Raw genomic sequence first — 71,375 nt, 5'->3', positions numbered from 1 at the left:
CACTCAATACAGATATGCTGTTGTACCTCTGAAACAGTAGGCGTCGTAGCGGGAGTGCTGGTCGGGGAAGCCCGTCTGGTTGGGGAAGGCGTAGAGGATGTGCACCCCGGCCTGCCCGCCCCCACAGTGGGCCCTGGGGCTGGAGATGGGGTAGCGGACGCTGCCGTCCAGCAGCCAGCCGGGGCGGCACTTGTCCAGCCCCTGGCTCCAGGCGGCGTAGAGCTGGCCGGTGGTGGCCAGCGTGGTGTTGAGCTTCTCACAGTGCTGCACAGCCTCCTCGTAGGAGAAGCTGTCGTAGTCGCTGGAGTAGAACACCTTGCCTGGGAGACGGGGTTTATTTGTTAGGGGTTTGGGGTTCAGAAGACGAACCTACGCCTACGCGTTCAATCGGTCGTTTATCTTCAACTCAACTCTTAACGTGAGGCTGAGAATGTTCAATGGATACCTTCGGTGTAAAACCAACTCATTATTTCTAATTTACGTTATCCATACTCTGGTTTTTTCTTGTGTATGATATCATCCAATGATAGTATTTCAAGAAAAAAACAAAATAACCAAGTAAGTGATTAAGCGGTTCCCAGGAAAGCAAAGTGCTTTTGAAGGTTTACAGGTTCACTGCAGCCCGTATCGACCAGCTAACTAGTATTGAACCAATTGAAATTGGTTAAGATACACAGGGATATGATATGATATCCGGGATATGATATCCTGGAGGACTCCTGACTCGGTTGCAGGGTACCGACAGGCCCGAAGGGCTGCAGCTGCTGCCGTGTCGGAGGCTAAGCAGCGGGTGTGGGAGAAGTTCGGAGAGGCCATGGAGAAGGACTTTCGGTCGGCACCAAAGTGTTTCTGGAAGACTATCCGGCACCTCAGGAGGGGGAAACGGGGAACCGTCCAAGCTGTGTACAGTAAGGAGGGGACTCTGTTGACCTCAACTGAGGAGGTCGTCGGACGTTGGAAGGAACACTTTGAGGAACTCCTGAACCCGAATAACACGCCCTCTATGTTGGAGGCAGAGCTCGAGGTTGATGGTGTTTCGTCGTCAATTTCCCTGGTGGAGGTCACTGAGGTAGTTACCGGGGTATCACACTTCTCAGCCTCCCTGGTAAAGTCTACTCCAAGGTACTGGAAAGGAGGGTTCGGCCGATCGTCGAACCTCAGATTGAAGAGGAACAATGCGGTTTTCGCCCCGGACGTGGAACTACGGACCAGCTCTTCACTCTCGCAAGGATCCTGGAGGGGGCCTGGGAGTATGCCCATCCGGTCTACATGTGTTTTGTGGATCTGGAGAAGGCGTATGACCGGGTCCCCCGGGAGAAACTGTGGGAGGTGCTGCGGGAGTATGGGGTAAAGGGGTCTATCCTCAGGGCCATCCAATCCCTGTACTCCCAAAGCGAGAGCTGTGTTCGCGTCCTCGGCAGCCAGTCAGTTTCGTTCTCGGTGGGTGCTGGGCTCCGCCAGGGCTGCGCCTTGTCACCAATCCTGTTTGTGATATACATGGACAGGATATCGAGGCGTAGTCGTGGTGGGGAGGGGTTGCAGTTCGGTGGTCTGAGGATCTCGTCACTGCTTTTTGCGGATGATGTGGTCCTCATGGGATCATCGGCCTGTGACCTTCAGCACTCACTGGATCGGCTGGCGGCCGAGTGTGAAGCGGCTGGGATGAGGATCAGCACCGCTAAATCTGAAGCCATGACTCTTAGCAGGAAACCGATGGATTGCTTACTCCGGGTAGGAAATGAGTCCTTAGCCCAAGTGAAGGAGTTCAAGTACCTCGGGGTCTTGTTCGCGAGTGAGGGTACTATGGAACGTGAGATTGGCCGAAGAATCGGAGCAGCGGGGGCGGTATTGCGTTCGCTTTACCGCACCGTTGTGACGAAAAGAGAGCTGAGCCGCAAGGCAAAGCTCTCGATCTACCGGTCGATTTTCGTTCCTATCCTCACCTATGGTCATGAGGGCTGGGTGATGACCGAAAGGACGAGATCGCGGGTACAAGCGGCCGAGATGAGTTTTCTCAGAAGGGTGGTTGGCGTCTCCCTTAGGGATAGGGTGAGAAGCTCAGCCATCCGTGAGGAACTCGGATTAGAGCCGCTGCTCCTTTACTTAGAAAGGAGTCAGCTGAGGTGGTTCGGGCATCTGGTAAGGATGCCCACTGGGCGCCTTCCTTGGGAGGTGTTTCAGGCACGTCCAGTGGGGAGGAGACCTCGGGGAAGACCCAGGACTAGGTGGAGAGATTATATCTCAACACTGGCCTGGGAACGCCTCGGGATCCCCCCGTCAGAGTTGGTCAATGTGGCCCGGGAAAGGGAAGTCTGGGGCCCCCTGCTTGAGCTGCTCCCCCCGCGACCCGACCCCGGATAAGCGGAAGAAAATGAGATGAGATGAGATGAGACATTCATATCTTTTGTCTGCTTGTAACCAAATCAGGAGGCGCTAGATGGAGGTGATATCAGGGCACATGTATTTGAAACAACTTGTGTCTCACCTGGGAGGTGGTCCACATAGCAGTAGACATCATAGAGTTCGCTGGCAGTCCTCAGGCCGTACGACCTCACCCCTGGCAGGAGTTCCAGGTTACCTGCACAGTTCCCTCTGGGAGACACGATAGGGTACCTGGGCAACAGGTCAAACAAGGGACAGTGTCAGTGATGGAAACTAAATCAAAGGTACCATCAGTATTGGGTTTAATGGAACATGATTTTGGTAAATCAGATGTCACAAAGAAACACAAACACAAACACACACACACACATGAGAAACCATGTATATACGATTTTTATAGGGCAGTATAGGGAGTTGGTTTGGATATTAACTAAAATGATTGATAGGCTAAATTTGAATTCGTCCCCTTTTTAATTTCATATATAATAACATCTTACATTTTGTTGATATTTAGACTGCCAAGCTACAAATGTCTGGTCAGTAGTTTCAAGCCCCAATCTCAAATTTCCCATCCGGGATCAATAGTAGTATTACCTTATCTTATCTTGCAGCTGAATACTTATACAGCTGTAACCCAATAAAAAAAAGCCTGTAGGTTGCATGTGTTGTACAGACAGTTCCTCACCTGACGGTCTGGTCCCGCAGCCAGCCGGCGTCACAGTGGTGCAGGCCCTTCAGGTAGGCGGCCTGGAGCTGCCGGGGGCTGGCCACCGTGGCTCCTATGCTCTTGCACGCCAGCTGGGCCTCCATGAAGGTCAGCGTGTAGCGGCCCGTGATGGCCCGGTAGTGGAACACAACGCCTAGGGAGGTCATAGGTTCACATCGCCACCCCAACCAATGAAGTCTGTTTAGTATATTGGCCTACTGCTACAACTACTGCTAGTATGAAGTCGACGATTTGTTTTTATACATGTCTTAAAGGGGCTACGCAAAGAGGTTTACATGCATGAATCACTGGCCTTTTGAACCTTCAAAATTAATCTTATAACACATAAAATATTTAGTCACGGTGTCCATTTCTTTGAAGACAAAGACGAAAAAACAACAACAACAACAACGTCTTGAGCACCTTGGGGTCCCATTGGGGCATCCTCGTCAGTCAGGTGCACTCCGCGGCCGCCCGTTCCCGTTGCTACGGTAACGGGCATGGGCAGGGGGGAGAGGGTGGCCGTCTCTCCGTGGGCCTCCTGGGATGGGGCGGTGCGGCCGGGGAGCTCCACCGGTCCGGGGGTCATGGGGATGACGCCGGGCAGCGGAGTGGTCAGCAGCGCGGGCTTCACTCCGCCGCCGCCGCCGCCGCCTTCAGCTGGACACCAGACACAACCCAAGACGTGTTACTGTGTTCCTCAGTCCGGCGGGGGTCGTCTTATACACAGTTAGGACGGCTGAGGGGCCCACATCGTGCTAACGCCAGGGTGCACTGCCGCCGGTCCCCTCTGGAGTGCACATACGCCTCGACCTCGCTCTCAAGGCCTCGGAGGTGTGAACTCTTCACCCGGCCTCACAAGTACTCACAAAATCGTTTCAATCAGATGTACGTTTCTCTCCACAAACCTGTTTATTGCGATCAATGGGGGTTACTGTATAGTTAGACCTCTTAGTTACTGTATAGTTAGGCCTCTTGGTTACTGTATAGTTAGGCCTCTTAGTTACTGTATAGTTAGGCCTCTTGGTTACTGTATAGTTAGGCCTCTTAGTTACTGTATAGTTAGGCCTCTTGGTTACTGTATAGTTAGGCCTCTTGGTTACTGTATAGTTACGCCTCTTGGTTACTGTATAGTTACCCCTCTTGGTTACTGTATAGTTAGGCCTCTTGGTTACTGTATAGTTACGCCTCTTGGTTACTGTATAGTTACCCCTCTTGGTTACTGTATAGTTACGCCTCTTGGTTACTGTATAGTTACCCCTCTTGGTTACTGTATAGTGATGCCTCTTGGTTACTGTATAGTTAACCCTCTTGGTTACTGTATAGTTACGCCTCTTGGTTACTGTTTAGTTACCCCTCTTGATTCTTTCTTCTACTGGGACTAACACTTACAGTTGTAGCAGATGGCATCGTAGCGGGTATCAGGGTATGGGTATCCCGTCTGGTTGGGGTTCAGGTAGACGGTCCGGACCCCCAGCAGGCCCCCCCCACACTGGGGCCGGGCCAGGTTGATGGGGTAGCGGACGCTGCGGTCTCCCAGCCAGCCGGCGCTGCACACGTCCATGCCGCCCTTCCATGCCAGGTAGAGCTCCCCCGTGGTGGCCAGGCGGGCGCCCAGCTTGCCGCACTGGTCCCCCGCCTCGTAGAAGGTGAACTTCTCCACGGAGAAGGAGTAGAAGACCCTCCCTGGGGGGAGACGGGAGGCCGTGAGGTTAGCTCATCAATAGCTTCACTGTTCTCTGGTTGGTGCTCCATTGAACGGGCTCTTCTTCAGGTCTGTAAAGGCTTTCATAAGAGAGCAATCCATTTCTTTGGGCAGCCAAAGCACCAATTTGGCTGGCTGAATCTCAAACAAATGTTTGATATATTCTACCAACATTTTTTGCAGATGCTCAATACTTGTTTCTCCGATAAGGGCTTGACTGGAGGTAAATATGCCTTTCACTCATTTACAATATGTACCAAGCTTGCTTTACCGGTAACAAAAAGTAGTGGTAGTAGGTAAATGTAACATGTAGATTATAAAGAATTGAAACAGTTGAAAACATGTTAATTGTGCATCAGTTTAGAGAGTACCTGACATCTTTTCTGCAAAGCAGTACACATCGTACGTCTCGTTGACTTCTCTCACGCCATACGTTCTCACGCCTGGGAAGTCCTCCTTGTCTCCGTAGCAACCGGCCCTTGGCTCATGAATGGGGTATCTTGAGGACAACACAGCGTTGTTTATTTAAAAGCAAATCAGGCTCCCTTTTTCAGGGGGGGGGAGTACCATGCAGAGAGCCTTGAGAAGATACATTTGAATGCTTTTCTTAGGCCCAATCCCATTTCTACCCCTTACCCCTTTCCCTTCCCCCTCCCCCTTACCCCTTCAAAACAAGAGTAAGGGGTAATGGGAAGGGGCAAGGGGTAGAAATGGGATTGGGCCTTAAAGTAAAGAATAACTGTATTTTCGTTTATGTAGCAGGGCGAAACGACTCAATTGCTCAATGCGACTTATTAAATGAAAACATGCAGAAGTACATTGACACAAAAATGTGTTGAAAACCAGCTCATAGAGGGATTTTAGAAAACAGCTCAATGGGCACTGGCAGTAGGCGTAACTCGTGATGATAAGTCTATTCCCCGTACCCTGGTACTGAGAAGGAGCAGACCCATCATCAGAGACACCTGCATTTGTATTACGATGACGCCTCTAGGGAAAGTTGTCTGTGTTGTTGGGTCTTACCGAACAGTCTGGTCAGACAACCAGCCAGCATCGCACTGGTGGTACCCATCGTCAAACGCAGCCTGCAGCTGGGCCGGGGTGGCGATGGTGGCGCTGTTCTGCACGCACGCGGCCTGGGCCTTCTCAAAGGTCAGGGTGTAGCGGGTGGAGATGGCGCGGTAGTGGAACACGATACCTGGGGAAGCAGACAGGGGCCAAACGCGTGATCAAACAGCCCACGTTGACCACCTGTGCTAGGGGGTTTGGTCGGATTGATGTGGGACTCAACGATGTACAACATTTAAATGATGTTAAGACCAATAGTGAGTAACCAATCCATCGTTTACACTGCCTATCGTGCATTGTCCCGTGACATAAGATGACTCACATCCACTTCACTTTGATACAAACAACTTCTCATAATTATGTTAAGCCTGCATATGATGCTATTATATGCTTACAAATAGTTATTGTGACATTTGGTGTCTCACTCAATGTTTTGTGTGTAATGGACATGGTGAGAGGGCACGTTACTATTCCTGGTCAGGACAATTAGGGTACAATTAGGACAAACGTAGAAACAACAAGAGATTCCAAATTAAAACAAGAGAAATCAAAACACACACACAACATGAGCGGTAGAGGGGGCTATGTGAGCAGACGAAGACCCCCCCAGCCAGGGTAAAGCGCCCTACCATATAGGCTCCGTAATGAACACCGCGACCCGGTTAGAATCCTGCCTGTGGTCATTTGCTGCACTTCCTCCCCTCTGTCTCCCGTACCTTCCCCTCTATCTCACTCTATAATAAACCATAGAAATGCAAAAAATAAAAAGTAATGAAAAGAAGACGGGCGGCCCACCTTGCACCTGGACGCTGACCGAGTCGTAGTTGTCCTCCAGGCCGTGCAGCACCTCGCAGCGGTAGGTTCCCGAGTCGCTGGCCCGCAGCTCCGTCACCTCGATGGTGGCGTCGGTGGACACCAGCGGGTAGTTGACCATGGTCACGCGGTCCAGGTACTCCGTGTCCACCGCCACCTTGCCCCCGGACGCCACCAGGATGGTGGTGACCTTCTTGGGAGTGACGTAGGTCCACTTGATGCGGTGTGCGAGCGGCGCCGTGGTGGGGCCGGCTCCGGGCTCCGTGGTGGCCGTGTCCTGGAAGTAGCACGGGATCACCACCTTGTCGCCCAGCAGCGGCCGCAGAGCCGTCTCCACTGGGATGCTGACGCTCAGCGTACCGTCCAGGCCTAGGCACAAAGGTATAGAAACGTTTCCATGGTGATACGTACGCATTGAGTGGAGGTCAGGATAGCGTGTGTTATCAACAATACCAATACCATGAGTGGAAACGTTCTAAACTTGGGTGGCCCATGTGGGAATCGAACCCCTAACTCTGGCAGTGTTAATGCCTTGCTTTACCAGTGGGAATCAAACCCCTGACCATGGCAGTGTTAATGCCATGCTCTACCAGTGGGAATCAAACCCGTAACCGTGTCAGTGTAAATTATCATTCATATGGTTCAGGAAACCATTAATTATCATTAATTGTTGTCATTTGATTCCACTCTTGCTTTTTGTTTTGTTTGTTTACTATTTCCTAGTATTCATTGAAATAAGGACATTTGGACTAAAAACACATGTAATTTAATTACATTCATTTTCATGAGCAATGCCTGTCTCCCTGGATGTCTGTCTGAACACTCACCATCATGGTCTTCAAACGGGGTCGGTGTCGCCGTGATGAAGGGCAGGCAGACGCAGAGAATGAGTAGAGGAGTCATGGTGACCTGAAGAAGAGAAAGATATTCCAAAGATGAGTCCCTTCAGATCTATTTTCATCTTTTCTTCTTCCTACTAACAAGAAAGTAGGACAAAAAACTCTCCATCACCCAGTACAAATTCAGAGAAACTATGAATAGACCTCAGGATAACAATGATTTCTCTACCTTTAAATACATTAAATACTGTGTTTCATTAATGGTCTGAGAGCAGTGTGAAAGGGTGTTTTATATTTCCGTATCACGATTTCCTGAAAAGCTTTGTAACCTGCATTGTTCTTGGTGATATATCCCTGTGTGTGCCCTTAGTGTCCTGGTTCATTACGTCATGCCTGCCGCTCCAATGGAAAAAGGACATCAAAAGTTGTCATGTGGAAACAGGATGACTCCTGGCCAAATAAAAAAATGAAAGACCCTCTGTCTCCTTTACCGAACTTTTGCTCAATGCTCAAATATATTCATTTGTGGGGAAAAAAAAGCGTGGGCATCCAAGAGAAACATTACTCCTACTAAATATACTAAAACATGAATTCCCCTTTTCTATATGTTTACAAATGTACAAATGTTCGCCCCTTCCTAATCTCTCCACATAACATGGCGCTCTGAACATGCATCGAGGTGATCAACGTGTTTATTTTCTCTTCAACACGATGACGTACAGCGCGGGCAGCATACGTTAGCGGAGCCTGCCAACACTGTTACCCTGTTGTCCGAACCAGCAGAACCAGCCCATTTCCCCACAACGTATTGACTTAGCATCTTACAGGTCTCACAGTGAGTCAGTGTGACCGTTCTGACCCCTCGTAACACCGGGGCTATAATATACATTTAAAGAGCCTGACCCACCTCACAGGCTTAGAGGTCCAAGGTTGAGCATTAATGGACCTGGACATCACAACTGCCAGGTGCAGACCACCTGTGTGTGTGTGTGTGTGTGTGTGTGTGTGTGTGTGTGTGTGTGTGTGTGTGTGTGTGTGTGTGTGTGTGTGTGTGTGTGTGTGTGTGTGTGTGTGTGTGTGTGTGTGTGTGTGTGTGTGTGTGTGTGTGTGTGTGTGTGTGTGTGTGTGTCTGTGTACTTATAGATGAGATGGATAATTGATTTCCATATTACTTTCTAATCTCTTTGCAATTGGAATTTATTGAAGAGATCCTCCTTACATTAATACTCATTTGAAATTTGAAGTTTCCAGTAGCAATGCAGCCAATCCAACTCTGCTCAGCACTTCATATTAAAGTAACAGACGATGCCCGCAAACACCTTCCACCCAAACTGTAGCCCTCTTATTGGTCACTCTTAAACCGTTTAACCGCTCAACGTCTCTCCCTTGAAATGCGTCATTTAAATGTGGGTTTCTTACTTATATACACTAGCATTGTGAACAAGCCAAGCGGGGCCAAGCCAAGCCAATCAGCCCTTTTTCACACTGGGCCCATTCAGTGAGCCAGGGGTGGCTACTGCTCCCCCCCTAGCCAAGCCACTGTGGTATGTTCCATTCACCAGTAGAGGCAAATGGGGCAATAAGGCCTTGGTCTGTTTCAGGGCAAGGTGGGGGTTTAGGGGCTGGCTTGTGGGAGTTCAACCCAGCCAAGGTAAACACAGGACGGGCATCTAGGGGGAAAGCTCCCCCCGTGCCCTCGCTCACTGTGAGCCGGCCCTCCGGACTAACTCGGCGACAGCACAGACTGGACATTGATATGCATGCAGTGCATACACACAACTGCGCATGCCAAATATCACTTCCCCACACACACGCACAGACGCACGCTCACATTCACACAGAGACACACACACAATCACACACACACACACACACACAAACACACACACACACACACACACACACACACACACACACACACACACACACACACACACACACACACACACACACACACACACACACACACACGACCGTTTACACATCACTAAGGGTAGGTAGGTCACGTCCGATTCCCCAGGCAAAGTGTGTGTGTGTATGTGTGTGCGTGTGTGTGTGAACCCATGTGTGTGTGTGTGTGTGTGTGTGTGTGTGTGTGTGTGTGTGTGTGTGTGTGTGTGTGTGTGTGTGTGTGTGTGTGTAACTGTGCCTGTGTGTCTGTGTGTGTGGTTGTGTGGTTGTGTGTGTGTGTGTGTGTGTGTGTGTGTGTGTGTGTGTGTGTGTGTGTGTGTGTGTGTGTGTGTGTGTGTGTGTGTGTGTGTGTGTGTGTGTGTGTGTGTGTGTGTGTTAGTGTATGTGTATGAGAACAGATACTAGAAAATTGGTGGTGGAGCTCAATTCATGCAGGAGTTAATAAACCTGTGTTAACTCTTCCATGATCAAAGACATGCTTGTATTGAGAATGTAGACACACATGCACATGAATCTTTAACCCACATATAAGGGAACCCAGGGATTCTGCATGATTACATCCTTTACAGATACCATGAGAATAATAATTCTAATAATAAATATTTTTTTGATAGCCGATCTATTTTTCAGCTGAATGAGTATTCTCATCTGCAACATTACCCATTGTTACACCACTCATAATCAGTGTAAGATGCTGAAATCCATCGAGATTCATCCCAACAGTATGAGTGTATCGATAGAAGAGTGCTACAATCCACACTGGTAGAGACCGGTTATGGAAGCAAAGTAAGATTGGATGAGTCTAAACATAATTATTCATGTAATTTTTTCCTGTAATGGGATGCAATTGAATATGGGCAATGACACCAGCAATAACGTACATAAGAATACCTCTTTTGGCAAAGTATCAAAATAATTGATCAAGCATGAATATAAAGTATAAGGAAAAGTAGAATAGTATAGTAGACATGTTGAGTAACCATCTAACAAAGATCAGAAGAGAAAGCCCATAACTACAAAACACATGAACCTAGCAGAACTTCCTTATTATATTATGTCATTCCTTAAATGCTTAGCAATTCAAAAACTTGCATCAGGCTACTTAAGTACCATCACACAGAACCTCATGTCCTCTTCATGTTTACAATGAGGAATCAAGTGTTGCTCAAGGCCCCTTTGACAGAAGTACATGCATTAAAGTATAGACCTACCATTAATCCAGCAAAAGATCCCAGTGCCATCGACTCTGCCGGCCAAATCACTCTCTTAGCCTAGATTCTGACTGGGGGCCTCTAACTCACGTCGATGTCAGAGAGCAGAAAGAACCTTTATTCCAGATACTCTGCAACAAGTTAGAGAGAGAGAGAGAGAGAGAGAGAGAGAGAGAGAGAGAGAGAGAGAGAGAGAGAGAGAGAGAGAGAGAGAGAGAGAGAGAGAGAGAGAGAGAGAGAGAGAGAGAGAGAGAGAGAGAGAGAGAGAGAGAGAGAGAGGGGGGGGGGGGTAGTGAGAATATCACTGCCCAACTGAAATTCTGAGATTTTGAACATGAAAACTGAAACAGAATCAGATACAAAAAGGTCATTGATACCTATTATATTATTCTTATTCATTCGTGATTATTATGGGTATCTATTGTATTCTCGCTATTCATTTTCTGATGATTAAGACACACCCATGTGAATGCCCTCTTTATGTGAATAAACACTGCGGAAAAAAAGCTTTTTCAGCCCGGTCCATTCAGCAAATTAAGGATTCATGGACATGGTCTCAGGGTTCGTTTCTGGTTGGTAAATGAGGAAAGAAAATTACAAAAAAGAAGAGGCTATGGGCTGCTTAGAGTGTGTATATCGCTAGAATGCTGGGTTATATTACCTATATGTACATAATGTTAACTCTCTGTGCATCAAATTATTTATTCTGCATGTGGACTTAATCTCCGGGAGGAGCTTGCTTCAGTGTCCATTATGTGGTGAACTCAGGTTGTGAACTTTACTGCTCTGAATTCTATACGAATGCAATTCATGTCGAATCTAAGACGTCTGTTATTTTAGTGTTTAGCAAACCGTTCAACCGAGTCACATTTTAAGTGCATCTCAATGTACATACATCACAAGTCACCACTGCTCAGCTCTATGGTGGAGACTTTAACATAATCCTCTGTAAAACCCTTTCTGAAGAACAGAACCAGCTCTGCTCCTTCTCTGCTGGACACGGCTGGGGTGGTCCCAGGCGACTGGGACAGTGTCATCACGGAGGGCCAAAGGGCAAGTGTTCAGAAGAGGACGGAAGAAAGATGAGGCATTCTATGAAACGCACGTACATACGTGCAAGCTCACACGCGTGCATGTTCCTCCCTTGGCTCCAGTAAGTGGAGAGGATAGGTCACGCTGCCTCAATAACCATCTCCCCTGACTGGGAAAGAAACTGGAGAAACGGAGCCAAGTGCAATGTTTGTTTTTTTCCTCTTGTCTCTGTCATCTGTTTTACATTGGGCCACGGCATGTTTGAGTGTCCTCTCCACTGATCAGGAGGCCTGAGGAGGGACCCTGCCTCCCTCTCTAGGGGTCTGTCCTGCGGTCTGGTGGCAGGATATGGCCATGGGAGATGCCTGCTGTTGCTGGGAAAGCTCAGATGCGGTATTTTCAAGCATTTTTCTGCACACACACACACACACACACACACACACACACACACACACACACACACACACACACACACACACACACACACACACACACACACACACACACACACACACACACACACACACACACACACACACACACTGTTCCATCATCAACAACACCATCCATGTCTGATGAGGGGAGATCTCACATCCTTGGATGGAGGAAATTAATTGTAGTCAATGAATTATTATTGAACATTAATGTTGCTATAAATCATTATGAGTCATCATGACCATATTTTGCAGCTCTTTCCAGACATGGAGTTGGTTGTACGTTTACTGTAAATGTTCTACTAAAGGACACAATTGTCTGTCATTGTTTTTGAAGGAGTAAATCTTGCTCACTTTTCCCATGCTCACTTTCCCAGCCATAGCAAAGCCAGCGAGACCTTCAGGGTACAATGGCCTTTTATATGTACTTAGAGACCAACATAAGAAAGTGTTACAAGTGAGCCATTGCTTCCACCTATTAGCCAGCTAGTGTGGGATTCCAGCAAACATGTTCTTTATTCATTATTCCTTTTGACGAAAGCCCCAGTTTCAACAGTGGAAAGGGGAATATTCTACTTTAAACCAGAATGATAACATGAGAATCATTAAGTCATTTGAAGAGACAAACAATGCCTAAATCTTGAAAAACTAGTGTGAAACTATCACTTGTACTTATGCAGCGTGTATGTGACATACATATGTCTTTGTTTAAATGTTTAAATGATTATTGGGGTTCAATGTATAGGCCTCATGTGTTTGCAAAAGGCGTCTGCAGGAAGGTAATTCACCTTTTGAGTGTTCAGAAACAGTCAGCTATCCTGTTCTGACACATTCTGGGTTGCTAAAGGGATTGTGAATTCTAGGGAACTAACATTGAAACTTGTACAAGTGGAGTACAACAATGGCATAATTTGGACTTAGTTTGAGTTATTATAGGAAATTAAAACAAAAGTTACCCTATTGACGTTGACTTGACAAGTTGTAACATGTTATAACCTCACCTTGTAAGTGAGTTCATCGGAAGTTGTCAGAGCCTGAGGTTGTGTGTTTAGATGGGATATCTTATAAGCACACTTGAGCCCGAATGCAAATAGAACAACCGAATTCTGTAGCTACTTCACCTTTACTCCATAACTATTTCATGTAAATACCCACGTGTACTTAGGGCGTTGAGGTGTGTGTACTGGTGGCAGCATTGACTGAATGTTTGAGACAAGATGGATGTACACTGCTGACACACAGAACAAGGTTTAGTGAGGCTATTCCTTGAGTGTGTGTATGTCAATGTGTGTGTGTGTGTTTTTGTTGGTGTGTCTGGCTATATGTATTCAGGTTTTGTGTGTGTTCTTTTGTCTTTTTATATCTGTGCTTGTCAGTGTGCGCACGTGCATTTGTGTGTATGTGTTTGTGCGTGTGTATGTGTGTGTGTGTGTGTGTGTGTGTGTGTGTGTGTGTGTGTGTGTGTGTGTGTGTGTGTGTGTGTGCGTGCATGTTTGTGTGTGTGGGAATGCATGTGTGTTAGTGTGTTTGTGTGTGCGTGCATGTGTGTGTGTGTGTTTGTAAATCTGTTTGTGTGTGTGTGTATGCGCATGTGTGTGTGTGTGGTTGTGTGTGAGTGTGTGTGTGTGTGTGGTTGTCCTGTCAAAAGACTTCTTTCACATAGATCTTGTTGGCAGTCTCCTGCTCCTATCTATGCGGCAGAGAGTAGGGCAGAGTGTGTGGGGGGGTGTTGACACAGCCTCTTGCGTCCATCAAGGAGGTGTGCTGCCTTTCTGCAGCTCAGCCTCCCATAGAAATGAAAGAGCATATTATGAGGAGGACGCTAACTAAATATTATATTATGCACATGGTGCTATTACTGTAAGTCAGTTTGGACAAGCTAGATGGCTGTAAAGGCTGCTTCCTACTCAAATAGGCTATTGTTTGGCTACAAGGACTGATGACTGATTTCTCATGTCTAATACTTACTACTAAATTGGAAGGAAAAGTCAACCCTATTGATATGAGTGCGATTTAACATCAAAGCCCTCTTAATTCTGTCTAATTTGATACTATGTATGAATACCCCAAAAGACATAGTTAACGGGTTTATTCCTCACGGATCAGCTTCAAATGTGTTTAGTTCTGTTTTGTTCCCCAAATGGTTGCCTCTTGGTTTCAGTCACACAAACAGAAAAATCACCAGCTTGCTATAATACCAGATAACCCTTGTCATTCACCATGACTCACAATGTACAGCTTTCACCAGGGGAGAGTGTGGAGATGCATAGAATGTACCTTTTCACAGCAAGCATTTATTGGCACACGTAGCTATATGAGTCACAGCGCAAAAAAATTAACTTTGCTCCTACTACCCTCTCTATAGGTGTTGTGACTAAAGATACAGCTCTTAATCGTCTCTGCTTTGGTTCACTAGGGTTAAGTTCAGATTTATGAGACATTTTACACAAACTGTTGTACCCCTGGGTTTGCTCAACGTCATTTATAAGCCCAGTGTAAAGTGAACAGGCAGCCACTTGACTTCTCGAGGCACCCACAGCAAGAGGGCCTTATGTGACAAGGGTGTTATGGAAGCAGTGTTCCCGCAATTTAATAAAGAAATACAATGTTTTTCAATCAATTTATCCCTTTTTTTTAGATTTTTAATTCAGAAGGTTTCATATGAAAACACTGCTTCCTTATTCCTACAGTACAAACAGTCCTCTCATGGCTTCTTGCATGATGGGATATGGACCTTTTCTGCATAATCCTGACTGGTTTCCAGACCTACTTTGGCCAAACCAATGTCCCTGGCAGCAGTGTCTGTCTATGGGCATGGCTCAGTGGCAGGCAACTTCTGGATGTTAGTTAGTTGTTCATTTTATTGGTGTGATGACCTTGTGTGGCCTACCTGGCCCTCCTTGTAGGTGTATATATGGTCTATTTCATACACTGAATTGGGACTAAACCCTGACCCTATATCTTACAACACATTAAAATGCTATCTTACAACACTGTACAATAAGGGTACACTGATTCTTTAGTTAATAAGTAATAAGCAATATTGTATATAATTAGAATAGGGGTTATTGAGTTAGGGTTAAGCCTAACAAACATAATTTACACCATTACCTTGGTTAACATGAACACCATTCGAGAACTTGAGAACCACCATTAGTGAATTTGAGAATCTAGTGAATAATTACCATTGAACAAGGTTAGATGGTGACATCTACATTCTACTTGCTGTAGTTTGGTCTGGCTTTGCGAGACTAGATGGTGACTGACTGCTGAAGGAGAGGTGGTTACCATGGTTCCTACTATCTACAGTTTAGGTTCTAAAGTTGTGTTCTCATGATAGGTCTAACAACTATTATGTAGTCATATTGCATAACATGATATATATGTTATAATCATATTATAATGTATTATTTATATGATATAATAACTATCAGAAAAGGGTTAAACATAGATATACCAGAATAGTTACACAGCTATTGGCCTATTTGATTTTCAGTCATTTCATTTTCTAGCGCCCTCAACTGTTGACATGAGAACGCTGCATACATGCAAATGCGTATTCAGACCGACAGAAAGACCGATGGAGAGACATAAGTAGAGATAGGTAGAGAGAGGGACATAAATCTGCCATGGCTGAGGCATACCCGGATCTAATGACATGGTACACATTTGTACCTATCCTATGAAGTCACACTAGCCAACAATCCGTGAGGCCAGTAAGTCTCTCTGCCAAAATATATGACAGACTCGGTGTGACTTGAAACATTCAAGGTTTTCTAAACATACAGTGCAATACAAGACGTCCTTGGGTTGTTTAAGGGCATTGAGAGGTTGCTGTCACGGCCAGGAGATGGCGGTAGCAAACCACGCAAAAGCCCGCTCTTGTTTGAAGGGGGAAGGAAGGAAGCTTATCAACAACAATTGCCGACAAGAACTTTAGCATGCAGAGCTCTGTGCAAACGAAAGAGAGACATTATATTCGGGGACGAGTAAGTTAACATTGTAATGACCTCAAACATATCCTGGTAAGTGGTGTCTTTTATCGGGTTCTCTTGGCGTCGTTTTCTATGTACGTCACCTATTGAAACAAAGTTGTCTTCCTTTATCGTACAAGTGGCCAAGTCTTGACTTAATAGCCCCCAAGAGGCTAGCGTTAACGTTGATACAATATCTTTCACAAGAGTGTTACAGGCCGACGCTGCTCGAGGTTGCTAACATTTATCGTCAGTAGCTCGCTGCCTGTTCCGGGGGGGTGTGCCTCGGTATTGTATTTACAGGTTCCTCAGTAACAATTGTTTTGGTTATGTTTTTTGAACCATGTGCTGTAGTGACACATCTACCGTTTAGAGATCCAGCAGGTTTTTATTATGATATATTCGCAGATAGTAAATGATCATCACGTAGCTTTCAAAGTTGTATTTGTTGCTATTCATTTCGTTCCCATTCGTGTATGTTCTGGTTTGTTTGTTTGTCGGTTTGTTTGTTTGGGGACGATTTTGATCTGTAGTCGTTCAGAAAAAATGAAGTAGTTGGCTGTCAATGAAATGCTTTTTCTGAATGCTTGTCAATATGAAATGGCTACATGTCATAAAGCTCCATTAGAAAATAAGGATAACGTATCTTTGGCTGAAAATAAACCACAGATACAATTATAAAAGCCGGACGCCCATAGTTGCCATGTAAAAACAAAGTAAATAAAAAAAAAAGGTCAACTTAAATTTTCTCATGTCCAATCTTTATTGGTGTGCAGCTGTTTATAGTCTACAAAGGAAGACTACATTAAAAGCTTGGCAGATTGGGTACAACATTTGGACCTGTTATCCGCAGTAATAAACCAGACATGTTTGGCTTCGTGAAGCACACAGTCTCAAAGGTAAAGAGATCCTCTCTATGGCCTGTCTCTGCTGAGGCCTGATTGTGACAACTGAGGTGACCTCCCATGGCGTACGGTTGGCAGGCTGCTGATTTATTCATGTTAAAAGTTGTCTTTCTGCTTATCAAAAATATCGAAAAGTCCTGCCTTGTTATCCCATGGTACTTATGATGGTTATATATAGGGGTTACATTTCTCTATGGTCCGACCCCTATGAAAAACTACATTCATTCATGATTGCAAATAGGGGCATAGTTTCCACTATGTTTTGACTTTGCCACTATTCATAGGTTTGTATATTTCTGTTCGTTTGACCTGACCCGGATCAGAGAGATGTTGCTTCCTCTTTGTTAACGGGGTCCTGTCATCACTCGGGAGGCTGTTGCTGATGAGTTGTCTTTAGGTGATGTAGTCAGATACCTGGCCTGGCACCCAACACCTTAGACCCCCCACCACCACCACCACATTGGCCCCTCCTCCCACACTCCATTCTAAACCCCTTCATCCTCTTCATACGCACATCCCATGTGGGGTAGAGGGTGCTGCTATTCTAGACCTCAGGGTTACAAAGGGGTCATGAGCAACATGAGGCTTTAGACATAGACTGTCATGGGGAGCATGTGTTCCATCTTGACATGGAGCACCGTGGACTCATAGCATATCTTCAGGGTTTTTCCCTCACGACAGGGTATTGGTTTTTCTTTGGCTTTCGGGGTCATTTCCAGATCCCTCACACAGCAGGGTTGATGATTCTGTCTGTGTGCAGCAATGCGATCTGTCTCTTGGGGTCTTCTCGTGTGGTCAGCTGTTAGGAGGTGGCGTATTGGTGGTGGGGGGGAAATTGGAATCAACTGGAGGGAACCGACTCTCTCACTACTGCCTGCTGTGTGTTTACACTGACTCCACTTACCAGTTCTTAATTTACACCTTACAGTCTTGTTTATGGATGACACAATTCTGAAAAAACATCAATATCAACCGACAGAGGTTAAAGATGTGCAAGAAAATGTTATTGCAATTGTTCATTCTGAATGGGTCAAATTGGGGTTTAGCCTTGCTAATTGGAAACAGAAATAGCTTGACCTGGCTTTGCTGCTGTCATTGTGGTGTGCTTTTAGTGTGTCTTTATGTAGCCTAGTGTAATCAACAAGACTGGCACGAGAGTTATCAAGCTTGGGAATGTTTTAAGTCTAGAATTAAATTCCTCTAGTGTGGCTCCTACACTCTTGGACCATGAACTCTAAGTCTGATCAGAAGTGGTGATGGGAGACAATGTTGAGGACAAAGTACGAAAAGGCTAGATTAGATAGAGGTGTTCTGATAATAATAGTGCTGTGTATTAGTACAATGAAAAAGTCCAAAAGTTGATCTTACTCCAACTTTGCACTCGCAATCCTCGTCTGTTGTGTGAGATCTGACACCAAATCCACCTCAAATATGTTGGATATGTTTTATGCCTCCAGACACATGGAGCATGGTTCTACAAAGAGCTATACCAAGAGGGTCTTTTAGGACCCAGAATGTACACATCCAGTATCTTAACAACGCCCATTTGTGGTCAGCCACAGAGCTTGACTTAGTCAGGACCTAACAAATGGAAAAAGAGCAGTCGTAAAGGGGTTTGCCCTAGCTATACAAATATAGCTAGGGCAAAATTACCTCAGTTCAGTACCAGCAATTCATTGGCTGGATGAAGAAGGCTATTTGGTCATACTTTCAGGAGGTGCATGGTATCACATTCTCTAGTTTCGCAAGTTGACCTGTAATGGGTGTGACGAGCCTCCACATCAAATATTGTGGTGTAACACGGTAGAAATTAACTGCTATTTCCTGATAAGCCATCACCAACCTTTGCCCCATATTCCGTGGTGCTATGTGTCTCTGTTCATAAGTTATTAGCATTTTTGAGCAAGGTCATATTGCCCACTGCAACCCCCCTTTAGACAAAGTTTGTAGTTATTGGGATATGCCACACACCCTTTTGGCCAATTGACCATGACAAGTTATTCCTTAGCCCATGACTGACCTCCCGACCAATTGGTGCAAATCTGTGCAGTACTTTGTGAGATATCTGCTTCACAGACATATATACAGTTATTCTCTTCGGCCCTCTCTATTACCATCCTACCACCAATTGCAAAGCATTATCTTCCCTGTTTATGATACAATATTGTGGTTAACTTTGTCAACATCATCTGCATTTGTGAGGTTTTTTTTTTTTTGTCCAAGGCCACCCAAAACACATTTCAGTAACGCTTTGGATTTTAAATAATATTACATTTTTCTTGTGTTGCTCACCAGGTCTGGAACAATGATGTCCCAATGATAACTGTGTGAGACCCCCTGAGAAGAAGGCATCTGCTGGAACATGTCTATGCCACAGCCCTCTCTCTGCTGACACTTAATGGACACTAATCCCTTAACTGCCAGAGCATATCTACCTCAGCGGACGCGCACTTCATCAGTCCCAGAGACAGTGGAAACATATCAAAAAACATCAGAATACATCATTTTTATCTCTTCCATAGGCTGTTTTCAGGCATATAGTGGCAGTGGGCAAAACTACCTCACTGATACTTCCTTTTTTGACAATACCTTGTTTTTGCAATGCACTTCATTTCCGCTCTCCTCTCAGCCACACGAGATCCTTACTACTTGGCTGTATGACTAATTATTGCGGGTCAGAAGTCCACTTGATGTAACCTCTGACCAAGAAGAGCCACCCTGAAGCCCTCTCTTTGGGGACCATCATCCCCACCTGGCCAAGCCATTTCCAGGCAAAGAGCAGACATGTTGCCGAGGGTCTTGTGATGTCTGATTCCCGGACAGGAGAAGGCGGAGCCGCTGCTGAGGCAGTAGAGGAACAGAGGCGGGCCCAGAAGACCGCTCCTGACCTGGTGATTGACACTGAGGATGACGAGCGGCAATGGGAACCAATGGAAGAGGAGGAAGGCCTCGGGAAGCATGATGGGTCGATCCACGACTTTGAGGCCATTGAGGAAGACAGCGACGATGAGTCGGTAATGAACTTTAGGTGGTTGAGCTGGAGAATTATCAAGAGGTGTAAAACGGCAGACTTCAGACACATGTTTCAGACTCATTAGTTGTACTCGCGGGTTGCACTAATTGTCAGATCCAGATGGTTGACGCCAGATGGTTGTCATAATGCATAGAGAAACTGGACCTAATCCCAGAGATAGATTTTCCACCAACGTCAGTGGGTCCAGGGGCGCATGGAGACATGTAGTATATATAACTGCATTGGATGTACCATTCTGATACTTGCTCTGTTTACTGAACCCCCTGCAGACCGCAGAGCGGCAGATCCTGGTGGGCATCTGCGCCATGACCAAGAAGTCCAATTCCAAGGCCATGACGCAGATCCTGGAGCGTCTTTGTATGTTCGACTACATCAACGTGGTGATCTTCCCAGAGGAGACCATCCTTGAGGAGCCTGTGGAGAGCTGGCCGCTCTGTGACTGCCTCATCTCCTTCCACTCCAAAGGTGAACCACGTCTCCGGGGTTTCTGCTTCCTTTTATGGTATCGCCCAAATCTGCACTCCGGCAATTGTATGATTTGGAACTGGTTCTTACAGGTATAAGCTGTTTAAGATGTGTGAAAAATGTACCAGGAATAATAAACTGGCATATGGTGTGTGTGGAAGTAATAGCATTTTTACAATACATTATATTGTATTGTATTTAGTTACCGCCACAGTTTGACCTGTGACTGTATTATGCTCATGTGTATTTGTACTTTTACAGGTTTTCCGCTGGACAAGGCTGTGGAGTACGCAAAGCTGCGCAACCCCTTGCTCATCAACGACCTGAACATGCAGTACTTTATACAGGACAGGTACAGATGAAAACACACTCTCAACATGCAGTACTTTATACAGGACTGGTTCAAGATGAAAACGTGTGTGTGTGTGTGTGTGTGTGTGTGTGTGTGTGTGTGTGTGTGTGTGTGTGTGTGTGTGTGTGTGTGTGTGTGTGTGTGTGTGTGTGTGTGTGTGTGTGTGTGTGTGTGTGTGTGTGTGTGTGTGTGTGTGTGTGTAGGAGGGAGGTGTATCGTATTCTCCAGGAGGAGGGCATTGACCTACCACGTTATGCTGTGTTGAACAGCGACCCAAGCAAACCAGATGGTGAGAAGCAATCCCTTTCATCTTTTATTAAAAACATATTCACGTGAGTACATAATTGTGTATATTTTAATAATATAAAGCATCTTTCACCTACTTTCTAGTTGGCAAATGATGAATAGTAGAAGAGAAATACCTCACCGCTACAATCAACAAACTATATTCATGCAAAAATTGCATCCATTTCCTTTTTGTGTTTCGTTATTCGACAGTTGTATCTTGGTTTATTATTGTAATATATTTAATTAGGTTTTAATCCGGCGGTCTTATCAACTGGGAACTGAGAATCTGGTGCAGCGCTAAAACCTTTCGAGCTGTGCCACTAGAATGCAATCTTGTGGAGTGTGAGGATCATGTGGAGGTGAACGGAGAGGTCTTCCCCAAGCCCTTTGTGGAGAAACCTGTTTGTGCCGAGGACCACAACGTATACATCTACTACCCTACCTCTGCTGGCGGCGGCAGCCAGCGGCTCTTCAGGAAGGTATAGTCTCTCCACCTGTCACCGTTCTGCAGCATTGATCATCATGAGGTCGGTTGTAGAGTCCTATAGAGGTGTGTGTGTGTGTGTGTGTGTGTGTGTGTGTGTGTGTGTGTGTGTGTGTGTGTGTGTGTGTGTGTGTGTGTGTGTGTGTGTGTGTGTGTGTGTGTGTGTGTGTGTGTGTGTGTGTGTGTGTGATCGGCCCCACTACAGATAGGGAGCCGCAGCAGTGTGTACTCTCCAGAGAGCAATGTCAGGAAGACTGGGGCCTACATCTACGAGGAGTTCATGCCCACAGATGGCACTGATGTCAAGGTATCCTGACTGCACCAGAGCAGCCTGTCTACTCATGAGAGCAAAAGGGACAAATCGTACTTCCTTTTGTTTGGCTGGCTGAAAACCGAGCTGTCATTTGTTACAAAGTACATCGCTATCCGTCAGCTGAAATGCTCTTAGAGATTATTTGTTTTGAGTTGACTCTACTGTATGAGCCAATCGATTTGAGACTGATCCCAGCTCATCTCTGACAATCTTCTCCCTGATGGTGGATAACGGTGGATAAATGGCGGATAACACAGGGAGTTTTGGAGCACAGAGGCAGTTTTCTGTGTTTATTTTCAAAATTGAATACTCTTTACAACACTCAAATCTTATTTACAGCCGCTTTATCCAATGGATAAAGCACAAGCCTTACCACACCTGACCAAAGAGTTGTAGCAATATGTACAGTGCACCAAAATAGTTTCTGTAAGCCTCATTTGTCAATGACACAAAAACCGGTATTTAACTTTGTTGGTATGGTGTGATGCCCTGCTAAGGCAAACCTATGTCAAAAGCTTGTTTGAATAGTACCAGCTCCCGGTCAGGTTTCAAACCGATCAATGCCAACTGCTCTCGCTGTAGTTTGTGAGCCATTGCCCTCTCATATTCAGCTCTCTTTGGATATTTGGTCCTTTCATTTTTTGTCAGCAGTTGTGATGAATTTGTTCAGATATGTCTTCTTTCTCGCATCTTATTGGACAAGATAGTCCAGTTTTCTTTCTGCCACAGCCGTTTTCCACTATTTGTACAAATATTTTGAACAAGGAAATGTAGTTTTATATGTAAGTGGAATGGAACATTTGTAATTACATTTCTTCACACTTTAATAAGACATAACCAAAACAACCTTAAGCAAGCTTTAATTTAATATGGTCGGAGGTGTGTTTCTGCAATATTCATGTTCTTTAATACTTTTGTCGTTAATAAGCTGACCCAATATCGTTTTTGATTTAAAATTATGAAAACGTACGCAGTGCACTGGTTATGAAACATGTGACCCTGAATTGTGTGTGTATTGATGTGTGTGTGTGGGCTCCAGGTCTACACTGTGGGTCCAGACTACGCCCATGCGGAGGCCCGGAAGTCGCCGGCGCTGGATGGGAAGGTGGAGCGGGACAGCGAGGGCAAGGAGATCCGCTACCCCGTCATGCTCAGCGCCATGGAGAAACTAGTGGCCCGCAAGGTCTGCCTGGCCTTCAAGGTAACCTATAGTCTGCAGGGGTCTACTGTCACGTATACAATAGGTCCACTACAGGGACTAATTAGGTTTTGGCCCAATACAAAGGCTGTATGAAATAAAATGATAAAATCACTCTTTGCTGACTAGAAATTAGTCGGAAATAAATGACTTATCTGCTCGTAACTAATCATCGGACGATGCTTAAACAACGATGAATGAAGTCCATTTTGCTCTTCTTGAGCCGTAATATTAAAACATTGTTTTGTCATCTCTGTTGCCCATTAGCAAACGGTGTGTGGCTTTGACCTGCTGCGAGCAAATGGCCACTCCTATGTTTGCGACGTCAATGGCTTCAGCTTTGTGAAGAACTCCATGAAGTACTATGACGATTGTGCTAAAGTTCTGGGGTAGGTGAACCGACTGTCTACGGCCAATTGATTTGTTTACCCTGCTTCATTTACATCTGTTTAATGTTTGTTTGGTGTTTCTCTGTTAGTCTCTTGTTTGTCTGGTTTTTGCCTCATGCCTAATGTCTGGTGTTTGTTTGAGGTTTGTCTGGGGTTTGTCTGTTTTATCTCATGTTTGTCTGATGTTGGTCTCATGTTTTTCTTGTGTTTGTCTGGTGATGTTGATGTTTTCCACGTGTTTGTCTGGTGTTTGTCTCATGTTTGTCTCATGTTTGGCTGGTGTTTGTCTGGTGTTTGTCTCATGTGTGTCTGGTGTTTGTCTCATGTCTCTCTGGTGATTGTCTCATGTTTGTCTGCTGATTGTCTCATGTCTCTCTGGTGTTGGTCTGGTGTTTGCCTCATGGTGATTCTCTGGTGTTTGCTCATGTTTGTCTGGTGTTTGTCTGGTGTTTGTTTCATGTCTCTCTGGTGTTTCTTTGGTGTTTGTCTAGTGTTTGTCTGGTGTTTCTCTCATGTTTGGCTGGTGTTGGTCTCATGTTTGTCTGGTATTGGTCTCATGTTTTTCTGGTGTTGGTCTCATGTTTGTTTGGTGTTTTTCTGGTGTTTGCCTCATGTCTCTGGTGTTTCTCTGGTCTCATGTCTCTCTGGTGTTGTTCTGGTGTTGCCTCATGTCTCTCGGTTGTTTATCTGTTGTTTCTCTGGTGTTTCTCTGGTGTTTCTCTGGTGTTTGTCTCATGTTTGTCTGGTGTTTCTTTGGTGTTTGTCTAGTGTTTCTCTGGTATTTCTCTCATGTTTTTCTGGTGCTGGTCTCATGTTTGTCTGGTGTTTGTCTGGTGTTTGCCTCATGTCTCTCTGGTGTTTCTCTGGTCTCATGTCTCTCGGTGTTGTTCTGGTGTTGCCTCATGTCTCTCTGTTGTTTCTCTGGTGATTGTCTCATGTTTGTCTGTTTTTTCTCTGGTGTTAGGCTCATGTCTCTCTGGTGTTTGTCTGGTGTTTCTCTCATGTTTGTCTGGTATTGGTCTCTTGTTTGTCTTGTGTCTCTCTGGTGTTTGTCTGGTGTTTCTGTGGTGTTTTTCTCATGTCTGGTGTTGGTCTCATGTTTGTCTTGTATTGGTCTCATGTTTGTCTGGTGTTTGCCTCATGTCTCTGGTGTTTCTCTGGTGTTTGCCTCATGTTTCTCTGGTGTTTGTCTCATGTCTGTCTGGTGTTTCTCTGGTGTTTGCCCCATGTTTGTCTGGTGTTTGCCCCATGTCTCTCTGGTGTTTCTCTGGTGTTTGCCTCATGTTTCTCTGGTGTTTGTCTCATGTTTCTCTGGTGATTTTCAGTTTCTTTTCTGGTGTTTGTCTAATGTTTGCGTTGTGCTTGTGTTAGGAACCTGGTGATGAGGGAGCTGGCTCCCCTGTTTCACATCCCCTGGTCCATTCCCTTGGAGGCTGAGGACATACCCATCGTCCCCACCACCTCAGGGACAATGTATGTTCTGGAACGCCCAGTCCTTTACTTGGACAGCAGTCTTACATTCATTATTTTTTTTCAACGCATATAACTTTGCATCAAACGCCTTTTTAAGGATGGAGCTGCGATGCGTCATTGCTATCATTCGCCATGGAGACCGCACACCTAAGCAGAAGATGAAGATGGAAGTCCGACACCCACTGTAAGATAAGGGTTCCATATCACTATTACCACTGTCAATTGTCATATTACAATTTAATATGTTAAACATGCTTCGTCCTCATAAAGGACATCAAAGTTAACCCAAATCAAGTAAAAATGACATGGAATCAATGATATTATACTTATATTCCTATTAATAGAATATTGTTATTTCATAAGAACTGTCCCCCATTCTTGCAATGTCATCAGCCACATACCAAAAGGCATTACTTGATTTTATCATTAAGAGGCTTTGGTTGGGAGGGATATCTTTGTATCGTTGGAAAAAACATGACTTTGAAGACGTTTTCTTATTCTTATGCATAAACGTTTAAGCCTGACTTGTTCCTGAACATCATATTTCTGTGTTTAGGTTTTTTGAGCTTTTTGAGAAGTGTGGAGGCTACAAATCAGGAAAGCTAAAACTGAAGAAGCCAAAACAGCTACAGGTCTGTTTCCTTTACTTGCAATTTCCGTTTTACTTTCACTAACACTTCGTTGAGAATGGTATTGCCAATTTTTTCCTTAACATTTTTATTTTTTTGCATAATTCACTCCTGTTTAACCTCAACAGTCATCTGAAAGAGTCTGTTTTGGTATTTCGGACAGTGGCACGCTGTGATGCTATGGATTTCAAATACTAATAATTGAAAGTACTTTCTCTGAATGTGTACTCCTCTTCACTGTCGTGGACTTGGCTTGTTTGAATGGCAATACAACATGGAGACGCGTCCTAAGGTTGGATGGGTGTGTGGTTGTCCATTGCCCCAGGAAGTGCTGGACATAGCTCGTCTGCTATTGGTGGAGCTGGAGCAGCACGACGACTGTGAAATCGAAGAGAAGAAATCCAAACTGGAGCAACTCAAGACAGTCCTGGAGATGTGAGCACACACACACACACACACACACACACACACACACACACACACACACACACACACACACACACACACACACACACACACACACACACACACACACACACACACACTCAGAGAGCGCTATATTAATCCAGTCTTGTGTCCTGTCGTCCATGGTGTAAAACACGTGACATTCTTCAAATGTCTTGTTTCTTCTTCCTTAAAACGTGTTTTTTTTTCACACTGACAACAAGGCGGCACAACCCTCCCTCTTGTGTCTCTAACTCTGTCCTTCTCTCTCCTTCCTTCCCTCTCCCTCGCCCATTCCTCCATTTTCCTCTCCAAAAGGGAATCCAGTTTGAATGACACTCAGTACGCACCGTCTCTTCTCTCATGTCTCCGTCTCCTTTTATCGAGCTGCCGATGAGTAATGTGTGCAAACGATCCAAATCACTGGCTATGCCTGGTCTTTGGATCGCTCTCACTTGTATTCCCGTTGACTGTGTAGTCAAAACGCCTCTTGGGATACAAGTGCAATGAGGGTGCTTGTGCAGGCTGATGGGTGTGGCCCATGTTTTGTACACAATGTCTATTGTTGCCATTCCAAACATCTCAGCTAACAACTTTCACATGTACGGAGGCAGACGTCTCCAAATGCATCTTAAAGCATTATTTCGGTGTGTGTGTGTGTTTGTGTGTCTGTCTGCACCAGTGTGCGCTGCGCTAACAAAACCTGGCCAACATTCAGCTGGCTCCTACTGAATCTCTGCACTCCACCTACTTTCACCATCGTCACATTAACAGTATCTCGGTTGTGGCGTAAAGCAGTGGTTCTCAACCAGTGGCGTCACTAGGCTGTTTCATTCGGGGCTAAAGCCCCGGATATTATCTAATTAGCCCCGAATCTTATTTTTGTGAAAAAAATAATATCAACTTGCATTTATTTTATTTTTATTATTATATTTAGCTTGCTTTACACTAGAAACAAACATGGGGATTCCAGGGGCATCTCAAAATAAAGCAGCTTAGTCCTTCTAGATAGTCCTTCTGGCTAGAGAATAAATGGTTTAAAAACATAACCAGACTGTTTACCACCTCAAGTGAATTAACCTATCCTATCCCCAGTCATATATATATATATATATATATATATATATATATATATATGTAAGGTCTGTCTCACTTGTATTCATTTTACTCTGAAATAACTTGAATGGAACTTTAGATGTCTGTGGTTAAGCAGCACAGCAGTCAGGTAGCTATTTAAAGCTATAATAAACGGCATATTTTGTGTATTTAGGTAAAGCATTACTATGAAAAATGTGCATGCGCAATAACGCATACAAAATTTTTTGCCGCATGCTAAGCGCTCATTTTCCCGTTCCCTCTGGGCTAAGCCCCCGATATTTCAAAAACCTAGAAACACCCCTGTTCTCATCTGCAGGGTCATGGACAGGTACCGGCGGCGGACAATTGGCCACCTGGCCGCAGACATATCGAAATTAAGAAATTTAGTACTTATTTTTTTTACTTCCATAAAATTACAATATGTTCTATTGTCATAGCACAACGACCAACTAGGTGGCATTAACCCAACTTTCGCCCAAAACGTTATGTCGAAATAAAGTTAATTCACAGCCTATCAAATACCTATCACTATGCAGCTTACGTGCGTGCTTGCCAAAACTGAGCAACTTTGGCTCTGTTCCATTCCACTTTTAGGTCCTTGTGCTTCTGGAATGGAACACACTTTAGATATGTGTGCCTAGAAAGGTAATGAGCTTGCCTGTATGAACAAGACTCTTGTGTGTGTGTGTGTGTGTTTGTTCAGGTATGGCCACTTCTCCGGTATCAACAGGAAGGTGCAGATGACGTACCTTCCTCATGGCCAACCAAAGGCCTCCAGTGAGGAAGAAGGTATAAGGATACACACTCTCACAAAGTGTTGTAGAGCTTTCATAGCAAACAATTTTTGATGCTAATGTTGATTATAAAAATGTCAAAATACATTTTGGATGACCAGAATGCTAAACGGGGGGACTAGTTTTTCAATGCTAAGCTTATGTTTCCATCTTCCTGTGTTGTCCAACTTGCCATTTATTTCTCACCCATAATCTTTTAACGTCGACCATTAAAAAATGAGTTTGGATATAATTTAAGATGCACATTTTAAGTTATACACCACCACACGTGCTGAACATGTCTAGATGTAAATGCAAGCTTAGCACTGTCCCTTGGCAGGTTGGTGGTTTAACTAATCCATGAGTAAGTGTACAAGTGTACTGTTAATATTTTGATCCCAACAAAAGTGCTCTTCCTTCCCCTTCCTGCCCAGACTCTGAGAGGGAGGGCCCCTCTCTGCTGCTGGTGCTGAAGTGGGGCGGGGAGCTGACCCCTGCAGGCCGGGTCCAGGCCGAGGAGCTGGGCCGGGCCTTCCGCTGCATGTACCCTGGAGGACAAGGTGCCCAGCCAGCACACCAGCTGCAACACAAACACACGCCTGCACATGTACACAGTTACAACACCGTTTACAGCACCGTTTATAATAGCGTGACGGTTTACAACACAGTGCTAATGGTGAAGCCCCCACTGTGTGTGTTAGACCTACATAGGCCGGCACAGGCAAAACACACACAACACGGGTGTTTTAGCCTTTGAGGGTTGTTATGCCTTGACATTACCTTTATTGATATTCTTTTCCGTCTTTTTCATCAGGCATAGTGTTTTCAGATGAGCATGATTAGCATTAACAGTAATGGCGTGTCTGTAAGTATTGAGCACATGCCCTCTGTTTGACTAGCCAAACGTTGGGTCATGATTGAATCATCCGACAAAGGATCATCTGTAAAGGGATCCTTTTTGATACTATAAGATAATGGTATGGTCTAACCCAGGTGCATCTGTGTTGGCATCTCCTCTGCATTTTGAACTGTAAATACGATCCCATTTGAATAGCTACTATCCACCGGTTCTTGTTTGTATGGCCCGATTTTAAGCTTTTTCTACTTATTATTGGATGTTTTGTAGTGCATGACCTACAAGTGCTACTGCTTTATGATTACCAAGTAACTCAGTGTTTCCCATACATAGACCATTGCGTGGCGCGGCGCCACAGAATCAACATCGAGCACCACGAATTGATTCTGTCTTTTTTTTTTTTTAAATTGTAAAAAAAAAAATATATATTTTTTTTTTTCAATAACGCGATTTGGAAATCTAAAAATCGTTCCGTCCATTCATCTCTGCATAACACTCGTTCTCCCTGTCATTCACACACACACACACACACACACACACACACACACACACACACACACACACACACACACACACACACACACACACACACACACACACACACACACACACACACACACACACACACACACGGAGCGAGAGCGACGATGCTAACACCTGAACCCACTGATGTCACCCGTCGCTTAGCAACCGGACACGCTAGGGTTGATAAGTTACCGGACTACTGTAACTACTACGGAGTGATAATATCAAAGACGTGAATCAGGCAATAAATCCAATTTCCTTGACAGCGGTAATGTTCGGTGTACATTAAAGTACAGGCGGAGTGGACCAATTGCGAACAACTGCAGCTGCTCCAAGTTAAACCCCAAACTAATCGGAATAAGTATTTATAGCGGACTACACCACCTATTCTATTCCGCATAGAATTGTATTCCGAACCGATTGAGGCGTATATATATATGATCATTTTCTATTCCAATTGAGCTGTTCTTCCACATCTATCTATCTAATCAGATGTGTCCGCATGTAAACGCGGAGTTACATGCACACTCACTGACGGCCGCGCCACCGTGCTGGGCCTGCGCCGCCACCGTGCTGCGCCTGCGCTGCCACCCCCCCCCCCCCCCGCGCACCACACATTGGTCCTTGGTCTGTGGGAAACACTGTAACTGCAAATAGAACTGGAAGCATTCGTTCAAATGGGATCTTGAGTTAAATATTTTTCTTCTTCTTCTTCTTCGTCTTCCTCCTCTTCTTCCGCCCACCTCGTCTTACCCCGTTGACGCTCCCCTTCTCTCCTCACCTTTTGTTGTCTCACTGTGTAAAACACTAGCCGGTGACCGCCAGTCCCTTGGCTGCGAGTCCCCTATTGACTGTGGTAAGAGAAGGCTTTCCCTCCTGCCTTGTATCGCTTCCCTTCCTTCCATTTGCTTCCCGTCTCTAATCCACAACTTTTCATCCACCCGTGCTCCCGCAAAGCCCCCGGGATTTTCCCATCTTGTTTTGGATCTCGGGGGCATCATCGTCTTGCATCCTGCGGCTGTGACTGTATTGAGCTTGCTATGGAATGTTCTGAGTGGAAGGCGTCGCCGTATTGGCCTACAGCCCACATACCATGCCAAGGAAGCCTAGCTTCTCAGCCATCAGGGCGGCTCATCTGCACTGTGGTCTACTTATGCTAACGTCACCAGCATCACAAGTGGTGTCTAGTGTTCACGGTTGGACATTATTGTCATTGAAGAATGATCTGCAGTACAGCACCACTCAGAGACATGTGTTCACTGTTGTTTACAGATGGTAATGTTAAGATGCCGTGGTCTCAAATTAACGATGATTTATTGATGATAATAAACTCCTTCTGTATCTTGCTGCAACCACACTTGCAAACAAATGAACATTCAACGTTCTCGCTCCACGTGCGCTGATGGCTAATGTTCAGCACGCATTGTTATCTACAGTCAAGTCTTGGTGGCAGCCGTCTAATTGGGGTTCTTTGTTGATGGTATTAAATCCTCAGTGGATTTCATTCTCATCATAAGATTACCCTTCCTGACCTCAAGTCTTCCCCAAACTCCCCTGAGCGATATTGTTCTCGCTGACCTTCCAGGGGACTATGCGGGCTTCCCCGGCTGTGGGCTCCTGCGCCTCCACAGCACCTACCGCCACGACCTGAAGATCTACGCCTCTGACGAAGGCAGGGTGCAGATGACCGCCGCAGCTTTTGCTAAGGTTAGCTTTAAATGTTCAGATTGTTGTTGATATTGTTATACTTTCACATTATATTTTTTTGTTATATATATGTGTATATGTGTATATATATATATATATATATATATATATATATATATATATATATATATATATATTTTTTTTTTTTTTTTTTTTTTCTGAAACTTTAAATTTGGTACCTGTTTGGAATATTTACGTTTAAAAATAAGTTGTTAATAATAATGTTTTCAAAATGTTTGTGTGTGAAGGGCCTGCTTGCTCTGGAGGGAGAGCTTACTCCCATCCTGGTGCAGATGGTGAAGAGCGCCAACATGAACGGGCTGCTGGACAGCGACAGCGACTCGCTGACTGACTGCCAGCAGAAGGTGAAGGCCAGGCTGCACGAGATCATGCAGAAGAACCAGGAGTTCACTGAGCATGACTACCACAAGGTAGGAGTTTACTGACTAGACGACCACATGGTAGGAGTTTACTGACTAGACGACCACATGGTAGGAGTTTACTGACTAGGCTACCACATGGTAGGAGTTTACTTACTAGGCTACCACATGGTAAGAGTTTACTGACTAGACTACCACATGGTAGGAGTTTACTGACTAGGCTACCACATGGTAAGAGTTTACTGACTAGACTACCACATGGTAGGAGTTTACTGACTAGGCTACCACATGGTAAGAGTTTACTGACTAGACTACCACAAGGTAGGAGTTTACAGACTAGACTACCACAAGGTAGGAGTTTACTGATTAATCTACCACAAGGTAGGAATTTACTGACTAGACTACCACATGTAGGAGTTTACTGAGCTTGATTACACCATGGTAGGAGTTTATTAACTAGACTACCTAAAGGTAATAGTTTACTGACCAGAGAACCGCAAGGCATGCAGTCACGAGTAAGAGAGAAGCGTTTCTAGATACGTATCTTTGTCTATTTTATGTTCGGATTGCATTTAGAATAAACTCATCTGGAGACAGGTATTGCAAATTAGCGTGAGCTACATGTATAAGGCCAATCAGACAAATAGTTAAAGGTGAGTTGAGACGGGCCTCTCTTAGGCCTTTCACACCAAAAAGAACCAAGAGCCAGTTCCGGGCTGGTGCTAGGGCCAGTTCAAAACTGGTTCGAGCCTTATCCCAGTTATGAACCAGTTGGTTTCACACCGGCCAGAGCCAGCCATGGGGCCGGCAAGAGCAACGTCATCACGTCACTGCAAACGGCTGCAGCTGCTCGAAGATTGCCTTTGTCCGGGTTGCGCCCTCTAACTTGTTCTGGACCTCGGAAGAAGACCAGAATCCAAGGAGACAGGTTGTCTCCTCCACGGTCCACTGTGTTTTCGTCTTCACGTCCATTGTTTACTTGTTGTTTACGGTCTTCGTTGGTCTTCCTGTTTATGAAGGTAAGGATAACCCCGCCCCCTTCCCCTGGCGTAAAGGCAGTCCTCGTTCTAGCCCAGCTCAATCGTGGGGTTGGAGTTGAACCGGTTTTTACAGGCCCGAGCCGGTTCTGTGGCGTTGTGAAACCAAAACACTGGCTCTAGCTCCGAACTAGCCCGGAACGGACTCTGATTTTGCGGCGCTATAAAAGGCCTATCTGTGTCTGTCGCTGTCCCCATTTGCACCTTGGGAAAATGTACACTAGAGCGGGTATCCATGTCAACAAGTCAGAGCCTGTATCACCTCTATTCACTTATTAAGTCAAGCTTTTTAAATGTAGCATCTGTGAGAACATGTTTTGTTACCGATTATCTGAATCGTCTTTTCTAACCAGTATAACTGCGTTCTCAACCACTTGTTTGAACGAGTCAGATTGACATACATTTATAGCAGTTTAGTTATCTGTAACCAGTCACTGGATCAGTTGGGAGACCACACTCTGCTCCACGAGGTCAAAGGGACCTTTTGTCTATGTGCCTATTTGTCCCCTTACAAATAGAGTATACTCACTCAGTCACCTGTGCCTGCTTTCTCCCCAGCTGGCCCCCACCCAAAGCCCATCACTGGTCAACTCCATGAAGCTGATAGAGAACCCGGTGCATACGTGTGACAAGGTGTACACCCTCATCCAGAGCCTGACCTCGCAGATCCGCAAGAGACTAGAGAACCCCAAGTCAGCAGGTACTCTCTGACCTCACTGCGTGGTTTTAATCTTGCATATGCCCAGCCTGATGACGAAACTTCCATCAAGATCATATACATAAAATCTGCGTGACCAGATCGTTTTTTATAATCAAAAGCACAGTAAAAACCTAAATCAAAATAACCCTCCGGTACAGCCCATACTCCTCCAACTATATATATCTCTGCCTAAACAACAAAGCAGCACTCTTCAACCAAAACAGTTGGTTGCCCTGGCAACCAGGACCAAAACACTCATGATCCACTCGTGTCCGTCTGTCCGTCCGTCCGTCCCCAGACCTGCAGCTGTACCACAGTGAGACTCTGGAGCTGATGCTGCAGCGCTGGTCCAAGCTGGAGCGGGACTTCCGCATGAAGAGCGGCCGCTACGACATCAGCAAGATCCCCGACATCTACGACTGTGTGAAGTACGACAAGCAGCACAACGCCTCGCTGGGCCTGGAGGACACCCTGGAGCTGTTCCGCCTGTCCCGCGCCCTGGCTGACATCGTCATACCACAGGTCACTTAGGCTCAGGCACTCACACATTCCACACACACACACTCACACACACATTCACTCACTCACTCACTCACTCACTCTAAACACATTCTACTCGAACACACACACACACACACACACACACACACACACACACACACACACACACACACACACACACACACACACACACACACACACACACACACACACACAGTGAAGTATGGAGCTCCGATGAGGTGTACCGTGAGTGTTCCTAAGCACTGCTGACCTGAGGAGTGTGTGTTGGCAGGAGTACGGTCTGAGTAAAGCAGAGAAGCTGGACATAGCGCAGGCCTTCTGTGTCCCCCTGATGAAGAAGATCCAGCTGGACCTACAGAGGACCCACGAGGACGAGGCTGTGAACAAGCTGCACCCACTGTAAGGGCGGACGCACACACACGGCATGCTAGAAGGAGCCATAGGGATTCAGTCAGTCAGTCAGTCAGTAATCTCACACACACGAGATCTTCAAAAGACCACATACGCCGTGTATCACATAATATATATTATATGATATTATGAGAGCACCACATTAAGAGCAAGGTTGGGGTGTGTGTGTGTGAATGCCCGCTGGCTGACTCACTCCTCTCCCCCCCCCCTCCAGGTATTCCCGGGGAGTGATGTCCCCTGGCCGCCACGTCAGGACACGCCTGTACTTCACCAGCGAGAGCCACGTGCACTCCCTGCTCAGTGTGTTCCGCTACGGGGGGCTGCTGGATGTACGTGGAGCATAGAGCCATAACACGCGTCAACAACACTTTGATCTACTACAAGATGCCCATATAAGCTCTCTCAGGCTTGGATTGTTCTAAATGGCAATGCTGTTAAAGCATAGGCAATGCTTTTATTTAGTTGCAGGACAATCCTCATAAAAGATAGGTCAGGCATTTTTATGTTTTTATGTCAAATAAGATGACATTTATTCACGGCAAATTGGCAGGAATTCCATAATGAGTACTAAAGAACCCCGCACTTTACTTCTGAATCAGGTTTGGCTTCCTTCTTCCTTTCTTTCCTATTCCTGCCATTTCACTGACATCACAACATTTTGAACTCTTGATTCAGCGTTTAGAAATGACAGATTGCAATATGTAACCGGGCCTCTATTCTCAGCATTGGCCACATTCGCCCCTTGCATCAGAATGATGTTTAGAATGAAGAGTGGGCCTTCTGGCCCTAATGACCCCCATTTATATTGCACTAATCTCTGCAATAAGAATCACCCCACGTTGTTTCAACATGGTCTCTACTCTCTACTCTACACTTATTTTTAGTTGCTCATTATATTTATTCTTGCAAATCAGACTTTAGATTGACTTTTATAAAGCTAATCTGACGGCAGACTGGCTCAAAATCTGGGTGACCACTTTCTTTCACTTCAAACCCGGCCAGCACTTGTCAACTTTTAAGTGAACACAGCCTAAAACATGGTTTTGAAAACCTGTTTTTTGCTAAATCAATTAATTATAACGTGTGTGTGTGTGTGTGTGTGTGTGTGTGTGTGTGTGTGTGTGTGTGTGTGTGTGTGTGTGTGTGTGTGTGTGTGTGTGTGTGTGTGTGTGTGTGTGTGTGTGTGTGTGTGTGTGTGTGTGTGTGTGTGTTAGGAGGTGAAGGACCAGCAGTGGAAGCAGGCTATGGACTACCTGAGTGCTGTGTCTGAACTCAACTACATGACTCAGATAGTAATAATGCTGTATGAGGACAATAACAAGGTTTGGTCATACATTGTATACTTATACACACACACATTGACCCCCTTATGTACAAACACACACACACAGACTTGGAATTATCGTTCAAGGACTGAGAGCACATTGTGGAAAGCTATCTTTCCGATTTTATTTGTCAGTTAACAAGTGATGCCAATGTTTATTTCTTTACGGGGTTATTCTGTACTTGCAAACCTCTATTGTCAATGGGCATATGAGCTTTACATTGTGATTGCATCAGGGACTTCATTTTCTTCACAAAGAAAAATCACTGAAAACGGCGCCCATTTTGTTTTCTTTGAAGTCTTTGTGTTCCTATCTCTAAAAATTGACCCATGAGCGGCTCAGTAGAACCAGCCACAGGGACAGCTGTGGTTGGCAGGGTCCCTCCCTCTCCTGATGAGATGTTCTGTGTGTGGGCCCACCAGGACCCCTCGTCAGAGGAGCGGTTCCACGTTGAGCTGCACTTCAGCCCGGGGGTGAAGGGGTGCGAGGAGGAGGAGAACGTTCCTATGGGCTTTGGCTTCAGGCCTGCTTCCTCTGAGGTGTGTGTTCATGCACTCTGAATATATGTGCTTCCTCCCGGACGCGTTTAGTTTTCTTCATCACATATTGGCTAATGTGCCGTAATCAATGTGCAATTGTCGTATTTGAATTGAATAATGGGACATTAAACGATTGAATGTTCAATGTCCCAGCATTTGATCCTCTTAAGTCATAGTAGTATATCTTTATGCACATTATTCTGTCTCTATGCATGTTTTTGTATTTCAGATGTGTTTTCGTCACTGTTTATTCTTGCTTTATTTTCCATTCTCTATTGCTATCATATTTGTCTTATCTTCACCATAGTGTCCTTCAGGATTAAAATAAAGCATCCCGAACGACATGTCTAGAGTCTCTAATGTGACGCTGACAGCTGTTCGACTCTAATCTTCTCTATGTTCTAATTGCGTCACCTTGTGGCCAATCAGAACGAAGAGAAGCAGACCAACCAAGGCAGCCTGGAGGACCTGTCCCAGGACCAGACCGACCAGGCCCTGCCCCTCACCGAGCCCATCTGCAGCCAGAAGCGCTCCCCCATGGTCCGCAGCCGCAAGACGGGCTCCATGGAGGTATAGCACGCCGGTCCTTAGCCTCGTTAGCCTAGCGTAGTGTGTGTATCTGGGCCAACACACGCACTGTGATGTGGCACGGTGCTAAAGGAGATACGCAGCCAAGTGAGGCCTTCTGCTTTTCTTTTTCGATATTTGTCTTTTGTCACTAAAAAAATAAAGCTTTCTAAGGTTTCCTGACGAGGAGAAAAAGATTTCTCCCCTCTGAATCCGCTCCGGTTGTTGTTAAACCCTGGTTGTGCAGTGCGGTAACTCTGTTGGGAGCTTCTCTGATGTTGTACTCTTGCTTTGGTGGTTCTCAGCCTCACCCCACACAGGAAGTCATTTAGGATGAAAGGGAAATGACTCGATGTAAATGGATATCGCATGTTGCCCATATTATTATTATCATCATTATCATTACCGTCTCCCATCACCCAGGTACTCTCCGAGTCGTCCCCCACCCACCCCTCAAAAGGCTCCTCTTTCCCCTCCCACCGGCTCTTCCCCTCCGTCTCCCGCAACTCCCCCGAGATCCACCCCCCCTCCGGACTAGGTAAGGTGTGTGTGTGTGTGTGTGTGTGTGTGTGTGTGTGTGTGTGTGTGTGTGTGTGTGTGTGTGTGTGTGTGTGTGTGTGTGTGTGTGTGTGTGTGTGTGTGTGTGTGTGTGTGTGTGTGTGTGTGTGTGTGTGTGTGTGTCCCAGCAGCCTTCACACATGCACATATCTACAGGCTTGGTTCCCCCTGGCCCTTCCTTTGTGCTGCTCTCTGTTCCCCATTTGCTCTGCTGTCTCTCTTCGTGTTCTTCTGTCTCTACTTTACTTTGTTCACTTCATTCCTCTCAGTCTTTGTTATCATGTCTTTGTCTCTCTCTTTCAGTTTTTTTACTCTTCTTTTTCTTTTCTTTTCTGTCTTTTATTTTTCATTCATCCTTCTGTTTCTTCTTCTACTTCTGTCGTCTGCCTCCTTGGTTCTCCTGCTCCTCCGCCCTCCGGTCAGCCTGTACTGTTGGCCCTACTGCTGCTAGCTGGCAGCTGCTTAGCTTCCATGACATCATAGTGTAGGGGGGGGGGGGGGGGGGCTGCCCCAGACTATGTAGAGGTCACAGTGCTGGAGCCAACTGCAATGTATCTGGTGTCACATGGATGGCACTAGACACATTAAGTAGGCTTATACAGAGGTAACCTTCATTCAGGCAGCTGCTACTTGTTTCTGTCCAACATTGACATTTCTAGACTCAAACATTGGATTCAAAGCTAACCCACACATACACACGCATGCAGATTTAATGTACGAATATCTGCTTACTATCTTTGAGGCAAGGGTTTGGGTCAGTTTACAGTGTAGGTAGCATGCAACAAACTCTCCTCAAATCAAGTCCCTGAAGTCAATTCTCTGCCTTAAGTCTACTGGTCTCCAGCCTTCATGATTACAATGTCTTCTTTTGGTCTGTTTTTAAATTTAACCTTTCCTTTTCTGGCCAGAGCCTTTGATCTTAGGCCCTGGGCATTGGTTGATGTATCTATACATTTATATCTATATCTATAAATATAGATAGATTCATACCAATGCCTACCATACATAGTTTGAATAAGATCTCTGCATACTAATATATAATGCTAATATGTGCACTTTGTTAGACATTTGTCCACATGCCTCCTTTTTACAAATCCACAATTCACTTTTTAACACACACACACACACACACACACACACACACACACACACACACACACACACACACACACACACACACACACACACACACACACACACACACACACACACACACACACACACACACACACACAGCATTATTAATAATGACTGGTGTGCGGCCAAAACTAACAGAAGCCCAATATCACACCTCCCAACCCCATCCTGCACTCCCACCACACGCCCCCCCCCTCCCTCCCCCCCACCCCCCAACAGGCTCTCTCTGCTCTGGCCTCTTCAGTGCCTCTGTCCTCGGGGTGTCCTCTAGCGCCCCCAACCTGCGGGACTACGTCCGCACCCACCGCCTCCACCTCCACCACAGCCAACGCAAACCGCCGCTCTCCCCCGGCAGCCTGCCATGCCAGATTGCAATGTTCGGTATGTTCCTCTTAGCGCCTCACTGCTCTGTTCTCCTCCCCTCCCCCCCCCCCCCCTCCCCTCCTCTGGGGAGGGAGGATATTTCCGTCTCAGTCCATTCATTCATCTATTTATTGCCTCTGTGTTGGTTTTTGGTTGTGGTTTACCACCGGGAGCTCTCAGGGCCACTGAGCCCGCTGCCCTTTCTTTCCCCACCTGATCTCACTGCTTGAAATATTTGAAATGGGGTTTGGAAGTGATCTTTTTTTTGTCCGGTGCCTTTTTTTTTTCTCACCCTCTCCATCTCTGGCTCCCCTTGAGAAGAGACTTGGGGTTCCCTGTGATGCTACTCAAGAATCTTTTATTTTCCCCCCGCCGTTTGGCCAGGGGACTTTTGATTTGGATTATTCCAAAGGACCGTCATTCCTCCTCCTCCTCCTCCTCCTCCTCCTCCTCCTCCTCCTCCTCCTCCTCCTCCTCCTCCTCCTCCTCCTCCTCTTCAGAACCTTGCTTCTAATTTGGGAAGCAAATGAGAGGTTTCAAACTGTTTCATCAGTCCCCCACCCCCCCCCCCCCCCCCCTTCCGACTGTGGGCTCTGCGTTTGTTTCATGCTGGCTGTTGGGTCTGCATGGGTTCACTGATCAGCATGCTTGTTAATGTGCTGCACTACTTGGCTCTTCAGATTGTACATGCGTTTCCTCTCAACGCTGCATGCTCTTGGGTCAAGCCTTGGATCTGTGAAACATAATCTGAAACAAAATATTTTTGCTGTCTGGAATGATTTGTTACTCTCATTAACTCAAAACGAATTAACCCAACGTGCTATCTCGAAACAAATGGGCTTCAGGATAATGGACTTCTCAATAGTCAATAGTCAAAAGTGTCGCAGGTTGCCCCTTGGTTAAATAGTTTTGTATTGGTTTACCAAGTATACCAGGGTTCAACATACATGTATGGGATGCTTGATTATGGTATGAAGACCTGCTTTATACAGTCAATTCATTTATGAATTAGTGAAACATCTGCCTTATGGACTGTATAGAAGGCCGTATGACAAGGCAGAAAATTACCCTGTGCTCCCCAACTTGGCCACCAGAGGTCACTCTGGCTATAAGGCTGGATACTGTGGCGGCAGGAATCATGCTTCCAATATCAATAATGATATGACGTCATATAAAGCCTTGCTGTCTAGGCAACAGTCAGGGGTTCACAAAAAAGGACGTCTGGCCATTGAGTTTTGTGGGGAAAAAAAAGCAGTTGCTATAAAAAAAGAGGGGTCTGGATCTCCTTTTGTCGTTGTGAAAGGCAAAATTACACCTGATTGTCGCAGCGTTAATCAACTGATCAACTATCGATCCACTATGCTGATAGGTACTCTGCTTTCATACTATTGTTATTATTTGCATAGTTAGTGTCTGTTTGTATGTATTGCTTGTCTACAAAAGAACATCCCTGCTGTTGTAGATCCCCTTCCGCAGCAGCTGGTGTGGCTTAAAGACCTGTGGCAGCACGAGGAGGGAGTGAAAAGCCTTGTTCTGTTTCTGTGGCTCAGCTCCGGCTGCACCTCCAAATGTCCGCTAGATCAGAGATTTGCTCATCGGCTCAAACGAATCTCATTGTCATCATTTAAATACATAATACATAACCCACCCCATTGTCATGCCATAGATATTGAATGCATAACGCATCGTCATAACGCACACATTAAATACACAACGTGTCATCATGACGCACATATTGACATTCATTTACAGGTTCCCTGCATCTACCCTCCTCTTTTGTTGAAATGAAACACGCATATTCAAATGTATGCAGCTACGTATGCATGTATTCATTCAGGGATGGATGGATCTCCTGCAATTTTTCTTCTGTGTCCCTTTCTGTCTGTATGCTTTATGTTTTTTATCTCTCTGCCTCTCCGTGTCTCCTTTTGTCCCGTCTCCTCCACCCTTCTCTCCTTTTATTCCGTCTCCTCCACCCTTCTCTCCTTTTATTCTGTCTCCTCCACCCTTCTCTCCTTTTATTCTGTCTCCTCCACCCTTCTCTCCTTTTATTCTGTCTCCTCCACCCTTCTCTTGTTCAACTGAAAACTCTTTAATTTGACCCCAAAACAAACCGAACCAGCGCCCCACTCTTGTTGTTCAGAACTTGAAGAGGAGTACCGCCGGAACATCAGGCCTAGCCTCAACCACATTCAGTAGAACCGCTCACTTTGCCGGCACATGCCGTGTGAAGTACACACACACAAACACACACTCACGCACACACACACACACACACACACACACACACACACACACACACACACACACACACACTGGTAACACCACCATACCTTCCTTTTTTCCTCAGAGCTGTTCTCTATGCCGGCAGTAAAGAGGTTTTCTGTGTCGTTTGCCAGGCATCCGACTAATGGTATGTCTGCTTATTTTTTTTCACTTTTTACGTTCATTTGTCCACCCTCCACTTTCCTTTCTCTTGCATGACCCTTTTTGGGGAAAAGGAAACTTTTTTTCCTTTTTATTTTCGAGATTTGGGGATTTTTTGTTGACGATGGATCAGTAATTGCATTTCATAACACAAAAAACCCTTTTAATTCTCTTTGTTTGTTTTCATTAATGTTGTATCTCACAGGACACATCCCTGTGTCTGTTTCCTGTGTTGGATTTGACCACATCCTCTAACATTCACCATTTTGCCTGATCCTCATAACGCTTCTCTGCAGGACGGATGGATACAGTGTCTGCTACAGTATGTCCTGTGTGCTCACTTGCTGCTGTATTCATGAGTGGAAGCGTTGCTAACCTTAATGATAATATATGGAGCGACCCTCTTAGGTAGTGACCGGGAACTGAAGTTGTTTTTATAAACAATTTATGTATGTTTATAAAATGATCTGTCCGTGTCCTTATAATGGTGTTATTTGTAGGACAAATACATATAATAGGCATCATAGATCCCGCTGTGCTGTTTAAGTTATAAGGATATTTACTTATGAGTAGCCTTGTGGGGGGGGTGGTCTTATGTTAAATATACTGCACTATTGCAACACCATAACAGCATAATCCAGCCAAAAGTACATTTGTTTGTAATGTGGTTTTGTAATCAGAAATGAGGAATTTCATGGCTCAGCAAGAAGAAAAATGATAAGGCTCAAGACAGGGACAAACGGCGAACCTGTCAGCCAGAATATGCAGTCTGTTGCTTGGACGCCTAATCGTCAACTACTGCTGTGTTTCTAAATATTATTGTCTTATAATTTAAGCAAAAGGCAAGCTCTCTGTTATCATGCATTACAAATGGATCAAAGCGATCTGCAAATCATTGAATTGGGAATGGATTGCTAGGAACATTGACCTTTATATACAACTATTTTCTTTTGTGGAAGTTCTAGGATATTTAGATGTTTATAATGACCAAACTCTTGGTCTCGACTCCAAATTGTGTCTAGCTCCCTTGCTTTCTATGCTAGTTGATCAATGCAAATCATTGAACGCAACACATTCAGGTTATACATTTTGGCATTTGTTATTGATACTGAATGAAAACCGGCATCTCCTAGCTCCTACTTACTTGTTAAAACGGATGACTAAAAGTGCATAAATCATCCATCCACTATAGTTGGAGAATCCATGATTTGAGTCAGATCTCTCCTTCAATCCCCTCAGAGACCACTGCTGAAACTGGAGGTGGAGTGTTTAATCCCTCAAGTGAACAAAGGAACTGTGCGTCTGATTTTTATCCGCACACACCCACCCAAGTGGAGGAATTGTTATTCAAGGCCCTTTGATCATTCTTCATAAGGATTACTGGCCCAGGGATTCCAGCTTTCCTTATTCATGCTAATTGCGCCCATCACTTGAACTCTGTGTGCCTTTTCCACAGTGCGGGTTGCAATTCTGCATAGATGTGATTGCATTGTTGTGCTTCAGGCCTGATGGTTTTCTAGAGAGTGTTCACACCATTCGCATGAACAGCCATCAGAGCACCCAGTTAATGTCAGCAAAGAGCAATACTGCAGTACCAATGCTGTTGTTTTTTTCTTCACCCTTCCGTTTTTCTCACGGTTAGGCACAATGTCTCTCTTTGGCCCACAACATTTTCCTCTCACACCCTCGACTTTTGTGACACCTTGACCTCCTCCCGGTCCATTCTGCTCCTTTTCTTCCCTCTTCTTTCTTCCTCTGCCTCAACATCCACCCATCTCCCCAAAAGCCTCTAAAGGAGGGGCATCTTGTCCAGCTGCTAGGTGGTGGTGGTGGTGGTGGTGGTGGTGGTGGTGGTGGTGTCTGGGGAGCAACTGCACCGATCTGTCTATGGAAAGGGCGATGGCCCTCCACCTGCCCCCCTGCCCCTACATCGCCTGCCTCTCCCCAGGGACCGGCTAGTGGCCGCAGGCCAGCAGGGCACAGAATCCCTGTACAGTCAGCCCCTCTGCAGAGCTCTAGCCGCCTCCTCCTCCTCCTCCTCCTCCTCCTCCTCCTCCTCCTCCTCCTCCTCCTCCTCCTCCTCCTCCTCCTCCTCCTCCTCCTCCTTCATGCAAGGCTGCGGTGAATGCGGATTTGCATACCAGAGTCCATTGCTGCACATCGTACTTGGCTTCTTCCTTATTCTTCTTCTATTTTCTTTTCAGCTGGTCCTGAAATGTGGATGATTAAGTCTTTCACACCGCCACTCTTTGTGACCTGTCGTTCACAGTGCATATTGTCGCAATCATCGTTCCCCTTGTATCTGTTGTTTCTCTTTGCATGCATTCAGGATTCACCAGCCATTTCTCTCATCCGTATCCTCATGTTCAATCAATTGCTGCCCTTTTTCAAATCATTTTTTTTTTGGTGCAGAGAGAAATGTTTGAGGACCTTCTATCTGTGATTGATGCTCGCTGTGCCTTTTAAAGGTAACACTGCGGTATTTTGGAATTACTAAAGGCTTGCATAGAACATGCATGTGTGATGGATATATATAGTATCATAAAATAACGACCCCATGGGTTTCAATAGAAGGGCTTCGACTTGGCGTGTGGACTGACTGACAACATAAGGGAACATATGGGGGAGACCACATGAAGTGCTCTGGGGGAGGTCTAGGATGGACACCACACTGCATCCTGTCCTACTCCCAATACATGTTTCTGGCTTCCAGATAAAAAAACTCTGAACTGGGTCAACTTCCCAGTGATGTTTTTATTTGGGTATTGTAAACCCTGAAAATATTTTAAGGGCGAGTCTGCTGTTTTTGAGGGAGGTTCTGTCACCAGAGTTGTGCTACTCCATTTTCTTTGTAGAAAGAGAGAGTAGCGAAGTTTATTTTGTCTAGAGTTTAACCTCAATACTGGCCAGTGACAGCAAGTATTCTATCAGACTAAACTGCAAATTCTAACCCATCTTCTTGAAATCGTATTTATATAAAGCACGTGAAGATTCATTTTGGTAGAATTCATATCCTTGTTGGGGCTCTTTGGGTCCTTTATGTGTAACGAATTATCATTCATTAATGCTAAAACTGAGAACCTTTGAGGTGAGGTGCCATTGCCCTGTTCGTTAGGGAGTACAATATGTATTTCGTAAGGCGGCTTCCATGTTTCAAATGTTTGTCGTGGAGTCGTGTCAGACACCGGATGTGTCTAACGACTACGATTGAACCAATGAAAGGTAGACCGTAGTACCTCTAGCTCCACCCATACAGCAGGGTCATTTCTAAGACCGGTCCATGCACTAAAACAGGCCACCGTTCTGCATCCCCATGCGCTCCCTGAAGAGCAGCCAACACATTCAAGCAGATCTAGTCGGGCTGTATCATCGCCATCACCACCACAACCGCCACTCTTTCATTCAATCAGTGATGGAAGGGGTGGTGCAACTTTGTTTGTGTTTTTGTTTGTCTGTCCTCCTGTGTTCCTCCCTCCCCCGGCTGCAGGGTTTGAGGGCTGCTCCATGGTGCCCTCCATCTACCCGCTGGAGACGCTGCACAACTCGCTGTCCCTCAAGCAGGTGGACGAGTTCCTGAACACGGTGTGTGAGAGCAGCAGCGAGGCCCACATCAAGACCATGAAGGGTAGGCTCACGACTCAAGGCCGCGGAACGCCAGATAACTGAAACCTCTGCCAGCGTCAGGCTTTGATTTGTTTTCGGCCGTTGGATAGGCTCTGTTAGTAAAATGGATTATATATATATTTTTTACATCTTGAAAGTATTACAAATATTGCCTAAGATGAGCAATCAGGTGTGTGTGTGTGTGTGTGTGTGTGTGTGTGTGTGTGTGTGTGTGTGTGTGTGTGTGTGTGTGTGTGTGGGTGTGTGGGTGGGTGGGTGGGTGGGTGGGTGGGTGGGTGTCAGTCAAATATAAGGGAGAAGATGCATTTATACATATTCCTTGGAATAAATGATTGACAGACAATTCACTTTAACTTTACTTATCTGTTAAAAAAAAAATCACTTTTGCCGAGGAAAGTCTTGGCACACTTTTCCACTATAGTACCGATCATGACTTTTCTATGTCAATGAATGTGTGAGTAAAAAGCGACCAAAGTGGCGGTGCAAGTTAAAGCAGTGCAAGTAATTACGATGATGATTTAGTGAAAGGGATTTAGTGAATAACTCCAAGACCAATTAAGTACTGCAAATGTCAGTAGAATGTAATTTGTTTCATATTGAACGTGCCCTCCTCCTCCTCTTCCTCCTCTTCCTCTTCCTCTTCCTCCTACTCCTCCTCCTCCTCCTCCTCCTCCTCCCAGCTCTCTCTACCCTGTTTGACTCCCAGAGTCAGACGTCTCTGTACAGCCCCCAGCAGCCCCTCTCCTCCTCTGGCTCTGAGACCTCCCTCAGACCCCCCAGCCGGCCTCTGTGGCGTAAGTCTCTTCATGCTCATGCCCCCTACCGGGGACGGCCTCCCGTAGAACCCCCCCCCCATGGGAGGAGATCAATCCAGTTGTCTCTCAACTGTCCCACATTGCCCAAATTTAGATGAAACTGGAACAATGGTAATGACGGCCCGTAACAGTCAGCCCTAAAGTTAGATCGAACTATGAAAGTGAGTACCATGAATTCCCTTGCACTACTGTCTGATGCTTCTTGAGCAAAACATCACATGCAAGTCTTTCTGGCTGACAGTAGGAAGGTGGGCATGTGTTGGGTTGTTCCCACTTGGGAAACAGATATGTTGGTTGGGAAACGGGTATGTTTGCTTGTTCCCAGGTGTGTTGTGTCCAAGGGGGGTTTTGGTCCAAGGTGTGTCGGGACCCAGGTGTTTTAGGTTTGGTACTAGGTGTTGGGTGGGTCACTGCCATATTGGGTCCCAACTGTGCCCCATAGATGGGTTATTATGAGGCAGTTGCAAGGGAAGATGCTTACCGTTCTGAATGACCTTGAAGCAGACAGAAGCAGATGTCATTTACCAGGAAGCCATTTATCTTCAGGGGGTCAGACCTTGACTGTTGAATTCCAACAGCAAGCAGCATCTGTCCCACTAATATCATGTGACCTTTTGCCACCTCAAGAGCCAGAGGAATGCTCTGGCTGGGTTCTTGAAGATCACCACATTAGGAGCAAGGTTGGGCTTAGTGATTAATTGATGAACAGACGATAAATGGGAAGCAAACCGCAGTCACCTTCAACATTATTATTTTTTCTTTACTATGTGATGTTTTACTTTATTGCAGTTCTGTAATAAAAATTACCATTTATCTTCTGTTCATCAATTAATCACTAACCCCAACCTTGCTCTTAATGTGGTGCTATAATAATTTCATATAATATATATGTATTATGTGATACACGGCATATGTGGTATTTTGAAGATCTTGTGTGTGTGAGATCAGGGACTGACTGTGTGTGTGTGTGTGTGTGTGTGTGTGTGTGTGTAGATGGTAGCATCCCCTCCAGTGCAGTGTCCAGTGCGGGGCCCTCCTCACCGACCACAGAGAGCTCGGGGGTGAACTTCAGCTTCAGTGAGTAGACCCTCCTCCTCCTCCTCTTCCTCCTCCTGCTGCTGCTGCTGCTGCTGCTGCTGCAGTACCCGGACTCAGACCGGACTTGTCTGGAAAGAAGTTGGACATTTACAAGGCATTCACAAAGCAGAACCCAAACCAAGCCAATCCCTGCCATTCGTTCACAGCCAGTGTTGTCGGGTGAAACCAGAGAGTTTTGATTTAATAAAAAAATATTTTAGCAAATTGTTGAACCCACCAACCCCATTCAGATTCTCAGACATGCCTTGTTGTCACATTGTTAATGATGGTTTCGCACAGTGCAACTTTTCACAAATCAAATATTAATGTTGTTTTGTTATCAAGTGTTTATTAAGGGTAAAGTTGAACATGTTATGTTTTATTCACAATACTTGACCTGGTTCATCCACTGCAATAAAGTGGTTGATGATGGAGTCAATGTTTAACTGGACTTACAGTGATATGACTTATTTAATTTCCGTCTTGATCTTCTCTGACTTTATGAGCTGTCCATCCACTGTAAATACAGGTTTTAAACACAAGGTCAGCTTAAACTCTGGATACTGTGTGGATTCCGCCAGTTGCACTTTCTACTGTGGACATCCAACCACACTGATGTACGTGATTGTTAAGAAAGAGTGGGGTGTATCGATGGGTATAATGGGACAACCCTTCCATTGTAGATTGAATGTATGCTAAATAGCCACCTATCGTTCACATATCATTTTGTGTCTGCAATCTGCTGTCATAACCAAAGTATTAATGTATTTTTAAAAGTGCAATTACTCTAAATGGCTGCTGCCTCTGATTTAGGGACGAATTTAATCAGATGCGTCAACTATATCTTCATACGTCAAATTATGGTAAGAAAAGTAATGCTTGTATTGATGTCACCACAGACAAAAACATGCAGTGTATCACATTGTTTTTTAGGTATTCTTTCCCCGCAGCAAACCCATAAGCTATTAGTAGTAGTCCTCCAGCTGCTACTTCATCATTCAAAACCTTTTGCTGAGAGTACCCAAGTTCTTTCAACAGGATTAAACCCACCGATAACCATGGACAACCTTGTATTTTTCTGTTTTCATTGTCGCCGGCGAAACCTTCGATTTGTATATTGTATGTTGATTTCATGTGCTGAAATGACTTGGTGTATGTAATTTTTTGTTATGTAATTTATATTCTTATTTAAGAAATTGTGTGTGTATAGATGGTGGATCTGGGTTTGATAAAATGGCTAAACTGGCAATATAGTTGTGTTGTGTTTTTCCTTGTCTCTTAAGGCTCTGTTCCCATTGCAACTGACACAAAAACACATGCTGTGTGTGTGTGTGTGTGTGTGTGTGTGTGTGTGTGTGTGTGTGTGTGTGTGTGTGTGTGTGTGTGTGTGTGTGTGTGTGTGTGTGTGTGTGTGTGTGTGTGTGTGTGTGTGTGTGTGTGTGTGGTGTGCACCTATGACTCAGACAATCAGCCGGTTGCTGCTCCGCAGACCAAGACCATTGATAGTGCTATTAAACCTCCCTTTCCCCATCTTTTGCTATCGGCTGGCGATCAAACATGTTGGTGGGGCACAGTAATAGACAGGGGGTCTGAGGTCCCCCCCCCACCCCCCATAATTATTTTGGAATTTAATAGATTTGATTTCCTGTATGCTGGTGCATTTTGGGGATGGCCACTACCTATTTACCTACTTTTCATTCAGATTCATAGCCTACATCCTGACTTGCAGGGCCTGGACAAGCTTACACTTACCTACTTCATGGCCATTTTTTTATTGGTCGTCATGAAAAAAAGCATAAATGGTAACACTGCTGTCTTTGTCAAATAAAATATAAGCGGTAACACTGTTGTTTTTTATTGGTCGTCATGAAAAAAAACATAAGGGGTAACACTGTTGTTTTTTATTGGTCGTCATGAAAAAAAACATAAGGGGTAACGCTGTTGTTTTTGTCTAAGAAAACATAAGGGGTAACACTGTTTTTTATTGGTCGTCATGAAAAAAAGCATAAATGGTAACACTGCTGTCTTTGTTAAATAAAATATAAGCGGTAACACTTGTTTTTTATTGGTCGTCATGAAAAAAAACATAAGGGGTAACACTGTTGTTTTTTATTGGTCGTCATGAAAAAAAACAAGGGGTAACACTGTTGTTTTTTATTGGTCGTCATGAAAAAAAACATAAGGGGTAACACTTGTTTTTTATTGGTCGTCATGAAAAAAAACATAAGGGGTAACACTGTTGTTTTTTATTGGTCGTCATGAAAAAAAACATAAGGGGTAACACTGTTGTTTTTTATTGGTCGTCATGAAAAAAAACATAAGGGGTAACACTGTTGTTTTTTATTGGTCGTCATGAAAAAAAACATAAGGGGTAACACTGTTGTTTTTTATTGGTCGTCATGAAAAAAAACATAAGGGGTAACACTGTTGTTTTTTATTGGTCGTCATGAAAAAAAACATAAGGGGTAACACTGTTGTTTTTTATTGGTCGTCATGAAAAAAAACATAAGGGGTAACACTGTTTTTTTTTATTGGTCGTCATGAAAAAAAACATAAGGGGTAACACTGTTGTTTTTTATTGGTCGTCATGAAAAAAAACATAAGGGGTAACACTGTTGTTTTTTATTGGTCGTCATGAAAAAAAACATAAGGGGTAACACTGTTGTTTTTTATTGGTCGTCATGAAAAAAACCATAAGGGGTAACACTGTTGTTTTTTATTGGTCGTCATGAAAAAAAACATAAGGGGTAACACTGTTGTTTTTTATTGGTCGTCATGAAAAAAAACATAAGGGGTAACACTGTTGTTTTTTATTGGTCGTCATGAAAAAAAACATAAGGGGTAACACTGTTGTTTTTTATTGGTCGTCTTGAAAAAAAGCATAAAGGGTAACACTGTTGTCTTTGTCAAATAAAATATAAGGGGTAACACTGTTCTTTTTTTATTGGTCGTCATGAAAAAAAACATAAGGGAAATAATAGAAATACACACATACATTTTAATGACATGTATATCCTCTTTATTGATGATTGATTATTGTGTATTGTCATCGCCTCTGTGGTGCAGTGGAGTGCACTCTGCCTAACCCACTGGAGACCGCGGCTGAAATTCTGTGGAAAACACAATATCTTTAATTTTAAACGTAATGCTATCATGTCTATTGCACTGTCATATAAAACCTCCGACATCATTAAACTACAAATCTCAGTGGGAAGTGGAGAGAGTTGTGAGCTAAACACCTGGAGACCAGGGTTCAAGTCCGGTTGATCTCCTCTGGTGGAAGACGTATATTTCTATTTCATGCGAATTATAAAGTCAAGTATAACCATTGTTTAGACTTTATTCGGTGTCTTGATGGTGCATTGATAAGTTTGGAGGTTAACACTCTAAACAGCTCAGGTTCGGATCCCCGTAAAAACGTAGACAGGGGTACCACTATCATTTTTATTTGGTCAACATGGAAAAAACATGAGGGGTAACTGTCGTTTTTTATCGGCCATCATGAAATAAACATAAGGGGTAACACTGTCGATATTTATCAAATAAAACATAGGGGGTAACACTGTGGTTTTTTATTGGTCGTCATGAAAAAAAACACAAGGGGTAACACTGTCGTTTTTATCAAATGAAACATTGAGGGGTAACACTGTCGTTTTTATCAAATGAAACATAAGGGGTAACACAGTCGATATTTATCCATTAAAACATAGGGGGTAACACTGTCGTTTTTATCAAATGAAACATGAGGGATGACACTGTTGTTTTTCTTTGGTCGTCATGAAAAAAACCATAAGGGGTAACACTGTTGTCTTTTATTGGACGTCATGAAAAAAAACATAAGGGGTGACACTTTTTTTTTTTATTGGTCGTCATGAAAAAAAACATAAGGGGTAACACTGTTGTTTTTTATTGGTCGTCATGAAAAAAACAGAACCAAAGGCCTCTTGCTAATTTTTAGTAGGACACATTATTGTAATGATGATAATGAATGTAAAGTTCCCCTTCCCTTAGAATTTTTAAAATAAAAAGTGCAACAGAGACATACTGACGGGACTTGAACTCAGAACTCGAGGGCCTAGAGTCGTGTGCTCTGTCCGCTGCACCATGGAGAAACAGCCCTGGATATAGTCGAAAGTTATACTTGACCTTATGAATAACTTCACATTGTTAGGCTCATGAAATCGTCTGGTTCCCGTGGAGACCGCCCAAAGTAGGGCTTTTACATGATTTGATGTCATAGAGAGGTTACATATGACATTAAATACACATGGTAGTAAGCTTAATCTTCAGACTTCACTCTGTCACTCACTCAATCTTGGTCTGAATGATGTTTTTCACTCCGACCACATGCCATCGCTCAGGCCGAATGATCGAGTGTGCCAGGACTTAAACCCCGATCTCGAGCGCTGCCATCCAAGAGCCCTCACCGCTGCACCGTCGAGACACTACTAAGTGGGCGGAGGTTATAGTTGACTTAAAACTCACATGACATTGTTCGGCTTCTAACTCTACATCAAGCTCCAGTGAAGACCTATCGTGGCAGGACTCCAGGGGTAGCTATGAACAGCTCTATCAGCTGCACCCTTGTGACGTCATGATTTGATGTAACATCACACATTGTTGTTAGATTTACAAAAAACGTTAGACTTTTTAGCTAAAAACAAACAAAAATACAAAGCATTTTCAAAGTTGCGCCGAGCTTAACAGGGCTAAAAAGAACCATAGGGCCTATGAGCCCTTCATAATGGGTTCTGATTGGTTCTGATTGGTTGAGGGTTAGGGTTAGTTATCGGTAGAACTGTTAAACAAGAGATAGACTGTGTTCTCTTCATCGACTGAATATGAGAGGTGGGATGGAGTCTGATGGGCACAGGAATAAACAGCAACACTCAAGTCACTGCCCATATGGTCGATCAAAATGTATAGCTTTTTATTTGAATTGACTGAATGACGACTACAGGGAATGGAACTGACAAAGGTTGATACATGCTTTTTTTGATGGATTCAGTGCAGACATATGCTGTTATTGTTGGTCGGGATAATGCCGATAATGATAATGCCGTGTGAACAATTGCATGATAATTAGTTGTTTGACGAGCAAACATTTTTTTAAAGTTAAAAATCCTAACAATTTTTTTTTATGAATCAACTTTAAAACAAGTTGATCGACTTCCACTTTCCATGCGCATCATTTATGTAGGCCTACTTGAAAACCAAAAAAATCGAACTAAACGCCTGTTTTTACTTAGGCCTACCTGTTTTAAACACGGAAGAAATCCATATTTCACTTTCATCAACCAATGATTACAAACCAAGTGTTTCATTGATTTTTTTGGGGTACCATTTTGGACCTTTGGATGACATCAAAATCAGTGGACGACATGGAGCTAAGAGAAGGATGGAGCAGTGCTTGGCCTGTCCACCCCTAGCGGCTCCGGTCTGCTAGCACGGCGGTGGCTGGCAGCAGTCGGCACGACGTCCACCAAGACCTGCACCGTGTGGGCCAGCTGACCCAGGCCCTCGTCCTCGGTGATCAACTGGGCGGCACAGATGGATTCCTGGGGAGGAAAGGAAAAGGGTGAGGGACTGCATATCGGTGTCTTTTAATTTGTCGCTTTTCATTAGAGCCGTGCAACATGCAGTCATGGGGTCACAAGACGTACGCTATTAACGAAATGGAAAGAAGTGCAAGGAAAGTGCGCAACTTACATCGGAAAGAAAAATAACATTCTAAGTAAAGTATAGGAAGCATGGATGAGCTTGCAACAAAATGCTCACTTGATGCTAATGTAGTCTCATGCGGGGCGAAAAAAACACCATGATTGTTTTCCCTCTAGATACGTTAGCCCTTATCAAGCAGTTCTAGATGGTTAGTGTCCAGCCAGTGTGACGAAGCAAACCATAGCAGCCTCAGACCCAGCCAGATGGATGTAGATAGTGGAAACTAATAGAAGGGTGTTAACCTGCATTATGTACTCTCTCCTTCCTCCCCCATGTTAACCATATTACCAAACCTGCCTTTTTCCACCTCCGAAACATCGCCCGCCTCCGCCCCAAGCTGTCAACTACCGCTGCTGCGACACTCATCCACGCTTTAATTTCATCCAGGCTTGACTACTGCAATGGTCTTCTCTACGGCACCACCAACAAGGTCCTCAAAAAACTTCAATATGTCCAGAACTCAGCTGCACACCTCCTCACTGGTACCCGCTCCAGAGAACACATCACACCTGTCCTCCGTGAACTCCATTGGCTTCCAATTAAACACAGAATCAACTTCAAAATCGTACTCATCACCTACAAGGCCCTCAACAGCCTAGCCCCCCCCCTACCTTGCCAACCTCCTCCATCACCACGCCCCCTCCCGATTCCTCAGGTCCATCTCTGCCAACCTGCTACGAGTTCCACGGACTAAGCGCTGGACTTGGGGTGATCGGGCCTTCTCAGTTGCTGCCCCTACCCTTTGGAATTCACTCCCCACCCAAATCAAAGTCTCTCCAACCCTCTCTTCTTTCAAATCTGCACTCAAAACATACCTTTTTACACTAGCCTTCCCCACCTAACTCCCACCTTATTCTTCATGTTTAACCTCTGTTTTTCTTTTATTCCTAGTCTGTCTTACATAGTTTTGATAGGGCAATATGTAAAGCGTCTTAGAGTACCATATTAAGCACTATATAAATTTCATTTATTATTATTATTATTATTATTCATAATAATAATAATAATAATAATAACGCATTGGGTAGAAGCAAACAGTGAATTAATTAAGCATTCTTTCTACGTAAATTGTCATTAATAAGCAGAAGGGTTCTGCTTCAGGCCTCATCTGCCTTTCTCGAGGTGTATGTGTGCACATATAATTATAAATGATACTGTATATATATATATATAGGCCTACAGTATGTGTGTGTGTGTGTGTGTGTATGTGTATATAGTTTATATACATACACATATGTGTATATATGCTTAATAAAGAGGCTATTGATTGCTTTTTAACAATTATAATTCTCTGGTCTAACTACCATGCCGTCCCACATCCTCCTCTCCTCTACACGCTCCTCTCCTCTATAAGCACAATATCTAATGGCTCTGCCTCTGCCGCTGTTCACTTGCCCACATCCCCTTCCTCCCTCCACACTCCTCTCCCGAAGCGGCCTCTAGTGATGACTCACACCTCCTCGCCTTGCTGCCACACGTTGCCATGGCGACGTCCCCAGATGTATTTCTCTCCACGAAAGCAACCGTGGATGAATGGAAGGACAGAGTGGAGAAAAAAAAGCTGAGTCATACAAAGCCAAGAGGCATATGTCCCCCACCGTGCCGTCTCACATGCAGAGCCCTCTATTCTCACATTCACACGCTTGTTGATCTGTAGCGTGATTAACACGTAAAGGGTTTTGTAGACAGGACTACGTAGGACTACACATGGCGATGTAAACATAAGGGAATGTAGGCCGGCCTACGCGTACAGGGGGATGTACACTTTAAGTGTAATGCAGCCCTACAAATACACAATATTGGGTGAATCATTCTGCCACCGACATTTAGTCAACCATTCTAAAGGTTTCTTCCATTTTAAAGTTGTAATGCCAAACCGGGGCTCATTCTAATTTGAGGATAATTGTATTAAAAAATGGTAGTTCTTCTGTGGCAGATTGGAGATGAAAAAAATCCACATTCCTCCATGCCGTTGAAGGCTCCGTTCACTATCATGGGCCCTTCACAACCGAACTATCACTCCGCAAGTAGTACTGTAATTTATCATCCCCAGCGTAGGCTACTCGGTTGCCAAGCGACGTCAACGTCTTTTGCAGACTATTTCTCTGCTGATCAACACTACGAATTCTGGTAACAAATAAATTGTAAAAAGACACACCGTGTGAAGTGATTTTTTTGGTTTGACAAGTAGCCGTGTAATAAGCAGGATTATGTAAAGTACGTCGCCGGTCATTATCGAAAATAAGCCCCTTCAGGGCGAAGCAAGACACCTCCGCTGCGCATCGGTGTCCTGTTCGCCCTGTCTGGGCTTATTTTCCCGATAATGACCGGCGTTCTATACATTTATCTGTTACATAATTCACCGCCGGAAGTTGTGAAGGCCCATGCAAGTGAACGGCGCGTTCCACAGCATTGAGAAGAGCCGTGTAATGAGATAAGATAATGATGGGGAAGAAATTTCTCTTGCTTGCGGAGTGTTTCTCTTATTAAAAATAAATTATGTAATCATAATGTATCAAATTCTTTATTTCATGTTATTGTTTTTATATCAAATTAAATGTTAACTTTCAGTTTTAAATCTAAATGAATGCTGCCCGACTCAGCAAATGAAATGCAGGATAACACATGATTACTGAAATTGCCGTTTCCAGTGTTCAATAACCTTGAATCGGATAGTTACCCTTAAGTCGGCTGAATTATTGAATGTCTTCTCCAAAGTATCCCCCAATTCAGTCCCGCCTATGCTGCACCTGTCACTGCAATAGTCGCCCTCTGGTGCAGCTGCTGTCAGACTAGTTGAATTATACTCATTGACTTGTCTCCCAACCAGTCACACACAGCTCCGTTACAGGGGATGCTGGCAGCAAACCAGCAATTACATGTCGGCAGTCTTCACAATCACATACACATGCGCACACACACGCACATACACATTAAAACAAATGCACAGACAAGTATCACCAACACCACACCGTCACCGCCTCTACCGAAACTTAGGATATAAGTTCCCATGGAAACCATGGGGGGCTAGAGAGGGGCTTGTTTCCCTGGGCAATGAAGAGCAAATGAGGCTAAGGAATGGTCTCCTCACTCAACCCAGGAAAACAAAACAAAGAGTGAGAGAGAGAGAGAGAGAGAGAGAGAGAGAGAGAGAGAGAGAGAGAGAGAGAGAGAGAGAGAGAGAGAGAGAGAGCAAGAGAGGTGGGTGTGAAATAGTAGGAGCAGGAAAGGCTAGAGGGTTTGCAAAAGCTAACTTATTAATGTCATTTGTGTATTGTTATTTATAATGCCTCCAATTAATCTGCCAAAAGAAAAACAAGTGGCTCTTTAGAGGTTGATGGTATGGTTTGGTCAGGGCCGTTGCTACAATTCCTGGGCCCCTAGACAAGATTTACTGATGGGCCCCCCTGCGCTGAATTGTTGACGGGGGGGGGGGGGGGGGGTGGAAAGAGCAATTGTTGACGAGGGAGCAATTGTTGACGGGGGGGGGGGGGGGGGGGAAGAGCAATTGTTGACGAGGGAGCAATTGTTGACGGGGGGGGGGGGGGGGGTGGAAAGAGCAATTGTTGACGGGACGGGACGGGACGGGGCGCTATGGTAGTACTATTTTTTTTTTTTTTTTTTTGTGGGCCCCCCCTGGGCTGTGGGCCCCTAGAATCGTCATCACCTTTCACCCCTTATCGACGGCCCTGGGTTTGGTGAACAGTCAGTTATTTGAATGAGTAATAATATGTGCTTTTCTCCTGTCTTCTCTTTCTGCGTCTCATTATGTTAGGTCTCCATGGTAACCTAACTAAATGATGTCATGTAGAAAATGGAAGAATGTTGTTCGAATTGTAATGTAAATTATGACCTTCGACCTTGACTCTGTGGAGCAGTGGAAGACCTGGGTTCAATCGAGTCAGGTGAGGGCAGTCTCCATGGAAACCTCGTTGGCAGACAGATAATAGTTACTAGTAAAGTGTTGAAAGAGACAAAAACAAACAACAAGTTTGGATTTCAATCTACTTTAATTGATTAATTCACCAGGCTGGTTCCCTTTTACAATGACTCAGCAGTAATTCTAGTTTTACAATTGAGATAAAGAGAGAAAGAGAGACAGAGATACAGAATATTACAATGTCCAAAATGAGAAACTAACAGAATTACAAGTAGTACAGCGTCCTCTAAACATTTTCATAGGTTAAACCATAAAAGCACAGCCCAGTATTATATTCGGCAATTTCAATGCCAGTTAAGACAATAAGCTTTTTTTTCTTCCAAATATACCTCTTTAAAATATCTTGAAATAGATATTTAAATCAAATTATCACATTCAGGCATATAACTAAATATTTCACATGCAGAAAGGTTAGATGGACGAATGACACTGTTGTGGTCTATTGGTTTCCTTATATTTACTGTCGGCGTGATCATGGATTTGAATGTCATGTTGTTTGAGTCAGCAGTATGTGTCGATATCTGTTGTCAGAGCTCTGCAGTGTTGAGCATATATTTAAAATCAGCTAAAATGACAAGAAGGATAACATCTTTCAGGGATTTTTGTAAGATGTACTATTCAATCTGTTTTAGTCTGCATGTGTTTCAAGTTATATTCAGGAAAAGGAAAATGTTACAGATGCAGTTAGTACTCTTGTCACTGTGACAATATTGTTCATTGCGGAATCACACTTGATTTCTGAAATAGCAAAAAAAAAACTATTTTGGGAGGTAGGGTTACAACTGAAACCACCATCACTTAACAGATGTCCCGTGTTGATGTTCCAGTCAGAACCCCGACACAACACTTCAGCCCAGCCTCCTCTCTCTGTAACATCCTATTTTGGGAAAAGGTTAAAGATTGGGATCCTTGTTCATTGCTTTGATCCAGCAATATTCCGATCCTACATTCAGAAAAATAGCCTATTTTTGTTTATATTATTATTATTTCACAGCTAGATAGCAATGCCCTAGGAGTCACAGGTTCCTAAGACCAACGATTTGGATTCCGCCAACATAAAACCTCTTTCAAGACTTATTCAACCATCTTAAAAAAAATGAAAGAAATCATTCAAAAACAATCATTTAACAAATCCTCTTTTTTTCTCCCTGTACATTATACATCCCATACAGCATTGAAAAACTTGTTCACTTCATACTTGGCCACACCTTAGTCTCTCTTGGGCATAATGGAAAATATCTCTGTCTGAACCGCCACATATAGCATACATAAAGGCTTATTTCAGTGTGTTGACAGGGAAAGCGTGAATAAAGTGCAAAATCTTTACTAAAAGTCTTAAAGACTTGTTGATATGTTGGCTCATCTATTGTAGTACACTTGCACAGTGGGCCAAGCAGGGTAACACGCCTTCCAGTAAGTTGTTGGGGAAAAGGGAAGCTGGTTTATTTGAAGTAGTCCTCAGTTAATTGATCCTAAGCCTTATTAATGGGGCATGCAATGTTTTAACGATAATAAACAGCAATCACGTGAGCTTACGAGGAGTTTTTTCTTTTCAGGACCTTTGGGGTGACAATATTTTATTTCAGTCAGTTCACCCCAGACTGGCCCATAGCTAGCCTCAACTCTGCCTCTCAGAAACAATTGCTATGTAAACAGAAAGTTGAGTTTTAACCTCAAAGAGCCAACTCTGAGAAGAATGTTTTGTCTATGTAATTTTAGAGTCATTAAATGTCAATGATCCGACTACAAATCATTTGACAGTATAAGCTTAGAGAGTTAAACTACGTCTTGTTTACGATCACAATACAATAAGAACAGAACACAAACCCTTTTGAAGACATAGAAATGTCGTTATAGGCTTGTAAAAAAAAAAAAAAAGCAGCTCTCTTTAGTATGTATTTGTATAACTATTGTTAATACCTTCCATAACTCTGTTCTGTATGACTGTGATCACATTCATGGTCATCCATGATCAATATCACTGATAACTGTTAATTTAAAGTTAAACAAATCCTTCATTTTTCTTGTAACTCTAAGTTGGAGGCAACTGTGGAGATCATTATTTATATCAAATATTGCGTTATGCCACATATCTTCCAACTTTTGTATTTATAATGATAATAACACATAACGGGGCTTATCCTATGACACACAACACATCCAACATCACAACAGCTTCCCCCCCAAAAAAGTGCATTCTTGCTTGGTGCAAATCCTTGCTTCTTAACATTCATATACGTTCATTTCTGTTCCTGTGGATAACTTTGAATATAATCTTTGACAAATGCGTCCATTCTTCTCTCCTGTTACTGATACAGATCTGCATCAGAAATGTAAATAATATCAAAAAATCGTTGTCTTGTGATCACAACGTGTTGGGGTGGGAAATGTTGCAGAGTGTGAATATGTGAACTGGTTGGTCCTCAAAGTCTTCCTACGTGACTCATTTGAGTGGGTTTACCCTGCGTTCGATCCCTGGTTCAGGTTTGGCTGACGTGCAGCCTGTAAAATAGCCCAGCCTCCTACCACCACTTGAAAGGCACATATGAGCCTCCTCCTTCCACATCATCTCATACATATGAATGGAAGCAACCAATAAATACAAACTCCATCGCATAATATCCACCCCCCGGGATTGACATGATACGGTCCAAGGTCACTCGCTTTCATCACTCGGTGATATTTAAGACAGGCGCTATATTAAGTCGTTGAGACAGGAAAGTTGTGTATCATCGCTTTAAATGTTCACGGTCTAAAATGCACGACAGAACAAACGATCCCTTCAAGATCATTATTTACCATTACAACATGTAAATTGTTTAACATCTGTAATGTTAGAATGGACTGTGTGTGTGTTTGTATAAATGTATATATATATATATTCATATATATGTACATATTTATATATATATATATACATACACACGCAGTACATTCATAAAACAAAGACCTTGACAATGACTTAAGCTATTCAAAGAAAGGAACCATCAAAGCCAGCAGTTATTATAAGTATACAATCCCATTAGCTCGTCACAAACAGCCTTTTCTTTTTTCATGGGATATAGCCAGAACAGGGCTGTGACCTATCTGTTGCACTGCAGTGTTCCCCAAGGCAGGCCCTATAATGACGACATGTCAACCAGATGCAACTCCTGAACTAAATTCGGAAAGAGTCCGAGCTAGGTTTCAAGCATCATGCACCAGCTAAGCAGTAAACGCCGCGAGGAAATACTTTAGAATGGTATTTCTTGAGAAGCGCTAACACCAGGCACTTTCTACAGTTGCCCAACAAAAGACAGTATATTTATATTTTTTGTATATAAGTAACATTACCGTTTGTTGTCTATGGATTTATCCAGACGATAACGTGAAGCACTGTAGACTAGCAGTTGCTTGCACATCAAGGTAAAGATATTATCTTACGGAAAATTATGCTATGACTTTGGAACAACATAAAAATAATACAATATCAAACACCATACACAAACCTATTAATCAAGTTGCTGATTGTGAAATTTTAGATTCTGATCGATATCTGAATGATTTTGGTGATTTGAATGACTGCGGAAGTTTTCCACCAACTAGAGTTAATTAGCAGTGGTTTAACTAACAGCGGTTTTTGGCACTTGTTTCGTCAAATAGATTTGTGTATTTCATGTACACAAGTACATTAACTAAAAATTATTGTCTTTCTACAATTCTACAAGTTATATATAGAACTAGTAGAGTAGTATGACAATAAAGTGATTTGGGGGAAAAACTGAAGATGAATCTAGTCTCCATAGTGGCTTAAGCCCATGAGTTAATTCAGATAGAAAACAAACCAACAAGCAAATCACAAATAAACAACATTATTTTTAGAACACCAGAGATGGTCAAATCCATTTAATCTTAGCTAATGCAAATGAGTTGAATAGTACTGCAGCTAATGCAGTAGCGGCTGCTTTCATAACGGGGAGATGAGGCGGACCGTCAAGGAGCAGAGAGTGCTCCCGCCTCTCCACCCAGCCTGTGACAGAGAACCGGCAAGGGAGGAGGAGAGGAGGAGGAGGGTGGGGGGAGGCTGAGAATGGGAGAGGGGGAAGTGGGGGGGGGGAGGATGAGAGCTCATCCTCCCCCCTCCAGAGCTCAGCTCTGGAGGAGGAGGTTCAGAACTCGATCTTGCAGGCGGGGAAGGACTCGTCCTGCATGACCACGGTGCTGCTGGAGGCCAGCACCATGATGTTGAGCTCCTGCTGCTTCTCGTGGGTCTGCTGGTACCACTCCCGGGTCACCTCCGTGTCATGGGTGGGGATCAGAGTCACCTGGTGGGGAGAGAGAGGGATAGAGAGAGAGAGAGAGAGAGAGAGAGAGAGAGAGAGAGAGAGGGAGAGGGAGAGGGAGAGGGAGAGAGGGTGAGGGTGAGGGTGAGGGTGAGGGAGAGAGAGAGTATCAAATTAAAGATGCTGTAGATTTATGAATGTTAGTGTAATTTGTTAGAAACACCGCAGCCATCCATCTGCTATTAGTGAGTAAAATGCTCTGGGAGAGTATCTGCTCTGGTTGCCTGGGTGCTTGCCTCTGAATGAGACCATTTCAATATTAGACCGCTCCCGGCTCATTCCTGCTCTCTTGACCTCTGAATCTCTTCCCTGATTGATTTTCGGTGAATCATCCTTCCCTCTTTATCACATTCACGCACACAACTTGACCATAGCTCATGTGCATTAGAGCAGCACCTCATGATGGCAAAAACAGGGAGGGAGGGTCTTTCTGGGACGTTATAATTCATGGTCAAAGTCAAATGATGCCCCGAAGCAAAAGCCCCGTAGCTTTACATGACACACCGTTTGGATACACATGATCTGTGTACTCTATAGACTAATGCAGACATCAACATCTTTCAATATTCTATCAATCACAATTACACTTGAGAAGTGGTCAGGGACTCTACGCCTCATGGGGACATAGAGGCTACCCCCCTTAATAAGTGATTACATTATTGGGTCATACACCCAAAGAATAACGTGACAGTATAAATTTGAATAAATGTTAAGCCACTCGCAGGTCTGTGTCAGAAGGCAGCAGGAACTGGAAACTTGTCATACACATAATGTCTGTGTGTGTGTGTGTGTGTGTGTGTGTGTGTGTGTGTGTGTGTGTGTGTGTGTGTGTGTGTGTGTGTGTGTGTGTGTGTGTGTGTGTGTGTGTGTGTGTGTGTGTGTGTGTGTGTGTGTGTGTGTGTGTGTGTGTGTGTGTGTGTGTGTGCGTGTGTGTCTGTGTCTGTGTGTTAGCCAATGCAGATAATATTAATCTAGATAATGCCATATATCCGGATTGCAGTCCAAAACCAATCTTATTCAACCATTGCAGCTAAATGTTAGCAAGCCCCATCAGCTGTGGGTGTGCTGTCTTAACCACAACCCACTACTCCTCTGACCGAGCCATGATCGCTCACTAGGAAAGCTTAACTGAACTGACTGGAGTGGATGGATATATGGGGGGAGCAGCCCGTAAAGCATAACGTCCATTTACTGTAAAATAAAAGGATATATTTACACCACTTTAGCATATCCAGGATCTGGATGCATAAACAAAACATTAATCGGGGGAAATACATTGAAACAGTAGTCATTTCATCAGTCACACATAAACCACGCAGTTGATTATTAAACACTAAAACAATTAGGAATGCACTTTTCACTAGCTCCACTTTGCTCCATAGCAGAAGACCATTCATTTTGGGCAGTGGGAATATACATTATATCATGATTGCTTCAAGAGCATTTGTTAAAGAGCTACCTGTAGGTTGGAGCCCCAGTGGGACTTGCCCTCCAGCAGGGCATCCAGAACCCCACGGCTAGGCTCTGCACTGCCCGGGTCATTGCCGCTAACCACATAGTAAGACGCCCGGACCCTCTTGAAGAACTCCTGGTCCACGTTCTTGGCACTGCAGTGGTTGGGCACGTAGGCCAAGTCCACATAGATGGGTGGCCCAGAGGGTACTGCTGCACCTGCCTTTGGGGTGGTGTTCCCTGAAGCAGAATCCAAAGAACATTGAGAACATCACTGGGAAAATGATTCCACCTGAAAACCCTGAGTGAAAATTCCAGATTTCTGATAACATCCCCTGGACTATTTTTAGCTAACCAACCCAAGCTGTATTATGACAGTAATTATGTGACAAAGAAAACATTAACAGACCTGGACTGCTTTTCACACCATTGACCAAGAGCTTTCCAGGGTTGTTTATATCCGTGCGAGACCCTTGAGTCTCGGACATCTTGAGCAGCCGAGAGCCTCTCTCGGTGTCCCTCCTCCTTAAAGAGGTGGAGCGCGATGAGCTGCCCTCCTTGGTGCTCTGCTTCACCGGGGTAGTGGATCTCTTCCTTCCCTCCCCCTTCCGAGCAGGAGAGGCTGACTTGGGTTTGCTCTTCCTGAGGACCTTGGTCGTCTTGTGCTCTTTCTTGAGGGGTTTCTCCGTGCTGATGTGATCCTTGAGAAGGGCCTCAGGGTCCACCATGCAGACATCTGGACGTGGAGGGTCCGGGGAGGGGTCCTTCATGGGTGCAGGAAGAGGGTCCTGTGTCTTCTGGGCCGACCGAGGGGAAGGGGGTTGATGGCCCGCTCCAGCTCCGGAGGCGGACGTTTTGTCCACGGGTAGATGTTCTGCGTCCTCGTCCGAGTCCAAGTTCCCCTCTGCCGTGATGGACGGGCACTCCTCTGTCTCCGGGGGAACGTCTGAGTCGGACTGAGAGGGCAGTGATTCGCTCGCGCTGGTCGGAGGCGTTTCCTCCCCGGCTAGCGTTGCGGCCAACCCAGACGACATGGTGCCTGGCAACGGGTGTGTCCCCAGTCCAGTTTCTCCACTGGGAGTCTGAGCGTGGTGGCGCCTCTGCTTGTGAGATCGCCTTTTTAGAGAGTGCTGCTCGCGATCGTCTTCATCCCCCTCTTGGGAACAATCGCTTTTTTTGTCCTCCTCAGTTTCGTCACTGGACAGCTGGTGGAGGTTGGGGTTGATGAACGAGGGAGAGAGCTCCCCCTTTCGGTGGGCGTACTCACACGAGGAGGATCCGGGAGGAGAGAAGGAGGACGATGGTGCTCCCGCAAACAGGTCAGAGGGGCGGTCAGATTGACTGCCCACAGCGCCAGATGTCTCTATTTGTTGTGCAACCTTAGTGGAAGATGAAGAGGAGCTGTGTAGAGTGGACATCCACTCCATTGGCTCCAGTGTCTCTTCGTCGTCGTCCCCATAACCTGGAGGAGGGGCGGTTGGGAAGCTTTCGGGCTTCTGCAGCATCTCCCAGTCAGATAAGCTACTTTTTCTCCTAAGGGCTAGCTTCTCAAGTGGCATGGCTAACGTGGTAACCTCTGGGTCTTCTTTCCTGCAACTTTCTGCTTTGGAGTCAGCAGTATCTTTACTGTCCTCTACTTTGCTACATTCACTTGTTTGGCCATCTAATACATGTTCACATTGCTTCTGATCAATTTCGGTGTTTTCTTTGACTTCATCTTTCTCTGGGGCCCCCTGTAAGAGTTGAATCTGTCCAATGCCGGACCCTCTTGAACCTGAGCCTTCTTGAGGCTCTGCGATGAGGGTCTGGGGTTGCAGTCCCTCATTTGTTTTGGTCAGGTCCTGTGTGTCACATGGAGTTTTGATGTCTCCATAATATGGTTCATTGCGGCTTACAGTGCTTGTCTGTTCAGTGGTTAACATAGTCACATCAGTTCGGGGAACTACACTAGTAGCAGAGGTTACAGTGACTGTCTTTGTCTCTGTAGTAATTCCTTCTATTGCATATGATTCAGTGAGAGAAGACGGTGAATCTTGCCCAGTTACTGTCGTTTTTAGACATTCAATAGGACAGGGTTGAGCTACAACTTCCATTTCAAATGCGTGGGATTCCATTTTTGCGGATGGACCTAGGCACAATGTGTCCGGAGATTCTGCCCTTTGTATCAGGGAAACATCAACAAGGGCTCCTGATATAGATAGATCCCCCGGTGGTTTGTCTGGTTGAGTACTTTGTAGAGGTGGCACAGATGCTATGATTTTTGGTTCTAAGGCATCAGTGCTCTCTTTGCTGACTGATTCTGTCTCATTGGAAGCAGTCAACCCCTCTGGAACACTGGATGCAGTTGTAGGAGACTTCTGAACCACTTCCATGTACCCATCTCTATGGGCTTCACCAGAAGGCATCTCCTCCTTAATTAAAGTAGCACCAGACTCTTCAGGACCAGAACTTGTCATTGACTTATCTAATGTAATCTCCTCACCGAGGATTCGACTAGAAGAAACAGAAGCGGCGGCTGTTGAAGAGTAACTATGTGATGTAGAGGAGAATGTAGAAGAGGAGTAAGTTATAGTTGTAAAAGTGCTTGCGGATGAGGCAGATTCCCTGTGTGTCTCTGTTCTGTCTGCATTGTCATCTGAACTCGGTGACAGCTTTTGGACTTCATCTCCCTGGTTTTCCTCACTTGAATGCAATACGAGGGACTCTGAGGGCTTCCTAGCTTCTTCTCTGTCCTTCACTTCAACTTGATGATCTTTACTGTAGGAATGATCAGATGGTTTGCACTGGCCAAGAACAGCATAGCTTTCTTGAAGAACAGGGGAGGCACTAACTGGAGAAGTTGGTGACGACCCTTTACTGTCTGTTAGAACAGTGCTGGTTGTCAAACCACTTCCAGACATTGGCTCACTGGGTTCTTCTTTCGTGAGGAAGCATACTTCTGGTAATTGAGATTCCTTGGCCGATTTTGACTCAAGCACTTCAGAGGCAAGAGTATCCTCAGCTGTACTCACTTGTTTGAAAGAGACAGGCTGAGGATCACTCTGAAAGTCTGTATCTTCTTTGTTCTGACTTGCAAGCTCTGTAGCAGTAGATTCCGCTGTAGTTTTGAGTGTACTTAGTGATAAAGGAGTTACTTTGTCTTTATCGTCTTTCATGGTTTCAGAAAGCTTTAAGATGGTGGGGTCATGAGTTGCTGTCTGGAGTTCTGGTGTGGGTGTCTCTATTTCATATCTTCCTTCTTTGTCTCAGTAGGTTTGGAAGTAGCTGTGGTTATATATGGTTCATTTTTTAAAGACATCGAAGATAATTCCGAAATTGGAGCTAAGCATTCATTGGTGTCAACAACTCTGGAAGTAGAAGCATCCTCAGCTGCATTACTGCTGACCGTTTCCCCAGCTGAAGGGATACGTTGAGTCTGCATTACTCCAGTTGAGTCTTCTTTCTGTGTGTCAGCATCATCAGAAGCGAGCCTGCAAATTTCTTTCTCCGATTTCTCTTTAGCCCCTTTCTCGATATCTGCATCACTGGCAACCTCTCCATCTTCTTCTTCCTCCCCTTCGTCCTCCTCATCCTCCTCCTCATCATCATCAAAATCTTCTCCTTCCACGAGCAACCTCTTGTCTATGCCACTATCAAACCTTTCTTTCCTCTCTGAAAAGTCCTGCATGCCAGAAGTGCCAACTTGACCCCGGTCAGATGTGAGGACATTGTCATCTATTTGAGGGCCCATGAAAGAGGCACCAGGAGCAACACTTGAAAAGCTTGCAGTGTCCTCTGTCTCACCCGGTGATATTCGCTGAGGTAAAATGTCTTTCTCTGCTGGAGAGTATCGGCCTGAAGGAGATCCTTCTTCTTCAGTATCAGATGATTTACTTTTCTCTTTTGATGATTCTGCAGTTGCATGCTCCCTCCCTTTTTCTGTTGTTTCCTTCTCAGTGAATTTTTCCAAAGGCAAGGTGGCTGTTGGTACTTGGTGACCAGGGCTGGATTGGCCCCATAAGGATGAGGATGTTTCTTCTCTGAGTGATTGCTCTGCTAAACTGACAGAAACACTGTCCCTTTCCCTCTCTCCAACGGAACTTGTTTGGGTGACTGAAGCAGGGATCTCCTCGCCCCCTTCCTTCTCTTTCTCAGATTTCTCCGGTTTGTCCTCTTTGAGGTTAAAGGCACAGGTGCGATACTCGGCAGCCTGGGCCATTTTGTTGTCCTGAATATCTGTTGGCGAGAAGCTCCTCTCAACAAAAGGTGTGGCTGGTCTTTCTTCTCTTTCACTCTCTTCTTCTTGGCCCTTTTCTCTGTCTTCATAGATTGGAGAGGCACTCTGACTGTGGTGGCTACTTCTTTCGCTCTCCGTAAGGGACACTGGGCTGTAGTCAACCCTACTGAAAGACAGCGGTTCGTCTTTGCATTGGTCATCAAGAAGGGACACGGTTCTACTGCACTCTGCCTCGCTGGCTCTCCTGTTGTCATCAATGCCAAAGTCAGAGGGTGGAGCAAAAATTGGGGAAACATCACCTTCTCTCCTGGAATCCTGGTCTCTGAGGACAGGCTTTTCATATGGATCATACTTAGAGACACTGAACTCTTGCTTTTCCACTGGTTGGCTCTCGCTTACTCGTTCGGTCCCTAGGTTTATTTTATCAATGCTCTCAGCTCCAACCGCACCTGCCTGTTCAAGGACTTCTGTCACACTCTCAGAATCTTTATCCAACACAAAATAAGAACAAGGTTGCGGTAATCCGGGAGATGCAACCTCTCTCTCTCCTTCCATTTCCCTCTCTGCCTCCTTTACTGGTTTTTCGTGCTCGTTTGAAAAGTCGTCTTTTGGCTTTTTGTCAGGAATCTGATCACGAGCTTGGTTCTCAGTTTGGGGATGCTTATCCTTATTGACTTTGCTTTCAGTGGTAATAAGTGCTAAGTTCTTGGGTTGGCTGTCAGTGCTTGATAATGCTGATGGAATGGGCCTGCTTTCTGTCGATTGGGAGTCTGTTATTGGTATATCTTTAGAGCTAGGGACAGAACAATCCCCTTCTTGTCTTGAAATTACCACGCTTGAGGGGGGTTCCTCTTCTGATGTAACCACACTTGCTTGCATGGTAAGTGGTGCAGGGCTAACTTCAGTCTCCATATCTTTATTTGGTTCTGGTGCATATTTTAGCTCTTTCCCAAACTCTTTGATGTCTTCATCAACAGAGGGTTCCTGCATTGTCAGTGTAGGTATAGTCACTGCAGTCTTTAAAGGTATTGTGTCGTGCGTTTTCTCACTTGCCACTTTCTGTGATGTTTCAAATGAGAGCGGTTCAGCAGAGATGTCATGCTCAGATTGTTTTTGCTCTACTGACAAAGGTCTAGAACCTGCCCCACCCATGCAAATTACTTCTTCCTCTTCATCCTCTCTGTCTTCATCAGAAGACTGGACCACGAATGCAGGCTTGGATAGTATCCCTGGTTGATCAGGTGCTGTACATTTAATGGTCTTGTCCTTCTCTTGTACCTCTTCTTTCTCCCACTTTTCCTCTTGGTGCAGTCAACTTCATGTGGGTCATACTTTTCTATGTCCAGCGCAGCCTCAGAGGCGATGTTATCTTTTCCTTGGCAAACAGATGTTTCTCCTTCATCTATGTTAGGATCCTCTTTCGTAACTCTGCTACCTTCTGCTTCATATGTGTATTCCTTTTCATGCTCTTTCTCCATTTTTTGTTCTTTAGTCAGCTCAGCCACATGAGTATCGTCTTTTTCTTTTCCCTTCTGTTCATCCTCAGTGGTGATATCCTTTGCTTCTTTATCTTGCAAAGCCTCTTCTTTGTGGCTCCTGTGGGCTGCAGCATGAGTTTCATATACCTCTCTCTTCTGACCCTGAGTTAATGCAGAAGCTGTATCTTCAAATGTTTCCTCGGACTTTGTTGGAGTGGAGGCTAGAGAATCAGTCTTTAGAGGTCTTTCCTCCTTAGCTCCCTTTTCTTCAGAGACACATGAATCCTTTTTCTCATCAGATTGGGGTGCAGCGTCTTTTAGCTCAGTTTGTGAAATATCAGAGGGAGAATGCATCTCTAGGCCTGCCTCTCCTCCTGAATGTGACTCTTTACCGTCGTCTGTGGAATCAGATGTCTGCTTTACTAGAATTTTATCGGTCACAATAGTAGCTTGGGCAAATATTTCTCTCTCTTGTCCCTCATCCTTTTGTATATGTTTTTCTTCTACTTCTTCGATAATAGCTTTAACATTTTCGGTGGTTGAACTAGAAGAAATGTCACTTGTTTTTAACTCTGCTGTGCTCTCCTCTTCGTCCTCTTTTTCTTTGAGCTCTATGGCTTCCTGTTGTGTTGCTACGGCCTCCTGCATTATGGGTTTGATATCAGAACTATCTACTTTATTTATGTTTAATTCTTCATCCTTAACAGACAGAGCTTCTTTTCCCTTGTCTTTGTCCTCTATGAGCAGTTTCACATCTGTTTTCTCTTTATCTGGACTGGCATCTTTCTCATCCTCTTTGCTGAGTATGATATGAGAGAAAACATCTTTACTTTCCTTCTCCTTGATGGAGGATACTGTTGAAATGTCTGGTGAAATGTCCTTTCCTTCTTCCTTTACTGGTTTAACTGTGGACGTTTCCCCACTAGTCATTGATGACTCATTTTCTTCTTCTACAGTTGAAGCAACACACATGGCTTCTGTCTTAGTTTCTTTCTCACTCTCTGGCTGAATAGTGTGCTCTGTATCTGAAGTACTGCCTTGCACGTTTTCATTGGATGGTGTTGTAGCATTGAAATCCTCTGTATTTGCTTCATCATCATCTCCTGTTAAATAAGGATGTTTAACAGTAGTGGTAGGATCAGTAATGCTCTCATCTCTAAATTCCTGTTTGGAATCCATGGTAGGTGATTTGAAGCCACAAGTTGTATCCACATTCAGATTGAAACCCTTGACCATCTCTGGAGGTTTGACTGGAGCACTATCCGTTTTACTATTCTCTTGATCTTTGTCCTCTTGTGTAGATGGTTTAATAAGAATATCATCATCCATGACCAGTTTTTGTTCGACTATGGTTGGTTCAGCAGCACAGCTATCACTCTTGCTGAAAGCCTGCCCATCTTTTTCTGTAGAACTAATTGTAGAAGTATCAATACCTTGGTCCTTTTCTTCTGTGACCAATTTAACAGTAGAAGACTTATCTTTACTGTGTTCCTCAATGATGACTGATTTAGAGGAAAGGCTTTCCTCTTTGGCTGCAACTAAAGGGTCGGGTATGAGTGTAGGTTTGATGGTAGAAGTATCATCTTCATCCTTTTCCTGGTCCTTCTTATCGTCAGTTGTTAGTTTGACATCAGAGGCCTCATCCTTATTTTCCTTTCTTTCCTCTGTTTATGTGTTGTTTTGTTGGATGTTTCATCCTCCTTGGAAAGGGGAACCTCTGTGGAAAGGGGAATATCCAATGTATCACCTAATTTCATCGCTTTGTCTTCCTCCTGGTTATCAAATGTTTCTGCATCCTTTTCCACTGCTTTCCCTTCCCCATATTGGTTTATCGGTTTAATATCATGCGTGTCAGTGATGGCTGCCTCCTTTTTCTTCTCCTCTATGACTGGTAGCAGCAGCAGGTTTAAAGATCTGTTTCTTTCTCCTTGAGCTCCTCTTGAACTGGTTTAAGGATGAGATGTTTGTCTTTCCATCCATTTTTATCTTCGATGGGTTGACATTTGAATTAGCATCCCTATCTGCTTCTTTTTTGTCCTCTCTCATCTTCGATGTGTTGAATATCAGACACATTGTCTTCTTTGTGTATCTCTCTCCTGTACCTCATCTTTGAGACATGTCGTCTCAGCAGTAGGCTCCTTTTCAATCCCAGCCTTTTTAATATCAATCCCAGTTTTAATGGGTTCAACATCCAACAATCATCCTGTTTCCTTTTGTGCTTCTGTGCAAGCCCATGACTTCTAAATCTTTTTCTTTCCTCTCATCTTTAATCGGTTTGATCTCAAAACTCTCTTTGGGTATGTTATGTGTCAGTTTTTTGTCATCCTCAATTTCCTCCACATTGCATGTTTTATGATCGGCTATCTTTTTATCTTGTTCTTCATGAATGACCTTTACGACAGATTGAGCATCCTCTCGTCACCATGATGCTTATCATCAGCAACTGGAGGTTGACCTGGAACAGCCCTATAGGTCCAATGTGGTGAGGTTCTCTTTCCGTTTCAATCTCACTTTGTGTGGGGCAGTTGTTCACGTCAGAAAGGACTTCAGTGGTAGAATCCTTTACTAACAGGGTGGCATCAGCTTTCTCTGTTATTGCTGCAGCAGTAGGATGCATTTTCTCTTCAAGCTTGTCTTTTCCTTTTGACAATTGGGAAATTGTTTTCTCTGGCTCTGCAACCTCTTTGGAGACCTCAAATGATTTATCTAGCGTTGGTGACAACTCTTCTGACTTTTTTGGACCTACTTGTTCTATTTCTACCGTGTGTGTCTTTACTTCTATGTCTGTATCATCTTTCTTTGCAGCACGGTCCTCACCCTTGACGACAACATCAGGAATATGTTCTTGTGTTTGCGACTCTTGCTCAGGGAAGGATCTGACTGGTGAGTGGCGTAGTGGAGAATGAGCTGGACTTTGGGGGCCAGAGTGTGGTGGTGAAGCCATCTTCACAGTGCTGTCGTCTGGACTAAAGCAGCGCTCCTCACTCTCTGAAGTTATAGAACCTGATCCAAATGGCCTTGTGGGCACAACAGAGGAAACTTCCTTGGCAGCAATTGAATGCACGCATTCCTCTTCTACTGGTGGGTGCACAGGTTTGCTATCAACCGGTTTTGAACTTAAATCACGGGTGGGTTCAATGCGCGTTTCTTTGTCCTTCAATAGTTGTGGGCGGGCATAGCTCTCTTGAAGTTTTTCAAGTGACATGTCAATGTTGGGAGTCTGGTCTTCTTCCTCCTCATCCTCTTCTTCCTCACTATGAGCTTCAGTAACTTCAGCATCTGTGCTTACTCCAGAGAAACCACGGTTTGCGTCGTCAGATGGAGACTTGGAGCACTTGTCATCCTCCAAAGAGGATATTGGTGACACAGTCCCAGCGGAGTATGGGACGTCCCTGGTTCCCTGGTTTGCCTCAGTCGGTTTTGGAAGGGAAACACTTTTCACAGTATCCATTTCTAAAGAGCTTTTACATATTTCTTCAATTTGTGGTGCTACGGCCGGCGCCAGGTCTTCGGCAATAGAGGTTGGCAGTGAGGATATTTTGTCATACTCTGTAATGGAGGTCGCAGAGGACACATGCTCTTCTTCTGCCAATGGAGCAGCAATGATGTTGGTATACGCAGACACCTGCTCCTGTATACCAGGCATAAAACCTTTATCTGACACGGCAGCAGCTTGTATCTCTTTCATTCCATGAATATTTACAAAGGAGCCAGTCTGGTCTGGAACAGAGATGTCATAGGTACCAACATCATACT

The 71,375-nt window shown here is 44.6% G+C and overlaps 3 protein-coding genes across 6 annotated transcripts in view; 1 reads left to right on the top strand and 2 right to left on the bottom strand.

The window, feature by feature from the left end:
• LOC130389662 (aggrecan core protein-like) overlaps positions 1-10,725 on the bottom strand; it is a 16,924-nt gene extending 6,199 nt beyond the window's left edge. The window contains exons 1-10 of the mRNA XM_056599540.1: positions 10,636-10,725; positions 7,502-7,583; positions 6,657-7,043; positions 5,817-5,991; positions 5,165-5,292; positions 4,481-4,774; positions 3,512-3,748; positions 3,068-3,242; positions 2,486-2,613; positions 27-320 (exon numbers count right to left, since the gene is read on the bottom strand). Of these exons, the coding sequence (XP_056455515.1) occupies positions 27-320; positions 2,486-2,613; positions 3,068-3,242; positions 3,512-3,748; positions 4,481-4,774; positions 5,165-5,292; positions 5,817-5,991; positions 6,657-7,043; positions 7,502-7,583; positions 10,636-10,665 (1,930 nt within the window). The 5' untranslated portion in view covers positions 10,666-10,725. The remainder of the gene's footprint in view (positions 1-26; positions 321-2,485; positions 2,614-3,067; positions 3,243-3,511; positions 3,749-4,480; positions 4,775-5,164; positions 5,293-5,816; positions 5,992-6,656; positions 7,044-7,501; positions 7,584-10,635) is intronic.
• Positions 10,726-15,943: 5,218 nt separating this feature from the next.
• ppip5k1b (diphosphoinositol pentakisphosphate kinase 1b) lies at positions 15,944-47,758 on the top strand. Of its 4 annotated transcripts, XM_056599545.1 has the most exons (32): positions 15,944-16,126; positions 19,276-19,994; positions 20,284-20,479; positions 20,741-20,831; positions 21,035-21,120; positions 21,444-21,598; positions 21,809-21,910; positions 22,956-23,117; positions 23,382-23,503; positions 24,875-24,976; positions 25,074-25,160; positions 25,533-25,608; positions 25,931-26,040; positions 26,368-26,391; positions 27,851-27,936; positions 28,355-28,480; positions 30,113-30,157; positions 30,887-31,008; positions 31,257-31,439; positions 32,984-33,125; positions 33,424-33,647; positions 33,919-34,046; positions 34,273-34,387; positions 35,273-35,380; positions 35,806-35,922; positions 36,352-36,492; positions 36,913-37,027; positions 38,404-38,565; positions 40,898-40,960; positions 44,462-44,599; positions 45,279-45,392; positions 46,407-47,758. In XM_056599545.1, the coding sequence occupies exons 2-32, from the start codon at positions 19,785-19,787 to the stop codon at positions 46,496-46,498; spliced, it is 3,744 nt and encodes a 1,247-aa protein (XP_056455520.1). In that variant the 5' UTR covers positions 15,944-16,126; positions 19,276-19,784; the 3' UTR covers positions 46,499-47,758. The 4 variants fall into 4 exon arrangements, with proteins under 4 accessions (XP_056455520.1, XP_056455522.1, XP_056455523.1 ...); XM_056599547.1 differs by lacking the exon at positions 38,404-38,565 and having other exon boundaries at positions 15,945-16,126; XM_056599548.1 differs by lacking the exons at positions 38,404-38,565; positions 40,898-40,960 and having other exon boundaries at positions 15,945-16,126.
• A 12,533-nt stretch (positions 47,759-60,291) lies between these two features.
• The window catches only part of LOC130389139 (microtubule-associated protein 1A-like), a 15,023-nt gene continuing 3,939 nt past the window's right edge, over positions 60,292-71,375 (bottom strand). The window contains exons 3-8 of the mRNA XM_056598810.1: positions 70,131-71,375; positions 67,436-69,157; positions 66,006-66,626; positions 62,335-64,902; positions 61,933-62,165; positions 60,292-60,455 (exon numbers count right to left, since the gene is read on the bottom strand). The exon at positions 70,131-71,375 is cut by the window's right edge and continues 2,575 nt beyond it. Of these exons, the coding sequence (XP_056454785.1) occupies positions 60,300-60,455; positions 61,933-62,165; positions 62,335-64,902; positions 66,006-66,626; positions 67,436-69,157; positions 70,131-71,375 (6,545 nt within the window). The 3' untranslated portion in view covers positions 60,292-60,299. The remainder of the gene's footprint in view (positions 60,456-61,932; positions 62,166-62,334; positions 64,903-66,005; positions 66,627-67,435; positions 69,158-70,130) is intronic.

Source organism: Gadus chalcogrammus, chromosome 9 (genome assembly GCF_026213295.1).
Source record: "Gadus chalcogrammus isolate NIFS_2021 chromosome 9, NIFS_Gcha_1.0, whole genome shotgun sequence".
Lineage (NCBI taxonomy): Eukaryota > Metazoa > Chordata > Actinopteri > Gadiformes > Gadidae > Gadus > Gadus chalcogrammus.
This window is presented reverse-complemented; position numbering and strand designations above follow the sequence as displayed.

Coding starts and splice junctions, on each gene's coding strand:
- ppip5k1b (XM_056599545.1), top strand. CDS start 19,785: ATGTCTGATTCCCGGACAGGAGAAGGCGGAGCCGCTGCTGAGGCAGTA. Junction 33,126..33,423: donor AGAGAACCCCAAGTCAGCAG/GTACTCTCTGAC, acceptor GTCCGTCCCCAG/ACCTGCAGCTGTACCACAGT. Junction 40,961..44,461: donor TGCCAGGCATCCGACTAATG/GTATGTCTGCTT, acceptor CCCCGGCTGCAG/GGTTTGAGGGCTGCTCCATG.